Source organism: Triticum urartu, chromosome 1A, assembly GCF_056163025.1.
Source record: "Triticum urartu cultivar PI428250 chromosome 1A, HENAU_Tu73, whole genome shotgun sequence".
NCBI classification, from domain to species: domain Eukaryota; kingdom Viridiplantae; phylum Streptophyta; class Magnoliopsida; order Poales; family Poaceae; genus Triticum; species Triticum urartu.
Window position 1 is genome coordinate 21697722 of NC_141873.1, and position 72089 is coordinate 21769810.

The following is a 72089-nucleotide window of genomic DNA, read 5'->3' on the forward strand; positions in this document are numbered from 1 at the left end:
CGGGTCAGCACATGGAATATGCTGGCAAGATAACACATAGAGAATAATGAAATGCAACAGCTATTCTGTATGCATGTTTGGCTGGTGGAAAGCTCTATGGTTACAGTTTTTGCGTAAAGCCAATTTTTCCCTGCTTCAAAGGAATAAATTTAAATTACTATCATGGTGGTTGTTAAACATTGAGAATGGTTGACAGCATCCTCAATCCCAATTAAGTAACATCATTAAAACCCAAAATTTTTAACTTTAGAGTAACTTGTTGAGATTCACATGATAATCCAGGTACTAGATACTCAAGATGTCCATAACCGGGGACACGGCTAACCATGATTAGTTTGTTACACTCTGCAGAGGTTTGCGCACTTTTCCCCACAAGACTCGATCGCCTCCGTTTGGTTTCTCGCACTACAGGGTGTTTGAGAAGACGGATGACCGAGACATAGTCTTTCAGAAGCGCTAGCACCTTACGATCGGGTAGACCGTACCACCTACATCCCCTACATCTGCTAGTCTACCACTGTAAGAGTTCGCACAACTTAATCAACTATGCCAGAGCCCATAATGGCTTGTGGCTGCACACGGAAGTTTCTAGTATGAATAGTCTCATGATCCCTTTGAGCCTGGGTGGCGGTCCAAAAGAAAACAGGCAAGTCCTGGAAACCCCAGGTGCCTCAATCCACCCAGATGTGTGTTTAAGTTGCCACCTTAGATAAACCATTAATTAACACTCTCACATCTGTCATGGATTTCACTCACCCAATCCACGTCTACTAGCATAGCATGGCATAATAAGCAAACGTAGAAGTAACTCCCAAAGGTTTGATAATAAACAGGTAATAGGTACTACCTCATCTACTTCCCATCCCACAATTTAATTAGATCCTAATCATGCAATGTGTGAGGATTGATCTAATGCAATAAAACTAGGTTGTAGAAAAAGGTATGATCAAAGTGTTACTTGCCTTGCTGATGATCCGCGAAACCTAGAGATTCGAAGCAACAGGCGGCGCACTCCGGGTATTCTATCGCAGACAAACAACAAGCATACAATAAGTACTTATCTAATGCACAGGTAAAACTCAAATAGAAGACCTAACCAGAAAGTTCAACTTAAGAACCCTGGTTTGCAAAAAGAATCAATTCGATCGAAGCAAAAGAAATCAAACGGCGAAAGAAAACAACTTCGTTCTAGTAATCTGGATCTAAGTCAAATTTTACAGTAGCAAAAACATGTTTAAGTTGATTATTCGGAAAGAGGGTTTCGAGACGAAAATCCAGGCGCTTGAATCGCCTGATTCCGATAAACGAGCGAAAAGTTATACTAAAACGAAAATCGGATCAGAAATCGCGATCAGAAAATAACCGCGGAAAAATCCGATGAAAAAGAAAAAAACGACGAAAAGAATTTTTTTAAAAGGGCACGGAAAACAAGGCGGCGGCGAACCTCGGGCGGCGCGCTGCTCCGGCGAGTCGGCGGCGGGGCGGCGGCGGAGGCGGGCGGCGGCGGCGGCTGGCTAGGGTTAGGGTTTCGGGGCTGGCGGCTGGGCTCTCTCTCGGGCCGGGGCGGTGGCTTATAAAGCCTCGGTCGGCGGTGTCCTGGCCGAGTACGGCCCAAAGTCGGTTCCGCGTTTTTTTTAAAATAATTCCGCTCGGAAGAAAAATAAAAAGAAATACTAAACTGACTCCAAAAGTCACGAAATAAATTTTGCCGGGTTTCTAAAATCAAGCCCGATAAAGTGAACATTTATCTGGGCCCAAACTACAACTTTGAAAAACGCGCATTTTTCCTAAATTCAAATAAAAATACCGAAAAACTCCGAAATAAATCTTATTTGATTTTTTTATTAAATCCTCAATATTTCTATATTTTGGGAAAGTCATTTTATTCCCTCTCTCATATTTTTGTAATAGAAATAATTGATGATAAAATAAATAAAATCAAATGATCCTGTTTACATAATTTGAGAAAACTCAAATATGTAAATAACGAAATCCCCAACTCTCTCCGTGGGTCCTTGAGTTGCTTAGGATTTTCTAGGATCAAAACCAAAAGCAAAATAAAATATGATATGCATGATGACCTAATGTATAACATTCCAAATTGAAAATTTGGGATGTTACAGCAAATTCGTTGCTGAGAATGGATTCTTTTCAGAGAAGGAGTTTCTCTCGAAAGAAGTGAGTGGGAGGAAAGTAGAAAACTGGATAAGGTAATTGTACCTTCTCCCTTATTGGAAAGTAGTTCATCACAAAAATCTGTTCTTGTGACTACTACACCAATTAGTGAGGAAGCTAATGATGATGATCATGTAACTTCAGATCAAGTTACTACCGAATCTCGTAGGTAAACCAGAGTGAGATCCGCACCAGAGTGGTACGGTAATCCTGTTCTGGAAGTCATGTTACTAGACCATGACGAACTTGTGAACTATGAGGAAGCGATGATGAGCCCAGATTCCGCGAAATGGTTTGAGGCCATGAAATCTGAGATATGATGCATGTATGAGAACAAAGTATGGACTTTGATGGATTTGCCCGATGATCGGCAAGCCATAGAAAATAAATGGATCTTCAAGAGGAAGACGGACGCTGATAGTAGTGTTACTATCTACAAAGTTAGACTTGTCGAAAAATGTTTTTGACAAAGTTCAAGGTGTTGACTACGATGAAATTTTCTCACTCGTAGCGATGCTTAAGTCTGTCCAAATCATGTTAGCAATTGCCGCAATTTTATGAAATCTGGCAAATGGATAAACAAAACTACATTCCTTAATGGATTTAAAGAAGAGTTGTATATGATACAACCAGAAGGTTTTGTCAATCCTAAAGGTGCTAACAAAATACGCAAGCTCCAGCGATCCATCTATGGACTGGTGCAAGCATCTCGAAGTTGGAATATACGTTTTGATAAGTTGATCAAAGCATATAGTTTTATACAGACTTGCGGTGAAGCCTGTATTTACAAGAAAGTGAGTGGGAGCACTACAGCATTTCTGGTAAGTATATGTGTATGACATATTGTTGATCGGAAATAATGTAGAATTATTCTGTAAAGCATAAAGGAGTGTTTGAAAGGAGTTTTTCAAAGAAAGACTTCGGTGAAGCTGCTTACATATTGAGCTTCAAGATCTATAGAGATAGATCAAGACGCTTGATAAGTTTTTTTCAATGAGTACATACCTTGACAAGATTTTGAAGTAGTTCAAAATGGAACAGTCAAAGAAAGAGTTTCTTGCCTATGTTACAAGGTGTGAAATTGAGTAAGACTCAAAGCCCAACCACGGCAGAAGATAGAAAGCGAATGAATGTCATTCCCTATGCCTTGGCCATAGGTTCTATAAAGTATGTCATGATGTGTACCAGATCTATTGTATACCCTACCACTAAGTTTGGCAAGGGAGTACAATAGTGATCTAGGAGTAGATCACTGGACAGCGGTCAAAATTATCCTTAGTGGAATAAGGATATGTTTCTCGATTACGGAGGTGACAAAAGGTTCGTCGTAAAGGGTTACGTCGATGTAAGTTTTGACACTGATCCAGATGATTCTAAGTCTCAATCTGGATACATATTGAAAGTGGGAGCAATTAGCTAGAGTAGCTCCGTGTAGAGCATTGTAGACATAGAACTTGCAAAATACTTATGGATCTAAATGTGACAGACCCGTTGACTAAAATTATCTCACAAGCAAAACATGATCACACCTTAGTACTCTTTGGGTGTTAATCACATAGATATGTGAACTAGATTACTGACTCTAGTTAACCTTTTGAGTGTTGGTCACATGACGATGTAAACTATGGGTGTTAATCACATGGTGATGTGAACTATTGCTGTTAAATCACATGGCGATGTGAACTACATTATTGACTCTAGTGCAAGTGGGAGACTGAAGGAAATATTCCCTAGAGGCAATAATAAAGTTATTATTTATTTCCTTATATCATGATAAATGTTTATTATTCATGCTAGAATTGTATTAACCGGAAACATAATACATGTGTGAATACATAGACAAACAGAGTGTCACTTGTATGCCTCTACTTGACTAGCTCGTTAATCAAAGATGGTTATGTTTCCTAACCATGGACAAAGAGTTGTTATTTGATTAACGGGATCACATCATTAGTTGAATGATCTGATTGACATGACCCATTCCATTAGCTTAGCACCCGATCGTTTAGTATGTTGCTATTGCTTTCTTCATGACTTATACATGTTCCTATGACTATGAGATTATGCAACTCCCGTTTGCCGGAGGAACACTTTGTGTGCTACCAAACGTCACAACGTAACTGAGTGATTATAAAGGAGCTCTATAGGTGTCTCCAAAGGTACATGTTGGGTTGGCGTATTTCAAGATTAGGATTTGTCACTCCGAATGTCGGAGAGGTATCTCTGGGCCCTCTCGGTAATGCACATCACTTAAGCCTTGCAAGCATTGCAACTAATGAGTTAGTTGCGAGATGATGTATTACGGAACGAGTAAAGAGACTTGCCGGTAACGAGATTGAATTGGTATTGGATACCGACGATCGAATCTCGGGCAAGTAACATACCGATGACAAAGGGAACAACGTATGTTGTTATGTGGTCTGACCGATAAAAGATCTTCGTAGAATATGTAGGAGCCAATATGGGCATCCAGGTCCCGCTAATGGACGTGTCTCGGTCATGTCTACATTGTTCTCGAACCGTAGGGTCCGCACGCTTAAGGTTTGATGTACCGAAGGAGTTCGGGTCCCGGATGAGATCAGGGACATGACGAGGAGTCTCGAAATGGTCGAGATGTAAAGATCAATATATTGGACGACTATATTCGGACTTCGGAAAGGTTCCGAGTGATTCGGGTATTTTTCGGAGTACCGGAGAGTTACGGGAATTCGCCAGGAGAAGTATTGGGCCTTATTGGGCCATACGGGAAAGAGAGAGGGGCTGCCTAGGGCAGGCCGCGCGCCCCCCCAAGGCCTAGTCCGAATTGGACTAGGGGGAGGGGCTGCGCCCCTTCCTTGTTTCCTACTCCTACTACATGGAAGGACTCCTAGTTGGACTAGGAAAGGGGGAATCCTACTCCCGATGGGAGTAGGACTCCCCTAGGGCGCGCCGTAGAGAGGGCCGGCCCTCCCCTCCTCCACTTCTTTATATACGGGGGCAGGGGGCACCCCATAGACACACAAGTTGATCTTCGTGATCGTTCCCTAGCCGTGTGCGGTGCCCCGTTCCACCATATTCCACCTCAGTCATATTGTAGCGGTGCTTAGGCGAAGCCCTGCGACGGTTGAAGATCAAGATCGTCACCGCGCCGTCGTGCTGACGGAACTCCTCCCCGAAGCTTTGCTGGATCGGAGCCCGGGGAGCGTCATCGAGCTGAACGTGTGCCAGGAACTCGGAGGTTCCGGAGTAACGGTGCTTGGATCGGTTGGACCGGGAAGACGTATGACTACTTCCTCTACGTTGCATCAACGCTTCCGCTTCGGTCTACGAGGGTACATAGACAACACTCTCCCATCTCGTTGCTATGCGTCACCATGATCTTGCGTGTGCGTAGGAAATTTTTTGAAATTACTACGTTCCCCAATAGGCAGGTCCCAAAATATAGATTTCTTCTTCCAGATGGGTGCGCGTCTGTCAGCGTCATTCGGACCAGGTTGTCCACCAGGACCCTTTCCAAAGACCACCTTCAAATCCTTGACCATATCATGTACATCAGCACCAGTACGGTGGCGAGGCTTCGTCCGGTGATCCGCCTCACCTTTGAAATGCTTGCCTTTCTTTCTTACGGGATGCCTGCTCGGAAGAAATCGACGATGTCCCAGGTACACATTCTTCTTACAATTAGCCAAATATATACTGTCGGTATCGTCCAAACAGTGCGTGCATGCGCGGTATCCCTTGTTTGTCTGTCCTGAAAGGTTACTGAGAGCAGGCCAATCATTCATGGTCACGAACAGCAACGCCTTTAGGTCAAATTCTTCCCCCATGTGCTCATCCCACGCGGTATCCCTTGTTCCATTCCACAATTGTAAGAGTTCTTCAACTAATGGCCTTAGGTACACATCAATGTCGTTGCCGGGTTGCTTAGGGCCTTGGATGAGCACTGGCATCATAACGAACTTCCGCTTCATGCACAACCAAGGAGGAAGGTTATACAAACATAGAGTCACAGGCCAGGTGCTATGGTTGCTGCTCTGCTCCCCAAAAGGATTAATGCCATCTGCGCTTAGACTAAACCATACGCTCCTTGCGTCATCTGCAAACTCCTTCCCGTACTTTCTTTCGATTTTTCTCCACTGCGACCCGTCAGCGGGTACTCTCAACTTTCCGTCTTTCTTACGGTCTTCTTTGTGCCATCGCATCGCCTTGGCATGCTCTTTGTTTTGGAACAAACGTTTCAACCGTGGTATTATAGGAGCATACCACATCACCTTGGCAGGAATCTTCTTCCTGGGGCGCTCGCCCTCGACATCACCAGGGTCATCGCGGCTGATCTTATAGCGAAATGCACCACATACCGGGCAAGCGTTCAAATCCTCGTACTCACCGCGGTAGAGGATGCAATCATTAGGGCATGCATGTATCTTCTACACCTCTAACCCTAGAGGGCAGAGAGACTTCTTTGCTTTGTACGTACTCTCGGGTAATTCGTTGTCCTTTGGAAGCATATCCTTTATCATTACCAGCAACTTTCCAAATCCCTTGTCAGATACACCATTCTCTGCCTTCCATTGCAGCAATTCCAGTGTGGTGCCCAGCTTTTTCTTGTCACCTACGCAATTCGGGTACAACAATTTTTTGTGATCCTCTAACATGCGCTGCAACTTCTTCTTCTCCAAATCATTTGCGCAGTTTCTCTTTGCATCGGCAATGGCCCGACCTAGATCATCAACGGGCTCATCTGATGCCTCTTCTTTAGCTTCTTCCCGCATTGCCGGCTCAGCTTCTTCCCGCATTACCGGCTCAGCTTCTTCCCCCATTGTTGTATCATCGTATTCAGGGAACCCATGGCCAGGATAGCTGTCGTCGTCCTCTTCTTCTTCATTGTCTTCCATCATAACCCATCTTTCTCCGTGCTTGGTCCAAACATTATAGTGGGGCATGAAACCGGACTTAAACAGGTGGACGTGAATGGTTCTTGACGTAGAGTAATTGTGACCATTCTTACAGCCAGCACATGGACAAGGCATAAAACCATCCGCCCGCTTGTTTGCCTCAGCCGCAAGCAGAAAAGTATGCACGCCCTCAACGAACTGGGGAGAGCATCGGTCATCGTACATCCATTGCCGGCTCATCTTCATTACACAACACCGAATAGACCAAATTAATACAAGTTCATACATAAAGTTCATACAACACTTAAATGCAACAAACAAATAACTCTCTAGCTAAAGCATTTAAATGCAACAACAAATGCGATCAAGATCTCAACTAAGGTAACAATTGATCCAACAGCATAATGATACCAAGCCTCACTATCGATGGCATCTTTTCTAATCTTTCTAATCTTCAAGCGCATTTTCTCCATCTTGATCATGTGATCATCGACGACATCGGCAACATGCAACTCTAATTCCATCTTCTCCCCCTCAATTCTTTTCAATTTTTCTTTCAAGTACTCGTTTTCTCTTTCAACTAAATTTAACCTCTCGACAATAGGGTCGGTTGGAATTTCCGGTTCACATACCTCCTAGAAAAAATTTCTATGTCAACTTGATGGGCATAATTTGTCATAAACACAAAATGCAACTAGTTTTAAAAGAGAATATATATACCACATCCGAATCATAACAAGGACGAGGGCCGACGGGGACGGATATCAAAACCATGGCACTATATGTATAACAAACAACGTACAGGTAAGATTATTATACGGGTAACTACATATCCAAATCACACAAACATCAATTTTTATATAAAATTTCATGAACAAGAGGCTCACCACAAGGTGGTGCCGGTGATGGGGCGGTGCGGGCGATCGACGGTGGTTACGACGGAGATTTAGAAGGCACTAAGTAAACCACACCTACATATGCAAACTAAGTGTTATTTTTTACCTCAAATTGCATATAAATCAAATACTAGCACATGGACAAGGCACTAAGTGAACTCACAAATTAATCACTATATAAAGCATTGCAAGAGCTAATCTAGCAATGAGAGATGAAAGGACAAAGTTGCTAACCTTTGTGATCATTTGAATGGATGGGGGCCTTGAAATCTTGACAAATTTTGGGCAAAATGTGTGATGAGCTCGAGAGGAAGAGGGGAAGAACAGAGAGGAGAGGGGAAAGGGGAAGAACAGAGCGAGCTCGGGTGGACGAAGGGTTTATGTAGGACGACCTTTAGTACCGGTTCGTGCCAAGAACCGGTACTAAAGGGGCCGGAGGGGCCCCAGTCTAACAACATCCTGCCACCACTCTCATTAGTACCGGTTCGTGGCACGAACCGGTGCTAAAGGTTCGCCACGAACTAGTACTAATGAAAGCGGCCCGGCTAGCCGTTGGAACCGGCACTAATGTATACATTAGTGCCGGCTCAAATACAAACCGGCACTAATGTGCTTCACGTTTGACCCTTTTTCTACTAGTGGTCACAGCTTCTCCCCGCGCTGCTGGGTGCGGGGTCTACAACAGGCGTCTCCGCTGGCGAGAGCCTCATCTTCTTGGTGCTGGGGTCAGCCGACTCCATTTTCCTCGAGGGCGTCGCGTCGCGCTCACGGATTTGAGCAGAGTAACGAATGACGAGCCTAGTTGTAGTGCGAGCGAAGAAGAAGGGGAGCTGGGGGTTTTCTGTAGGAGTGAGGAAGAAGGGGAGCTGGGGTTTTCTCTAGGAGTGAGGTGAGGAATTTGGGGGTACGAGTGGAGCGAGCTGACGTGAGGTGGGTGGGACCGAGGAGGAAGAAGAGCACCCAGGGTTTTTTTTGGTTGGGGGGAGGGGCGGTGTGCTGGGTGTGGGTAGCGCATCTCATTCAGTAAATATATGGGCTTTTGAATTGATTTTACTATTTATTAGTGTGGATGGGATATTTTGTCTTGGGACCCGAGAAACAATTACTACTAGTACAGTGGAGACACTCTACAGCTACCCAGAAAAACAATTACTACTAGTACAGTGGAGACACTTTACCGCTTCTGGCTCCTCCTAGGTCATTGAAACGTCTCCCTCTACTAAATGCCATTATACTTTTGTTCACCGACATGCGGGCCATGCAGCGCGCGGGCCAAAATGCCATCCACCAAATTAGAAGGCAGTATGCAGGCGGAGAGTCACCCCGGTCGTAGCACGGCAGTAACGAGCCGTCGTATCACAAAACCCCACCTCCCCGCAGTCTAAGTTTGACGGACGAAGCAACCAACATTTCACTCTTCGCTGAATCCCCTTCTCCTTCACCATCTTCAAGAAAGGCAACACTTGCATCTGCCACTGTTCTTCTCTCCGAACGAAGGGAAGGTAAGCGGATCCGTGATGTTGGTATATTTTCATTCAGAGGAAAAAAAAGAACTTTTGCAAAGCAGTAACCGATCCTCACTCTCTTTTTTGTTTCATTGTCATTGCGATTGTGTTTTCCTTTCAGTGGTCTCCTAGTATTCGTCAGTTTCATGATGGACCAAGGAGAACCAGGCAAAGATCTGCCAATATTGGAGCAGACGCGGGAGGCTGATCCCCACGAGACAGAGAGCTCCAAGAAGATGGAGGCAACCACCGAGGCAACCCCAGATACTGAGATGGTCAACGCCCCGTTTGAGGTTATAGCCCCCGTGGCACTGCAGGAGCAGTTTTCCCCCTTCGAGGATGTGTTCCCCCCCGCTGAGCTGCCCAAGGTGATTTCCTTCTTTGCCGATCTTGATTGTGGTTTTTCATCTAAGTATGTGGTGATTTTTTTAGAAAAGGAAGTATGTGGTGATTAATAATGCAAAATTTTATTAGCTTCGATGCCATGGTATACGTAGTGGTTTAAATAACTTGTGTTTCTTATACTGAAAAGTAATTCAGGACTTGTTTCTGTTTCAATTAGAGCCCTGATGCAGACAAGGATTGTGTGGTTGTACATGTCACTCGCTATGAGGCGGACGACCTGAATATATGCACTGGGAAAACAGAGTTCTTAGGTTGTTGGATCCTGGAAGCCATTTGCGGTTATACCAATGAAGAGTTGTATTCCAGCCTCACTGTTGTCAGGCGTGTTGTCCAGGGTGTACTGAAGCACAAGAAGTTGAAAGCTACTCCTTCGTTTGTGAGGAATACTGTTCTTGTCAAGCTTACGTAGGAAGATGACGTGGCATGCCTCCACAAACAAGTTTATCAGTGGCAAGGCTACAAGGTTGTCTTCATGAAGGTCCACAGGATTGAGCTGCTGCGGGACGTCCTCGATGATGTTCATGGCAAGGTCCGTCTTGTGTCCAGCCCAAATTAGATCGAGGCATGAAATAGTTGCCCCAGCTAGTGTTCAATAGTAGTTTGGATTGTGTCTAATTATCCGAACCTTGCCTGTTATCGACCCCTCTGGGCTAGTACTCTGTTTGAATCCGTCTATGGGAACTGCTGCTACTTTTGTGTGCCCATGAATCATGTGAGAACCATCGTAATTGTTGCCGAAACAGATGTGTCCTCACTAGTTTTTTCATGAATATGGCATGGTAAGACATAAGTTGTCACTGTTTATCATACGAGCAGTGTGTGTTTTGATGAAATAGAGCACTCGTTCAAGAACCGCGTGCCGACGTATACATAAGTACCTGTAAACACTGTTGGTGCTACCCCACTTGTAAGCACTTGTGCAAAACACGGCACATTGGCTCAGCTCGCTTCAACACTAGGCTATCGACCAGCTAACAATCAACAATCTGCTGTCTGACATATAAGCAACTATGTATCTTTTTACAGTGGTTCATGCAGTTAATTGAAGCCACAATGTAATAAATTCCAAACGTTCACACGCTAGTCCAGTGCTCATGTGGAACACTCACATTAAACTCGTCTTCATAAAAAACTTGGAAAGCATAAGTTAAGCAATTTTATACATCTCAATGATTCATAGAACATATCAAACATATACTAGTTCACGACAAAAGACAAAGTTGTGAGAAGGTTTACAAATTAGGAAAAAACAAGCAAGGCTTCTCTCTGAGCAAAGGGCCTCCCGGCAGGCTTAAATTTCCTGGAGTTCACTCTGGTTTTTTCTTGTTGCCACCATTCAGGGTTAGGTTCTCTCATTCCAGAATAACCAATTATAATTGTGGTCTCAGCTAGAATGCTGAACTGAACCATGCAGTGTACTGACCAGGTGAAATTCTTGTGCATTCCACTAAATTTAAGCACCGCTATTTGCAGAAATAAGCAGACCACAATGCATCTTGTCCGCGCACCTGTTCAAAAAACCATCGTGCAGCCGTGCCAGCTAGTCCTCGGTCCGTGGATGAACTGGTAGAAAGTGCATTCCGGACTAGGATGCAGTTGTTTTCGCTCGTCCCTGCACTGCAATCAGGAAGTAAAACGTACGAATCAGCTTCTTTTAGATTGCATTGGTCATTCTACCTTAGTTACTACCAATGTAGGGATACCTGGAAGACGGGAGGTTAGACGACGGCAACGAGGGATAGCCATCTCATTTTGCGCAGTTGTACTAAAACTGAGGTGTGTGCTTTTGATTGCGTGGATAGAAACGATACGGAGACAGACATCCCTGTTTGCGCAAATAAGAAATACGGTTATTTAAACAGTGACAGATATTACTACTTTCCCCCGTTTCCTCTTAGAACCAAGTCCTAGATTCATGCTACAACTTTCCCAGTTTCTTCCCTGTTTGAACCAACGCTTTGAGTCGACTGTATGAAATAGCTTTACTTCTAATAATAGTAGAAGTCTAGGTGGCTTTGGAACAGCGGACGGAAGTAGAAAAGGATCCACACGAAGGGAGCTGGGGCAGTAGAGCAAGGCAGGTTTCGAAGGAATATATACCTGAGGGTCGTCGGCATGTCGCAAAGACGGCGTCGGGAGGCCGCATCTTGGCCATAATACCGCAGGGAGGAAGAAGGGGGCGGAGGCCCTCCCGATCCGGCGCTCTCTTGGAGAGAACGGCACGGCCGCCAATCGGGACGCGCGGGCAGCCGTTGGTCTCCTCCCTCGCCGCCGACGACAGCGTGAACGATGCACCTACACCCCTGCCCCGGTCGAGGTTGTCCGGCCAGATTTGTGACCAGCCATGAGCTGAGAGAGTGTGTGGCCAGCTATGTGTTGCTTAGATCTGGAGAGCATGAGAAAGTGAACGAGAGGAACCCTAGTAAAGCAAGCGCTAAGGCTCCTGCTTTTATATATAGTGGAGTGATTTTGTTGTACCAGCTTCAAAAAAATGTGCTCCTACGTGTACCCGCGAGTGGGTGTGAGAGAACTAGTGCGTGCATGCACCGCTTCTCTTCGTGAGAGTACAATATACTATGCCCAAAGAACGTTCGCCGCAAGAGTAATAGTACAAGTGTGTGACGTGTGAGCTAAAATAAAATGTGCGCGTCGTCTTTTGTTTTTTAGAAGTTCTGAGGGTAGGGTGTGAAGAGCACATATGTGCGTGACGTCTACCTGCAGATAGACGGTGGGTGCGACGTGCGAGTCTGCGAGAGGACTCGGGAGAGTCGTGACTCGTGAGGGTGCGTGTGCGTGAGAGAGAGGGGGGCACGTATCAATGCAATGCATGTGTCCGTAAATCATTATCCGACAACCGTTCGCCACAAGCCTTTTCCTAACGAACGCCGTAAGAACCGTTAGATCAGCATCCGGCAGTGTCAGTTTTGCCATGTCATTTAACAGAACAGCCACTCCTCCTACACACAAATCTTTCACGTGAGTGTTAGCAACTGACGTATGCTCCCTCCATTCCGAAATGCAGTGCATATAGCTTTATTGAAAATTCGAACCTCGCAAACTTTTACCGAGTTTTCGTGTACCAAATTGCACATGTAGAATACCATGTATATGTCATTTCATTCATCTTCGAGAGGTAACTATAAAGTTGGGTGAGGAGTCTACAAAGGAAGAACATCGTATCACCCGTAGCAATTTCAAGCATCCTTTAGTGTCGAGGAATATCATAGGAACTCTATATGATATGATTTTTATAGGATTTTTTCCTTTAGAGCCAATTGGTTCATAGGAATAGATTCATATACTCCACATTTCAAAGGAAATAAACATGATATCATTTCTATAGCTTTAGAGCCACTTGGTTCATATGAATGGATTCCTATACTCCCTTAATTTCAAAGGAAAATAAAAATTAGCGTATATTCAATAGAAAAGTGCCTATGATATGAACCAAATTACATCTCTTTTCTAATCCCTCCTCATAGGAATTGAGATACATGTCATCTCTAGATTCAATAGAAAAGTTCCTATGATGTGAACCAAATGACATCTCTTTTCCAATCCCTACTCATAGGAATTGAGATGCTCCATGTCATCTCTTTCCCTACAACTTCCATGTATACATCTTCTATTCCTAAATAGATAGTACAACCCACTAGTAGCTTTTTTTCCAAAACATGCAACTATGGCACAAGAACTATCTAGTGTGCCAATAACTTTGAAAGATGGTCGCTGGATGAAGTTAACCCGACAGTGTAGAGATAGGCAAATCCGAGCACTACTGGCCATTGGATATCATCAACATTCCACCAGATCTGCCACATGTACAATCTAGAAGACTCCATGGTTGAACTTAAGCATAATGCACAAACCTCAAAACACAAGCACTTCTCCTTTGTTCTAGAATCTTCTATATCATAATTGATTTTTTTTCTAAATGAATTGCCATTATTTGTTTTTTACTTTATGATTTACTCCCTCCGTTCCAAAATAGATGACCCAACTTTGCACTAACTTTGTACAAAGGTAGTGCAAAGTTGGGTCATCTATTTTGGAACAGAGGGAGTACAATGCACAACCCTATGAATCTTAACATGTTTATAAAACTTATTGATTTAGAATGAGATGAACTATAAGAACTAAACGAACATCTACATCATGCATATATGACTCAAAGCTTACATGCTATAGTGTGTATTTATTCATAATTTGGTTTCGAAATCTCATGTGTTCAATACATGTGTACCATACTAGTTTTGAGTAGAGTAGCAAATTTCACGCGGCCCCGGGTATATCAAAATGCAGGGCCCATGCATCCTTGCCTTTCGGTCGAACCTATGTCCACAATTTTTTGTACGTGCTATATCACCACTGGTCCCCGAACCCAAAATGCTGCCTCGTTCCCGTAAAACCAAGCGGCCCACACATATTTAAGGCGTCGGCTCGAACCCGTTTACTACGACGTGGCCCCGCACACCGTAGTACTCCTACAAACCCTATCGCCGCACTCATCATCGGTTTTCTTCAAGAGGACGAGGGAGAAGCCAATTTGTAGTGGAGGGGCTTTTAAAAAAAGGATTTGTAGTGGAGACCCCTACCCTAGGGTGCCGTAGGTAGCTGCCGCACGCATCATTGTTTTCTCTTTTCTTTATGCTCTTGCACCCTAGAGTGAAATGATGGTTGCTTTGTCCGTGCAGCTTAATGCGGGAAAGGTGGGGCTTTGTGATTTGACCCCTCGTCGCTCATTTTCTACTACTACGGCGCTACGACCGGGGTGCCTCCAATTCTAACCGCTGCTCCGAACTGTAATTTGGTGCATCGCACGTGGAACAAGACGGTGGATGAGCCACATGTCGGCCAAAGGGGTCCTGCTAAGTGTGTCGCCATTTCGTGTGCGGACTGACCCTGCTTGAGTTACTACGCCAACACGACAGGAGCAGCCTACCACTTGGTTTTGCTCCTTGGTGAATCCCGACTATATTGATCTAAAAAGATACGTGCTGAACTACCCTCTCCGTCTCGGTTTTTTTATTTTTAGGCATCTCGGTTTATAGGGCCTGCACGTAGTTCTAGGTCATCCATTTGACTAACTAAATATGAGTTACTATGTCACCAAAAGTATATCATATCATATTCTTAAGCGGATGTAGTTGTATTTAAAAGTCGAGGGCGGGACTTTTCCTGCGCGGTAGGCGGCGGGGCAGTTCCGCCTAGTCGGTTCGACAGAGACGCGAGAAGACGAGGGAGTAGCTGCTGCAAACGTAGGGCTGTGTGATTTGACAGCGAGTTACTGCTGGACAGGTGGGGCCCCGTGATTTGACTTTTTTTGCGGGGTCCCGTGATTTGACTTGCCATTATCATTTTAACTGCGGCGCTACGACCGGCGTGAGTCTCCCAGATTCCTGACCACCTCCATACTGGTGACTCTCCCAATGCTCCAGCATGTAGTAGAGGCTGGCTCTTGCATGAGAGCCCACTTCTCCACTTTTTCCTTGCCTCTATTTCCTCCACATATGCAAAAATGCCATGTAAAGCGCACTATTGTACTTACTTTTACTTGCTCCTACAGGTGCTTAAGCTTGCCACATAGGCATAAAGTCTGATGTGGCAAGTTAATCAAGAAGAGAGAGACTAGTTTGGTGACCCAAGGAAGAAACGGTTCTAAGCGCGTGTACCTAGGTGAAAAGACAATTTTGAGTCTATAGCTAATTAAATGAAGCAAACTTAGCAACACCATTTCATTGGAAGAGGTCACTCCTTGGCAAATGCAATAAATACACGCGCTTACTAGCACCGTTTCTTCCTTCAGTACGAAGAAAGAGATAGAGAGAAGTAACAAAAAATACACTTATAGCCAACCTTGTTGTAGTATGAGTGACTAAGTGATGACTATGTATGACATGCCAACATCAGATAGCCTAACGCACCGTGTTAAATCTCCAAGGGCGTGACCGTGTGAGCGACGCGACGGTCGTGGTAGGCGCGACCATGATACGAGCTGCTGGCAGCCCTTGGATCTGAGATCAAACAGTCGCATGCTAAGTTGCTGAAAATTTGTAGAATAACCCTCCAGGATAGGACATTCACCCATAGGTCTAGAATCACGCCATGCAACCGTTCGATCTCAGATCCAAGGGCTCTCGGAAGCCCGTATCATGGGAGAATGGAAAGCCACTACCCTGCCGTTCGCACGCTGGCAGTTCGCTCCTACTCGTCCCCGCACGTCCTTCAATACTACGGCGGTTCGCTCCTAGTCGTCTCGTCCATTCACATTACGGCAGTTCCACTAATCCTAACCCTCCTCCCAAATCCATGGCGTCCCAAATCTCCAGGATCAGCGGTGAGTACAAGGTTAGAACCATCACCGGCGATGAGTTCGACGTCATCTACACCCGTTCTTCCGCGACGGTGAAAGGATGCCTTTCTCGCTTCAGACGCATGTTCGAAAACTCAGATGATGAGTGGGTCGCTGGGCTAGATGTTGAGTACACCACAGTCCTGGGACGAGAGAAGGACCTAAAGGACGAAGAGAGGAAGAAGCCCGCCGTGATCTAGGTTTGCATGCGTGACTTATGCTTGGTCTACCACATATGCCATGCCGACGTTGAGTGCCAGGATTTTAAGGACTTCCTCGGGAGCAACCTAGTCAAATTCGTTACTGTAGACTTTACGAACGACGAAGAAGTCCTGGGTCGGATAGGCCTAGTTGTAGGCAACCCCTTCGACCTCCAGAAGAATCGGCTGGTGCCCTCTCGTCAGCCTTCAATGCTGACCCTGGCAGGAACCATGGTTCATCCTTCGTACGGTAAACTGGAGAAACCTGCACACACGTTTCATCATCATGCATGGCAGCGGAATGTACTAGATATAGACCACATCCACTACGCTGCAATGGATGGCTACCTTTGCTTCAATATCTACAAGGGTTGGATGAAGAGCAGCAGCCAATTGTGCGGTTCAAGCAAAGAAGTATCAGCCAAGAGGAAGAGGGACAAGGACGAAGTCGAGGACGTGGACGAGGACTCCGAGTAAGGTGGCAGTGTCGTTGCTCATGGTGGTTCTAATGCAGTGTCTACTGGAATAGTTGCAAAGTTTAATTTCAGGTGTGCTTAATTTAGTTTGAGGGGTCTGTTGTGCTGAGCCCCCAGCTGAACTATGTTATGTTTCTTCTCGTTACTTTAACTCTTCAGTACGTACATACTAGTATTTCTTACATTTCATCTTTTAGTTGGTATAGTACTACCACTCGTTTCTTCACATTATATACGTACAATATATATGGACAACATCATATAGCCAGCAGTTTAGTTGTCAAAGAATTTCAGGGTGCTTAGTTTTGTCAAAGAATTCCTGGATGCTTAGAGGGTGCTTGGAACCAAGCGACTTATTTTAGTCTGACTAAAAATAGTCTCTTTAAGAGGCTAAAGTTCCAAGCACCCCTGACTAAAGAGGGGCTAAAACTAGTCTTGAGACTAAAAAATTTTAGTCAGGGGTACCCCTACTAAAATGTGGATTAGTCCTCTCTCTACTCATTTAACTCCTCTCCTTTAACATAGGCGAGTTTTGGATTGGAGGGTTTGGAGGATAATAAATGCTCATTAACTTGATTTTAGCCTTTTTAGTATTTGGATCCAAGCATGGGTGAGGCTAGCATGTTTTAGTCCCACTACTTTTAGTCATGGGACTAAAACGTATCCAAGCACCCTCTTAGTTTTATTTGAGGGGTGGGTTGTACTGGACACCATTATTGTGACTAGCCTTTTTAATAGTACTATATGCATAATTTGGCGACGAGCACTCTCTATATGTACCACCTTTTTTTTTAATTTCAAGTTTTGCTCCATGGCGCAATCCATCGATACTACTGCTGTACAAAAGTATACATTTTTTAAAAGGCTAGAGGGTGGGGCAGTCTAGCTTGGTCGGTTTCACGAGAGGCGAGGGCCTTTGTGATTTGACGGCTCATTACTGCTGGAAGGCGGGGCCTTGTGATTTGACAGCTCGTATAAATGCGCCGACGACCTGATCGAGGAGGAGCAAAGAACCGTGCGGTATACTCAAGTTTTCCACTGGAGTAGTACTGCGATGGAGGAGCACGAAACACGGCAGCCCAGTGCCATATGGCAATAAAAAATGATCTAATTTGCTAGTCATCCCATTGTTAGCATTGTTCTATTCATTCCTTCAAAAAACATTGTTCTACTCATGCCTCACAGAGAACGTGACACGTGCGGCGAAACACCCGAAGCAAAAGATGAAACACAGGAGCAAAAGAAGAAGGAAGATTATCATCCCAAATGATCTAATTCGCCGCGGAGTCGTAACTGCTTCTTCATCGCCTCCACGACCTCCATCTCCTTGCGCGTCTCCTCTGCCATCTTCATCATTGTGTCCATGATGCGGCATTTCTCGACGAGAGCCTTCATCATCTGTTCCAAGGCCATATTACGTACCTTGACAGCAGTCGGGTGCTCGATGCGGAGCTTCGCCAACTCTTCCTTCTGTTCCATGGCGAGGGCCTGCAGCATCTTCATCGAGGAACTACTATTCCCATGCAGCTTCTTCCAGCCGGCGTTCTTCTCCTTCAACAGGTCGATCTCGTGGCAGAGCTTCGCATTGTCCTCCCGAAGTCACAGGATTTCGCCGGTCGCCTTCTTCTCCGAGGAAATGCTCTTCTTCAGCAGCATCACCAATCCGGCGGTCAACTCCCCCTGCTGATTGAGCTCAGCGGGCATGTCGTCGAGGCTCTCCTTCAGCAACTCCATCAAGCCTTGGATGAACTCCTTCTGCTTATTGAGCTGATCGGGCATGCCGTCGAGGGATAACGACACCAGCTCCGCCGGCTCAGCATGTTAGCCTCCACGGCTAGGGCGCTCCTGGGAGCCATCGCCTGCCCATGAGAGATCTTTCGAGGTCCCTGCGTGGCGGCGAGCCCTCTCTTTTTTTTCTGCAGCCTTGGTTGCCGCTCCCTTGTTACGAGTAGTTCTCGACCTAGAGCTCTGCTCACCGGCCATGGCAACGACGGATGAAGAAGAAGCACTTATGAGGAGGAAAGGTAGAGTGATTTTCGATTAGGTAGTTCCCCTTTTTATAACCTAAGTACTAGCACTAGTACTAATACCTACATAGTGGGAACACGTTCAGGTTTGGTACGTACTACTAGTAGGTGTGAGCAGGCCGGCTTTCGAATGTGATGGGAACAAGGTAAAGATTAATTGATGGTTTTGTTTTCGAGGCCCGAAACGGCTCCCGATGAGTTTACCGGAACATAAATTTCAAGTACTACACTGCTCATATGCGTAAATATTATGTTACTGTCAAAAATTGGCACAAAATACGAAGGAGACCAATGAAAGTACTACCAGCAACCCACGATTTAACTAGTACTCGCATGCGCGCAATGGAGTAATAATGTCTTTCTTCCTCCCTCACGTCCACTCAATTTGCATGCGCTGTATTAATTGACCATCAATGAAGTGAACGACTTTACATGCGTCAAATTATCACATGGGGTGGATCTTGGTACAAAATTGCTTCCGCCCGTGTACCTGCATGTGCGTGCGAGGAATGAGTGCATGCATGGCGTGCGTGCACATCTTCGCTTCGTGCATGTACCGCCAGTATGGCTCAGGGAGGACGAGTACATTCTTTTGGAACTAGCAGCACGTCACTGTGATCAATCCACGCAAGGAGGTCGCGACAACGCCTACACATGTGCCACGTGGCTTCATGAACTGTAAGAGAGACACTGTGTAGCGTGCCATTGGTATTCTAATTTACGTGTTTTGCACAAACTCGAAGTACTAGTAAGGTACACGTGCATTGCACGCATCAGATTTTGCAACCAAATTATGAATAAATACCACACTATAGCATGTAAGCTCTGAGTCATATATGCCTGATGTAGCCCTTCGTGTAATTTTTACAGTTCATCTCATTCAAAATCAATTACTCCCTCCGTAAAGAAATAAAAGAACGTTTAGATCACTAAAGTAGTGATATAAACGCTCTTATATTTCTTTACAGAGGGAGTAGTTTTTATAAAAAAGCTAAGAACGCGGGAATAGGAAAAACATGGGATTATAGTGGAATGTCGTCTTGAATCCTACAGGATTGTACGAGTGTTTGATTGTGCATAGAAAAAATGCAGAATTCTTTCAAAGAGGTTTGAGTGGATGGGATGTTTCCTATGAAATCTAGTGCAAATGAATCATATGGAAAAATTCCTATGGTTTACAATCCTACAAATCAAACAACCAAGATAGGAAAAATTCCTAATGATTAGAACCCTCCAAAATTCCTTTGAGAATCCTTTGAATCAAAGAAGCCCTTAATCTATTTTATGATTCGTGGAATTGTGCGTTGTAAAGCATAAAGTAAAAACAAATAATGGCAATTCAACTAGAAAAAAAGTTTGGGCAGTTATGATACGGAAGATTCTAGAACAAAAGAGAACTACTGTTGTTTTGAGGTTTGTGCATTATGCTTAAGTTCAAACATGGAGTCTGCTAGATTGTACATGTGGCAAAATCCGGTGGGGAGCTAGAAGATGGTGCGAGGGGCCGAGTGGAGGGAGACTATGAAGGAATGCACAAGTGCGAGATCGATATTTAGAGAGAGGGGGCGAACACGTGCGCTGATGCGCGCAGTGGCGGAGCCATGAAAAATAAATGAGCTAGGGGGCCAAGCATTGCCAATCCTTTACGAGGAGGGTCAATTCATGAACTTAAACCATTTTAGCAGCAATTGTCTAATGATCACATTCATATTAGCCTTGATATATAGTGATGTTAGGGGGAGTGGGGTAGGGCCCTTAATGCCCCCTGTCTTCGCCATTGTTCCCGCGTCTGAGAGATGAAGCGGAAGGCATGGATGATGAGAGGGGGACGTTGGATACATAATTAATATGGGTGTATTAGCTATATATGTTAATCCTATATAGAGAGGTATAGATTGATCGATGTGGACGTGGGAAAGAGGGTGAGACCTCACTGGATATATCGATTGATAGATTTGTGTGGAAAACTATGAAAGACCTAGCTATATACACACATACATAGAGGAACATCGGTCGTTGCGCATGCATGCATGAGAGATAAAAAATGCCCGATATGATGGAGAGGGGGATGTGTGTTGGTGTGTGCCTTCATGGGAGACCGACCTAAAGAAAAAGATTGCATGCGTGTGATGGATAATGCCGACTGGTAGTCTGTGTGCATGCATACACGAGAGAAAGTTAGTGGTACAATTATAAAGAGAAGACTATTGTGTGGGCGTAAAAGAATAGCTGAATAGGTGAGGTCACAATCAATGTAAAGTTGAATTCAAATATTTGAATAAGAGATCCTGATGTTTGAAACCCATGCATGCATGAATATAACGGAGATCTACGCGGTGTGGTTTGGAAACGAGCATGTTGTAATGTATACACATTGAACAAGGTCAGACTGATTTGAATTTGAGATACTGATGGCAGACATCATTTGGCCACGTCGCATCCGTGCATGGACACACTATTCTAATTGGAGATGATGGGCAGCTTTTGCATCACATATCTATATCTATACCCCTATATATATTATATATATTTTTTATATTGTGTGCAGGTAACTTTAACTTTGAAAGATGGTCGTTGGATGAGGCGAATCCGATGGTCCAAAGATGGCAAATTTGAGCACTACTAGCCGTTGGATATCATCTAGATTCCACCAGATTTCGCCACATGTATAATCTAGAAGACTCCATGGTTGAACTTAAGCATAATGCACAAACATCAAAACACAAGCACTTCTTATTTGTTCTAGAATCTTCCGTATCAGAATTGCCCAAATGTTTTTCTACATGATTTGCCATTATTTGTTTTTACTTTATGTCTTACAACGCACAATTCCATGAATCTTAAAATAGATTAGCTTTCTTATATAAACTAAATAATTTTGAATGAAATGAACTATAAGAATTAAATGAACATCTACATCATGCATATATGACTCAAAGCTTGCATGCTATAATGTGGTATTTATTCATAATTTGGTTGCCAAATCTCATGCGTGCAATGCACGTGTACCTTACTCTAGTCTAAATGGTGTTTGTGTGTGTTGTGCGTGTTGAGGTGCAAATTGTCTTTTTTTGGGTACACGTTAAGCTTGTTCTTCCGAAATTTCAAGCCGCGCCTTGTTATGCCGAAAATTCAAGCTAGCGTCTCTGTCTATCGTGCTGCGAAACTCCCGGCTCTTCAACCCGCGCCTTGTTAGCCCGAAATATTTAAGATATATCTTTGTTTCGTTGTGCTCTGACAACTCCCTCCATCTCAACCCGCGCCTTGCTATTCCGAAATTACGACGCGCGCGAAAACTCCCACCTCCTGTAAAATCCCGACACGCGAAATGCCCGTGGTACCCCTGAACCAAAAGAACCGCCTCAAATCGGTGGGGGTACTTTCGTAACTTACCCCACATTTCGGATAAGCGCATCTCTAAGCCATGGTTCCCCACTGCCATCCCATCCACCCACCCATTCGTACACCAAGGCCGCGAAAACCCGCGACGAAACCCCACACCTTGCTCCGTCCGCCACCCAGCTGGAGCCTCTTCCCCGACGACGTCGACACCTCGACGTCCCTCATCCACCGTACCGGATGAGGATCCGTCGTCGATCTCATCGTCCCGCCGGTTCAGCCACCCCGTCCTCCACCTCCAAGGAGCTACCCCGACGTTCCCCTCGTCTTTCGTGCCACCTCCATTCCCACACCGCCGTCTTCACCTGCACCACTGGAAGAGCATCATCATCACCATTTCCTCGGATGAAGCTGCAGCCTAATCGGCGCCACCAACGAGGTTGTACACTAATCGCCTCATTTTATTCTTGATTCGATCTCACGGTGCTGCCGGCGCTCGGCCCCGAGCTGACATGGCGCGGCTCCATCCACGGCGGCGTCGCCGGCCACTTCCTCCACGGCGTCGCTCCCTCGGCGCCGACGTCCACATCAGTAGGAAATGCTGCTGCTTTAGCTCTCGCTCGCGCTGCTGCTCTGCTCTTGCTCTCGGTCCCCTGCCTGCTCTGCTCTTGCTATTGCTCTTGCTCGCGCTGCTACTCTCGCTCTTGCTCTTGCTTGCGATGCTGCTCCGATTTAGCTACACTTCAGTCGACTGAATCGACTTTTGGGTCAGTCGATTTTCAGGGGGTGGGGGGGAGCTCGCTGGGGTGAAGGAAGAACCAGCTGCAGCGGGGAGGGGGACTCGCCGGAGAGGTACCCCACTATCTGTCTTAGGTTTCAGGATGGGGGCGGTGGTCGCCGGCGGTGGTGGGGCGTTGGTGGGGCGGTGGCGTGGGGATCGCCGGAGAAAAATCTCGGCACGGGGGGGCCTAGAGGGATGGCCGGGGCGGCGGCGGACCGGCGGAGGGGAGTGTTTTCGGGGCGGGCGGGGCGGCGCACCGCCGGCCGCGAGCGGCGGGGGGTTGCTGTTTGGCCGGCTCAGGGGGTGGAGGTTGAAGATGAACCGCAGGCCCTTGATTTTGTATCCAACGGCTGCAAAATCGACTAACCAGAGATGAAAAAGTCAGTCGACCGATGTGTAGTCTCACCGCTAGTGCGTTCGGTTTCGACAGGAAAATTCAGTTTCGACAGTTAAGTTCAGTTTCGACAGTTAAGTTCAGTTTCGATAGTTAAGTTCAGAGATGAGCGGCTGATGTATTTTACATCTAGCACTTTGTGGTTATGTATTTTATGTCATGTATTGGAGATGCTATTAGAATTCCACTCAGGTTAACGTTGTTCATTATCTCTCTTGTCCTGCTTCAGCCTCGGTGTCGTACAACTCACCGGAGCTGCTCCAATGAGGAAACCCTCCATCACAGCGGAGCAGTACCTCGGGCTCCATCTCCAGACGCCTAAGATCTTCTTCCCCTCCTCCGACAGCCAAGTCAGCCGGAGCATCCTCACCGGCCAACCCAATCACGCTAAGATCAACAAGGCTTCGCCAAAGAGGTTCTACACTTGTTGCATCTCTTTTTTACTCTACATATTATATATATTGTCCACTGAGCACTCGTAGTAACAGGAAGTACGATTATTTTATCCTACTATATGACAAGCAGTGAGGTATCAGGCAACTTAGCTATCCATGATGCACTCTCTTGAACGCCATCATTATTTATCTCTGTGCATTTCAGCTGTGCGTTTGTCAATGGGTCTGGGAGTTGAGCTAGTATGGCAGTGGCCTGGGTCCAAAGTAATAGAAGTAGCACAAAAACATTTTTTTAGTGTAGGATTTTCCTTGCTCAAGCATGCCTACTAGAGTCGCCAGTGCTTGAAAGGAAAAGTGAATGAAAAACATCGGAATTGGAAAGTTTCCTATGGTACTACTTTTCACGAATTTGGTGCAAAGGAATGGAGCAAAGGAAAACTATAGGATTTTCTCCTTTAGTGTCTCCTTGAAAGAAAAACCGTAGGAATTCTAATTTCCACTTCTCCTCCTTTTCATATTCCTATTCATCAAGCACAAGACTAAGAGATAGTAGCATAATAGCATTATAACCGTACATTTTCTTGTGGTTTGACTTAATCTCACCATGCTTTTTTGCATCATGTGATCTTCCAATTGTTGTGAATCAAACACCCAGATTGGCAGAAATCCTGTGTTTTTAAATTCTCTGTTTTGCACGTGCATTCCTATCCTATTCCTGTCTATTTCCTATCCCTGCATTGTTAGAATCCTCAAATTCAAACAAGCCCTTACTCAATTACTTCTGTTACAGATATGTGTCAAAGAAAACCTTGTGTGGTTTGTCCTGCTCCTGCGGCGCTGTGTTCCACCCCAGCTCAGCTGCTCCAATGACGGAAGGGTTCACCACAGCAGGGATCCGCTCTCCAGACTGTCTTTCGCCACCTCAGATCTTCTTCCCCTCCGCCGGCAGCCACGGCAACTGCATTACCATCATCAACTGAGCAGATGACCTTGAGGACTACACGGGTCCGCAAGAGAGGTCACACGCTTCCGTGTCTGCTTACGTTATGCGTCGCTTAATATGATGACATGCTACATTATCAAAGTGTTCACCTATTAGACTCCGAGTCAGGTCCAAACTAATGCTGAAACTTGAGTTTTTAAATGGTTGTGGGGTACATATTGGGGCAGCAATCAATACTATATGTCTACTATCTGGTTAATCTCTGGTGTCTACTATGAGTTTCATGTTGGGTGCAAACAAACATTAAAGGAGCCATTATCTGTATATTTTAACTAAAGTTATTATCTGCCTGCTATCATTGGTTTTGGGTCTATTCATAGTTTGCTACCATCACTCTGGATTTGTGCATGCACTCCTTACATAATCTCACTATGTTTTATTCCTATGCATGCCAGTTATTGTACACAATGGAACTGATCATGTAGAGCAAAAGAGACGAGTCTTGCATGGCAATAAAATTTCGTGCAGACGTCGTTCCATGGTGGGCGCAAAGGCAGCCCCCCTCCACCCATTTCGGATCGTAATCAAGAGGAAGATAACTGTTATGAGGGGGATTCAGAAGGAGAAGACCACTCCTATTTACACCATGAGGTCTTCGCTCTAACATGGCATGCTGATGTTGGTAATATCATGCATGTGGTGCCTTGCATTGCTTACTATATACATTAAAGATGTCATCTGCTTAGTTTAGACATGCTTTGTGTCAATGCCATCTGTTTAGTTTCTTTATCGTATATGTGAATCATGCAATGCCATCTTGTCTAGCAAGGCATCATATATGTCAATTTTGCAATGCCACCCTGGTTAGCCAGTCATCTTATATGTGAATTATATCATGCCATCATTTTTTTATTACGTGTTAAATTTTTCAACAATTTTAGTACATTCAATTACTCTTCCTGTGCATCAGCCATTTGGCACGGTCATGGAAAAATCTGGAGTGGAAACAAGGTCTTCAGAGCAGACAATGCTATCTGACGAAGCGCATGTCTTGCTGGTTACCGATAGCTCCTCAGAGGAGGATTCGGAGACAGATGACCAGTCATATTTGCCCCCCCCCCCCCCGAGGTGCATGCCCTAACATGGCAGGGTTATGTTGCTCATATCGTGCGTATGGTATCTTGCATTGCTATGTCATTTGCTTAGTTTAGACATGCTTTGTGTGAATGCCACATGTTTAGTGTCTAATTACCATATATGTGAATTATGCAATGCCATCTTGTTGCAAGACATTATATATGTGAATTATGCAATGTTATCTTGTTGCAACGCATTATGTATGTGAATTATGCAATGCCATGCTGTTTAGGCAAGCGTCATATATGTGAATTATATCATGCTGTCCTTTTTTTGTATTTCTCATTGCTTTTGTCGACAATGTTTGTATATTCAACTGCTCTTCCTATGCATCAGCCATTTGAATTGGTGATGGAGAAATCTGGAGTGAAAACAAGGTCTTCAGAGCAGACAATGCTACCTGCTGAAGCGGATATATTGCTGGTTATAGATAGCTCTTCAGAGGAGGATTCAGAGGTAGATGACCAGTCCTATTATCCCCTTGAGGTGTATGCTCAAACTTGGCAGGGTTATATTACTCATATAATGCATATGTTGTGTTGCAAAGCTTAGTTTTTACATCATATACACAATATTGAATGCCATCTCCTTAGTTGATACATCATATATGCGATTGCCCTCTTCTCACTTCCTTAGTATATAAATCATATATTTGAATTATGTCATGCCATGATGTTTACATAGACAACATGTATCTAAATTATGGCATGCCAACCCATTTTCTATAGACATAATATAGTTATATCATCTCATCCTGTTTACATAGTCATCATATTTAAATTATGTCATTCTATCCGTGAATTATATCATGCCATCATGTTTCCATCAACATCATGTTTGTGATTTATGGCATGCCAACCACTTTAATAGACACATCGTATACTTATATCATGTCATCCTGTTTACATAGTCATCATATTTTGAAGTATGTCATTCTATCATGTTTAGTTAGCCATCATACATGTGAAATTGTGTCATGCTATCCTGTTTAATTAGCCATCTTATATGTGAAATTATGTCCTGCTATTCTGTTTGCTTAGACAACATAAATGTGAATTATTTCATGCCCTGTTTTCTTCCCTACTATCCATTGCACCTGTCTATCTTACAATGTCTGTACATTCAATTACTTTTCTTGTTTATCAGCCATTTCAATTGGAGGGAGTGATGGCAGTATCTGTGGGAGTAAAAACATGGTCTTCAGAAAAGATCGTGCTACCTGTCGATGCAGATAGAACCATGGTTGTACTTGCCCAAGAACCAGCCCCACCACACATAACCCACACTCATGCAGATTGTACCCCTACCCAGTTGGACAGAGAACCAGCTACACCCCTTCTAACCCCAACCCCAGCAGATAGACACCCAGTTCCCGTTGACACAGCACCGTCTCCACCACAGAGCAACCAAACACGAGCAGTTAGTAAGGCAACTACAGTGCCCAAATCACAAGGACCACCACTCCGAACCCGAAGTCAACGCTTAAAGCAGAAGAAGAATTGTTCTCAGGTCAGGTTCCATAGCTATGGTTCATACTACTTTGCTCTTGCATCACTGTATTTACTGATACCAACTAATTTCAAATTTGAAGGATGCAATTGAAACTCCAATGGCGCAACGGGTATGTTTTAAACCTGTTTCTTCAACGTGTTTGGCTGTTTGCTGTTGTAACTTGCTCTATGTTGATTTCAGTTTCAATTGAATAAACAGTTATGTTCTCATGCCATGCACATTACAAGTGTTGTTATTGATGTGTAGTTTCCCACACTTATATTCTGTCTATGCTGCTTTGTCTTAAATAGATATGATTCGGACTGTATCTATCTTGATTTGGCAACATAAACTAGAATGATATAGACCATACAGTGACCATACTACATAGATATATGTTTGTTTCATGATGTTATCCCGTCGACCTTACTACTGAACTGGTTTACCAAAATGAGTTTCATATACTACATTGTAAACCTGAGATGTGTTTGTTTGTTTCTCTTTTAGAACGCGGATAAAATATTGGAGAAGAGTACCGTGTTATGCAATGGTAAAGGAAGTAATGCAGATAAGGTTCAAGATAGTGAGACATCCCTGTTGGTCTCCAAGAAAGCTAATAAAAACTATATTGAAGACACTGAGACAACCCCAAAGTCCTGTCTTGATGTAGTGTTCGAGTTACTAGCTACCACTGCTGGCACCAGCTCTTCGAACTCATTGCCTGAATCAATTCGGCTTCTTGAGTCTCAGCTTCAAGTTGAAAGACATCGATCAGATGTTATGCGACAGGAAGCCGAAGGACTAAGGAAGCCCTGCATAATTCAGATGCTTACTTTCTGGTGCAACAGCAAGCGCTGGAGGACTCAAGCGCCAAACAAGAGAAAGTTAATAAGCTTGCTAAGCATCTTGCCAGCATTATGGGTACCCAGGATATTGTTTCTTGAGCTCTTCTGAAGTGGTTTCAGTTCTGGACTTGTTTTGCTGCGGCGTTTATATGCTGCTGTGTTCTCTATATTTGCACTGGTGGCGAACTTTGATGCCCAGTGGATGTAATGTGTGTAATAGCCGTGATAGCTTAGCATAAGTTACTTGCTTATTTATTTCCTTGTTGTCTTGTTTATTTGTTTGCTTGTAGTCAATGCAGTTCTTTTTCCGCGGTTTGCTAGTGGCTGCAATAATCTATTTTTTAAAACTAGGCCACAATAACCATGGGCTAATATTTACTGTAGTGACACTGGGCCTCCTACGGGCCGTAGAAATAGTGGGCCTTCTATGTGCCGTAGAAACAGTGGGCCTTCTACGGGCCATAGAAACAATGGGCCTTCTACGGGCCGTAGAAACAATGGGCCTTCTATGGGATGTATCATCAATGGGCCTTATACGGGCCGTATGATCGATTGGCCAAACATGGGCCAATAACAGGCCACATTATGGCCGTAAACGGGCTAGAGTTGGAATCGTCCGTTCATGGGCTGACCATAACGGGCCATCGTTAATAGGCCGTATTTGATGACGCTATGAAAACGGCCCAATGAATTAACGGACCACAAACAGGCCGACTGTAACCACGGGCTGAATTTGACCCACAAGCAGAAAATGACAGTAACAGGTCGTAAGTAAACGAATGCTGGAAATGAGCCCAAGAATAAATGGGCTCTGAGAAGGCCGAAAGATAACATGGGCTAGAAACGGCCCAACGGAATAACGGGCCGTTAATGGGTATAAAGTTATACACTGTTCATTACGGGCCAGTTTCACCACGGGCCGTTAATGGGTGTAAAGTGATACACTGTTCATTACGGGCCAGTTTCACCACGGGCCGTTAATACGCCAAGAGTTACATAGGGCCTCATATGGGCCGAAAGATGTCATGGGCCATACATGGGCCAGAAGTGAAAACGGGCTGGAATCATATTGGATGGCCCAGATGATGCTACTGGGCCTAATTCGGATAGGGCGTAACGGGCCTTGGGTTAGCGGGCTGTAAAAGGGCTATATTCGAACAGGCCGTTAACAGGCTTTCCATGGGCCGGCCCGCCAGCTTTTGACCAAGTCAAACGGGCTGGCCTTTTCACAGGAATGGGCCTCTGCTGGGCCGTGCCACGTGTCGACGTATCATAGGCGCCTTCCGTCCAATGAGTGGTTGACATCTGTCCCAACGATGGGCCGACACGTGTTTCCTCCAGCCAATGATGATTTTACACGTGGAAAATCCCCATTGGTCGGGGCTGTTAACGGGTTATCGGATTCAAAACCCGACCCGATAGCTTAACGGCGTTCTGTTACGGTGGATGCCACGTGTCGGTCACCCTTGACGAAAGCACTTCTATGACGCGCGATTTATTGTCATGGAAGTGGACACTTCCGTGATGATAATTTTGGTAATGTCATGGAACACTTCTACGACAGCACAGGTATGACTATCTTGATTATGTCATAAATTTGTCATGGATGTACATGCATGACAAAAAAGCAACCTACTGTGAAAAACACGTATCATCACATAAGTGTATTTTTTTTGTAGTGCACCACGACGCCCTTTGGAGTTACCAGAGCGTACGCCTCCACGTGAGTTGTTGGGGTAGCCACCACCGCCGGAGCCAAACTTCCCCTTGTCACGGGAAGATGAGCGCGAGCGAGAGCCACCACCGCGGCCTCTGGATGCAGAGTTGGCCGATGATTTGAAGCCACCGCCGGAGCCATGATACTGCGCCATGCGTTGATCAAAGTTACTGAGCATGGCAAAAAGTTCATCGAGGGTTACCGGGGTGACACGGGCATCTAGTGCGGAGACGAGGGGCTGATACTCTTGGTCTAGCCTATGGATGATGTAGGAGATGGGCTCGTCGTCCTGGATGGTTTTTCCCGCCGCGGCGAGTTCATCGGCGAGACCCCTCATGGCGGCAAAGAAGGTGGCCACCGATTGATTGCCCTTCTGCGCATTGATCAGCGCTATGTGGATGTTGTTGACGCTGCTGAGTGACTGCGACGAGAACATGCTCGCCAGCGCCACCCAGAGTTCACGCGCCGTGGTGATCGTGTTCACCGTGACGAGCACCTCCTTGGAGAGGTGTTGGAGCAGATATCCAAGGACCTGCTGATCCTCCCTCACCCAAAGCGGATGAAGGGGATTCGGCCCAGTGGTCTCCTTGCCGGCGGCGTCCTTGGTGGTAAGGACTTTGGCCGGCTCGGTTGCCGTGCCGTCGACGTAGTGGAAGACGCTGGCACCCCGCAGCTACGGCGTGATCTGTGTCCGCCACAGGACGTAGTTGGTGCGGGTGAGCTTCTCCAGGGCTTCACCGCCGAGCGTCGACTGGAAGGAGGCGGAGGAGGAAGACATGGCTGCGTGCACTTGATGGAGATGGACTAGCTAGGGTTTCTGATGGAAGAAGAAGGCTCTATATACCATGTCCGACTTGCGGTAAACATCTTGCCTATCCTGGCCGACGTGTTCCATGTTATATAGATGGGTTGCAAGCCTGAATATGCGTACAAGTTGTTGTGGAGATACATCTTGGAGGAGAAGAAATACAAGAGATAAAAGAAGATAAAGATTACATGAGTATCTTGTCTAACTACTCCTCATACGGTTAGCAAGGGTCTCCTCTCCTCGACGCAAGGACATAGGTGCAGAATATATCACGTTTAACACCCACTACCAACTATCCTTCTACAAGATTGCATAAAAATATGGTTATCCGTAGCTTTGATCAGCACTCGCCAAAAAATGAGAATGAGCAACTTTCAGACTACACTACCAACTTCACCTTTTTCAGATACTTATGCCTAAGCAACTTTTGTAGAACACCTTGAAACCTTTAGAATTTCCATAGCCAATGGTGAAGAGCAGTTGATCAATACAACAAGCAGCTGAACTCTAGAGATGGAGAAAGAAAGTTAGTGGAAATTGTGACAAGTACATACCAAGAGGACACCTGATGAAATGTGAATCCCTCTGCGTTAGAAATCAGTTCTCCTCCTCGTCCTCACACAAATCGTCATCATGAGCATCTTGGTAGATTCAGAGATAAAAACGAATGCAAAAATTAATAAGGCCAGTACGTCATTTAGCAAAAAACAGATATGTATGTGTACAAGTGAATAGTTAGGTGCGGCATGAGTACCTTTTGCTATACGCGGCTTCATCACAATATGAATCCGGGGATGGTTGGGATGGGCGTCGAGGGCGTGCCTCACCACAGCCTCCGCTTCCTTGGCCTCCCCAACCCTTGCTCCACCGCAATACATCCAAACCCGGACATTCTGCCGAAGGGAGAACAGGTTCCCCTGCAGGCCCAAGTCGAAACCACAATTACCATCCTCTTTCGCCACCCGCACGCCAAGAGTGAACCCAACATCTTCCACCCTCGGCAAAGCCCCTGGTTCAAACATGATTTGCGCTGCTGATCGACAATTCAAGTGAAATTTTACCATACAGCGGAACCCATCTGCACGGATGACTAGCAGCCGCTGTGTTTGGTGGGTGCTCCTTATGGAGAGACGGCGAAGGGACAACAAACCCCCAATGATATCCATGTCCACTTGTTGTACTTCCTTCACTGATTCGAGGACTAACTCAGAGAGGTTTGAGAGATGTGAGGGGTCACTCTTTATCCAACCTCGCAGTGTAGACAGTTGGCTAGGCATGCGTGAGTCAAAATCGCAGAGATGTATAGGAGGCACCCAGCGTTCGCCCAAGAGATCCATCAATTCAAGAGAATTTTCTTCAGAATTGCAATTAATACTTAGACTTTCAATGTGATGTAGGTTCCCTAGAGACTTCACGAAACCTTCATACAAATCCAAACTACCATCCTTGAAGTAAATCTGAAGCTCCCTCAGCCTTGCCAGGTTGCCAAGCTCTTGTGCAATAATGTTTAGAGAGACCAAGATCCCCCGCAACACTTCTATGGATGTCAGACTCTGCAACAGACCTGGAGTTGCAACCACCATACTAGGAAAAATATTTAGGTAGATTAATCTTCTCAACTTCCGAACAGTGGAAGGCAATTCCTGTAGCTCAAAATTGCCTCTAAGATCCAACACCTCCAAAAACTACAGGTTTCCTATCTCAGCCGAGAGTTCCCTAATTCCAGTACCTGCTAGACCAAGGTACCTCAGGTGAACTAAGTGTCCAACACCCTTGAGGTTAAGTTGTAGGGTGCTACTTTTCCCCAGATAATAGTGAGACAAATCAAGTACACGCAAAACTTCAAACCTTGATAGGGCTGGTAAGATATTAATAGCAGATGTAAAGATAGTAATGGACCTCACTCGTGATATATCCGTGATACTTCTAAGAGGTGTGCCTTGATGATCTTTATTTCTATCTTGAAAGGACAAACGACGAACATTGCCATGTAAAGACATACTATCCCTAGTACCATCCAATACATTAACAAACTTTGCTTCATGTGACAAGTTGCAGATAAGATCAAGAACCATATCATGTACACGGCAAGCATGTACCTGGCCTAGATCATCATATATTGGCTGGATCATACTTCTATTAATGAGCTGGTTGAAGTAACTTAATCCGAGCAAAAACAGGCTTGTCCCTTGATTTCCATGGTGGACAAATCCTTCGGCCACCCACTTCCATATCAGTCTATCTCTATAAATCTCACTATCTTCTGGATATATACATAGGTACAATAGACAAGTTTTTAGATGAGAGGGTAGATTATAATAGCTGAAAGATAGTATACTCCGCATCTCCTCTAAATTGTTATCTTCTGTTAGTCCAGAGCCAAGGGACTGGAGTAGAATATCCCACTCATGCTTTGGTTTCACGTGATGGCCACTAGCCAAAGCACTAGCAATAGTAATGATGGCTAGTGGTACCCCACCACATTTTTTCAATATATCTTTAGACACTTGTTCAAATTCATTTGGACAACCACTCTTGTCAGGAAATATTCTCTTATGGAGAAGCCTTCTGGAATCATCAGTAGAAAGAGGTTTCATTTGATAAATGATTCATTAGCCGACGAGCAACATGAATTGGAGAGACTAACAATTCGGGCTTGGTGACTAGCCGACTGCCTAGATTATTCCTGTTAGAGAAAGCCAAGTTGATGCCTTCCCACAATTTTTCATCCCATATATCATCAATTATGATGAGATACCTACATTAGTTCAGAGTATAAGTGTAAGGTCATATGAATATATGGGTGGAACTATACATCTATAAGTGCACATATTCAAAAACAAACTAATCAGATTCAGGCGTCTCAATCTTGACAATCTGATTTCAATAATTGTGCATTATGAACTGCCAATCAGATAATGAATAAAATGAATACAAATTTAAGATTCAAGGGAGTAAAACACAAAGAGCAAATTGTTGAATCAATGACATAGATAGAAGTACAATTAATTTGTTACACCGTCTGATCCAAAATATTGTGTGAACTAAAACCACGACACTTATTTTGGATCGGAGCGAGTACAACATTTCAATTATTACAATGGTTAGGTAGATTTATTGGAATGATCGGAGCACTGATTTGCCCACTAATATACTGTATGGCCGTTGATGAACTTCCCGGAGACTCAAATTTTACATGACATTATCCTTTCGAGTATATTCTGCTGATAGTAGGTTTCTAAACAAGGCGAAAAGGGGGAATAGAATGTGATATCAAAGAGCAAATTTAACTTCTTGGTGTATTAAGAGCAAAAGGGTAGCCTTTGGTGCATGATGCACCGTTTAGATCTTTGTTTTAATGGGGTGGGTAGGGATAAAGAAAGAACTAAGTGTGTTCTTTCCTTTACATTTTGGTGTATTATTTGGTACAAGTGTTATTATGCTCATTATTTATAACTTTGATGAAATGTACAACGCCGAGATGAATTTCTTAGACCAATTGCAATAAATTTAAGCCACTGTAATTACTGCAATGAGAAGTATTTTACTTTCTTCAGATAAAGGAGGGGGGATCAAACATATATACTCATACAGTCTTGAAACTTAGTACCTATAACTTTGCGGTTTACTGACCTTAATGAAAAATTATTCTGAACCGGCCTTCTATGTGATGGTTACAATGTATTTGTACATTATTAGTTAGACAACTAGCATAGGAAGCGGACATATCATAGTAGTATCATTTTTGCTGCAAGTGATGCATACCTCTTGTTCTCAAGAAATTCATGAAGCTTGTTGATAAGCTGCCTTTCATCCAACATAACAACATCTGAGTGGGATTTTCCGAGATCAATAAGGATATCCCTAAAAACCTTCCTGACATCAGGGTTTTGACCGACGGGGACAAATTCCTAACAATCAAAATCACCTTTAATCTTCTCGTATACTGCTCTATCAAGAGTGGTCTTTCCCAACCCTCCAAATCCAACAATGGAGATCTTCTTCAGTTTCTTGTTAGATGCATCGTCGCCCTCAATGGAGAGCAAACTCAAGAGGTCTTGATCCCTCTTCCCATAAATGCCCACCAGCTCTATTGCTTCTGTGTACAAAGCCCGAAGACGAGGATCGATAGCAATTGCTTCTGTGGGATTAAAAGCAATACCATCGAGTGTTGGGGAACATAGCATAAATTCAAAATTTTCCTACGTGTCACCAAGATCTATCTATGGAGTCATCTAGCAACGAGGGAGGAGTGGATCTACATACCCTTGTAGATCGCGCGCGGAAGCGTTCAAGAGAACGGGGTTGATGGAGTCGTACTCGTCGTGATCCAAATCACCGATGATCCTAGCGCCGAACGGACGGCACCTCCGCGTTCAACACACGTACGGAGCAGCGACGTCTCCTCCTTCTTGATCCAGCAAGGGGGAGGAGAGGTTGATGGAGATCCAACAGCACGACGGCGTGGTGGTGGAAGTAGCGGGATTCCAACAGGGCTTCGCCAAGCGCTGTGGGAGGAGGGAGACGTGTCATGGGAGGGGGAGGGAGGCGCCAGGGCTTAGGTATGGTTGCCCTCCCTTCCCCCCACTATATATAGGTCCAAGGGAGAGGGGGAGGGCGCAGCCTTGCCCCTTCCTCCAAGGAAGGGTGCGGCCAAGGGGGGGAGGAGTCCATCCTCCCCAAGGCACCTCGGAGGTGCCTTCCCCCTTTAGGACTCTACCCTTTCCCTCTCTCTTGGCGCATGGGCCTCTTGGGGCTGGTGCCCTTGGCCCATATAGGCCAAGGCGCACCCCCTACAGCCCATGTGGCCCCCCGGGGCAGGTGGCCCCACCCGGTGGACCCCCGGGACCCTTCCGGTGGTCCCGGTACAATACCGATGACCCCGAAACTTGTCCCGATGGCCGAAATAGCACTTCCTATATATAATTCTTTACCTCCGGACCATTAAGGAACTCCTCGTGACGTCCGGGATCTCATCCGGGACTCCGAACAACTTTCGGGTTACCGCATACTAATATCTCTATAACCCTAGCGTCACCGAACCTTAAGTGTGTAGACCCTACGGGTTCGGGAGACATGCAGACATGACCGAGACGTTCTCCGGTCAATAACCAACAGCGGGATCTGGATACCCATGTTGGCTCCCACATGTTCCACGATAATCTCATCGGATGAACCACGATGTCAAGGACTTAATCAATCCCGTATACAATTCCCTTTGTCTATCGGTACGACACTTGCCCGAGATTCGATCGTCGGTATCCCGATACCTTGTTCAATCTCGTTACCGGCAAGTCTCTTTACTCGTTCCGTAACACATCATCCCATGATCAACTCCTTGATCACATTGTGCACATTATGATGATGTCCTACCGAGTGGGCCCAGAGATACCTCTCCGTTTACACGGAGTGACAAATCCCAGTCTCGATTCGTGCCAACCCAACAGACACTTTCGGAGATACCTGTAGTGTACCTTTATAGCCACCCAGTTACGTTGTGACGTTTGGCACACCCAAAGCATTCCTACGGTATCCGGGAGTTGCACAATCTCATGGTCTAAGGAAATGATACTTGACATTAGAAAAGCTTTAGCATACGAACTACACGATCTTGTGCTATGCTTAGGATTGGGTCTTGTCCATCACATCATTCTCCTAATGATGTGATCCCGTTATCAATGACATCCAATGTCCATGGTCAGGAAACCGTGACCATCTATTGATCAACGAGCTAGTCAACTAGAGGCTTACTAGGGACATGGTGTTGTCTATGTATCTACACATGTATTTGAGTTTCTTATCAATACAATTCTAACATGGATAATAAATGATTATCATGAACAAGGAAATATAATAATAACTAATTTATTATTGCCTCTAGGGCATATTTCCAACAGTCTCCCACTTGCACTAGAGCCAATAATCCAGTTCACATCGATATGTGATTAACACTCAAGGTCACATCCCCATGTGACTAACACCCAAAGAGTTTACTAGAGTCAATAATCTAGTTCACATTTACCATGTGATTAACACTCGATGAGTTCTGGGTTTGATCATGTTATGCTTGTGAGAGAGGTTATAGTCAACGGGTCTGAACCTTTCAGATCCGTGTGTGCTTTACAAATCTCTATGTCATCTCCTAGATGCAGCTACCACGCTCTATTTGGAGCTATTCCAAATAACTGTTCTACTATACGAATCCAGTTTACTACTCAGAATAATCTGGATTAGTGTCAAAGCTTGCATCGGCGTAACCCTTTACGACGAACTCTTTTACCACCTCCATAATCGAGAAAATTCCTTAGTCCACTAGTTACTAAGGATAACTTTGACCGCTGTCTTGTGATCCATTCTTGGATCACTCTTGTACCCCTTGACTGACTCATGGCAAGGCACACTTCAGGTGCGGTACACAGCATAGCATACTGTAGAGCCTATGTCTTAAGCGTAGGAGACGACCTTCGTCCTTTCTCTCTATTCTGCCATGGTCGAGCTTTAAGTCTTAACTTCATACCTTACAACTCAGGCAAGAACTCCTTCTTTGACTGATCCATCTTGAACACCTTCAAGTTCATGTCAAGGTATGTGCTCATTTGAAAGTACCATTAAGCGTTTTGATCTATCCTTATAGATCTTGATGCTCAACGTTCAAGTAGCTTAATCCAGGCTTTCCATTGAAAAACACTTTCCAAATAACCCTATATGCTTTACAGAAATTCCACGTCATTTCTGATCAACAATATGTCAACAACATATATTCATCAGAAATTCTATAGTGCTCCCACTCACTTCTTTGGAAATACAAGTTTCTCATAAACTTTGTATAAACCCAAAATCTTTGATCATCTCATCAAAGCGTACATTCCAACTCCGAGATGCTTACTCCAGTCCTTAGAAGGATTGCTGGAGCTTTGCATACTTATTAGCATCTTTCAGGATTGACAAAACCTTCCGGTTGTATCACATACAACCTTTCCTCAAGAAAATCATCGAGGAAACAATGTTTTGACATCCTATCTGCAAGATTGCAGTAATCACTAATATAATTCCAACAGACACTTAGCATCGCTACAAGTGAGAAAGTCTCATCGTAATCAACTCCTTGAACTTGTCGGAAAACATCTTAACGACAAGTCGAGCTTTCTTAATGGTGATACTTACCATCATTGTCTGTCTTCCTTTTAAAATCCATATGTACCTAACAGCCTTACGACCATCAAGTAGTTCTTCCAAAGTCTACACTTTGTTTTCATATATGGATCCTCTCTCGGATTATATGGCCTCGAGCCATTTTGGAATCCAGGCCCACCACTGCTTCTCCATAGCTCGTAGGTTCATTGTTGTCTAGCAACATGACTTCCAAGACGGGATTACGTACCACTCTGAAGTAGTACACATCCTTGTCATCCCACGAGGTTTGGTAGTGACTTGATCTGAAGTTTCATGATCACTATCATAAGCTTCCACTTCAATTGGTGTAGGTGCCACAGGAACAACTTCCTGTGCCCTGCCACACACTAGTTGAAGAGACGGTTCAATAACCTCATCAAGTCTCCACCACCCTCCCTCTCAATTCTTTCGAGAGAAACTTTTCCTCGAGAAAGGACCCGATTCTAGAAACAATCCCTTATTGCTTTCGAATCTGAGACAGGAGGTATACCCAACTGTTTTTGGGTGTCCTATGAAGATGTATTTATCCGCTTTGGGTTCGAGCTTATCAGCCTGAAACTTTTTCACATAAGCGTCGCAGCCCCAAACCTTTAAGAAATGACAGCTTAGGTTTCTCTAAACCATAGTTCATATGGTGTCATCTCATCGGAATTACGTGGTGCCCTATTAAAGTGAATGTGGTTGTCTCTAATGCCTAACCCATAAACTATCGTGGTAATTCGATAAGAGACATCATGGTATGCATCATATCCAATAGGGTGCAGTTATGATGTTCGGACACACCATCACACTATGGTGTTCCAGGCTGTATTAGTTGTGAAACAATTTCCACAATGTCTCAATTTTGTGCCAAACTCGTAATTCAGATATTCATCTCTATGATCATATCATAGATATTTTATCCTCTTGTTACGACGATCTTTCAACTTCACCCTGAAATTACTTGAACCTTTCAATAATTCAGACTCGTGATTCATCAAGTAAATATACTCAACATCTACTCAAATCATCTGTGAAGTAAGAACATAACGATATCCACTACATGCCTCAGCACTCATTGGACTGCACACATCAAAATGTATTACTTCCAACAAGTTGCTTTCTAGTTCCATTTTACTGAAAAACGAGGCTTTCAGTCATCTTGCCCATGTGGTATGATTTGCATGTCTCAAGTGATTCAAAATCAAGTGAGTCCAAACAGTCCATTTGCATGGAGTTTCTTCATGCATATACACCAATAGACATGGTTCGCATGTCTCAAACTTTTAAAAAACGAGTGAGCCCAAAGATCCATCAACATGGAGCTTCTTCATGCGTTTTATACCGATATGACTTAAGTGGCAGTGCTACAAGTAGGTGGTACTATCATTACTACCTTATATCTTTTGGCATGAACATGTGTATCACTATGATCGAGATTCAATGAACCATTCATTTTAGGTGCAAGACCATTGTAGGTATTATTCAAATAAACAGAGTAACCGTTATTCTCCTTAAATGAATAACCGTATTGCGATAGACATAATCCAATCATGTCTATGCTCAATGCAAACACCAATCTCGATGGTAGAGGGAGCGTGCGATGCTTGATCATATCAACATTGGAAACACTTCCAACACATATCGTCAGCTCACCTTTAGCTAGTCTCCGTTTATTCCGTAGCTTTTATTTCGAGTTACTAACACTTAGCAACCGAACCGGTATCTAATACCCTGGTGCTACTAGGAGTACTAGTAAAGTACACATCAACACAATGTATATCCAATATACTTCTATTGACCTTGCCAGCCTTCTCATCTACCAAGTATCTAGGGTAATTCTGCTCCAGTGACTGTTCCCCTTATTACAGAAGCACTCAGTCTCGGGTTTGGGTTCAACCTTGGGTTTCTTCACTAGAGCAGCAGCTGAATTGCCATTTAATGAAGTATCCCTTTGTTCCCTTGCCCTTCTTGAAACTAGTGGTTTCACCAACCATCAACAATTGATGCTCCTTCTTGATTTCTACTTTCGTGGTGTCAAATATCGCGAATATCTCAAGGATCATCATATGTCCCTGATATATCATAGTTCATCACGAAGCTCTAGCAGCTTGGTGGTAATGACTTCGGAGAAACATCACTATCTCATCTGGAAGATCAACTCCCACTCGATTCAAGCGATTGTTGTACTCAGACAATCTGAGCACAAGCACAACAATTGAGCTTTTCTCCTTAGTTTGTAGGCTAAGAAAATTGTCGGAGGTCTTATACCTCTTGACATGGGCACGAGCCTGAAATCCCAATTTCAGCCCCCGAAACATCTCATATGTTTTGCGATGTTTCAAAAACGTCTTCGGTGCCTCAATTCTAAACCGTTTAACTGAACTATCACGTAGTTATCAAAATGTGTATGTCAGATGTTCGCAACATCCATAGACGACGTTCGAGGTTCAGCACATTGAGCGGTGCATTAAGGACATAAGCCTTCTATGAAGCAATGAGGACAATCCTCATTTTACGGACCTAGTCCGCATAATTGCTACTATCAACTTTCAACTAAATATCCTCTAGGAACATATCTAAACAGTAGAACAGAAGCGCGAGCTACGACATAATTTGCGAAGAACTTTTGACTATGTTCAGGATAATTAAGTTCATCTTATGAACTCCCACTCAGATAGACATCCCTCTAGTCATCTAAGTGATTACATGATCCGAGTCAACTAGGCCGTGTCCGATCATCATGTGAGACGGACTAGTCAACATCGGTGAACATCTTCATGTTGATCGTATTTTCTATACGACTCATGCTCAACCTTTCGGTCTTCTGTGTTCTGAGGCCATGTCTATACACATGCTAGGCTCGTCAAGTCAACCTAAGTGTTTGCATGTGTAAATCTGTCTTACACCCGTTGTATGTGAACGTTTGAATCAAACACCCGATCATCACGTGGTGCATTGAAACAACTAACTGTCGCAACGGTGCACAGTTAGGGGGAACACCTTCTTGAAATTTTAGTGAGGGATCATCTTATTTACTACCGTCATTCTAAGTAAACAAGATGTATAAACATGATAAACATCACATGCAATCAAATAATAGTGACATGATATGGCCAATATCATATAGCTCCTTTGGTCTCCATCTTGGGGCTCCAGGATCATCTTGTCACCGGCATGACACCATGATCTCCATCATCATGATCTCCATCATCGTGTCTCCATGAAGTTGTCTCGTCAACTATTACTTCTACTACTACAGCTATCGGTTAGCACTAAAGTAAAGTAATTACATGACGTTTATGTTGACACGCAGGTCATAAATAAATTAAGACAACTCCTATGGCTCCTGCCGGTTGTCATACTCATCGACATGCAAGTCGTGATTCCTATTACAAGAACATGATCAATCTCATACATCACATATATCATTCATCACATCCTTTTGGCCATATCACATCACATAGCATACCCTGCAAAAACAAGTTAGACGTCCTCTAATTGTTGTTTGCATGTTTTACGTGGCTGCTATGGGTTTCTAGCAAGAACGTTTCTTACCTACGCAAAAACCACAACGTGATATGCCAATTGCTATTTACCCTTCATAAGGACCCTTTTCATCGAATCCGATCCGACTAAAGTGGGAGAGACAGACACCCGCTAGCCACCTTATGCAACTAGTGCATGTCAGTCGGTGGAACCAGTCTCACGTAAGAGTACGTGTAAGGTCGGTCCGGGCCGCTTCATCCCACAATGCCACCGAATCAAGATTGGACTAGTAACGGCAAGCATATTGAACAAAATCAACGCCCACAACTACTTTGTGTTCTACTCGTGCATAGAAACTACGCATAGACCTAGCTCATGATGCCACTGTTGGGGAACGTAGCATAAATTCAAAATTTTCCTACGTGTCACCAAGATCTATCTATGGAGTCATCTAGCAACGAGGGAGGAGTGGATCTACATACCCTTGTAGATCGCGCGCGGAAGCGTTCAAGAGAACGGGGTTGATGGAGTCGTACTCGTCGTGATCCAAATCACCGATGATCCTAGCGCCGAACGGACGGCACCTCCGCGTTCAACACACGTACGGAGCAGCAACGTCTCCTCCTTCTTGATCCAGCAAGGGGGGAGGAGAGGTTGATGGAGATCCAACAGCACGACGGCGTGGTGGTGGAAGTAGCGGGATTCCAACAGGGCTTCGCCAAGCGCTGTGGGAGGAGGGAGACGTGTCATGGGAGGGAGAGGGAGGCGCCAGGGCTTAGGTATGGTTGCCCTCCCTTCCCCCCACTATATATAGGTCCAAGGGAGAGGGGGAGGGCGCAGCCTTGCCCCTTCCTCCAAGGAAGGGTGCGGCCAAGGGGGGGAGGAGTCCATCCTCCCCAAGGCACCTCGGAGGTGCCTTCCCCCTTTAGGACTCTACCCTTTCCCTCTCTCTTGGCGCATGGGCCTCTTGGGGCTGGTGCCCTTGGCCCATATAGGCCAAGGCGCACCCCCTACAGCCCATGTGGCCCCCCGGGGCAGGTGGCCCCACCCGGTGGACCCCCGGGACCCTTCCGGTGGTCCCGGTACAATACCGATGACCCCGAAACTTGTCCCGATGGTCGAAATAGCACTTCCTATATATAATTCTTTACCTCCGGACCATTACGGAACTCCTCGTGACGTCCGGGATCTCATCCGGGACTCCGAACAACTTTCGGGTTACCGCATACTAATATCTCTATAACCCTAGCGTCACCGAACCTTAAGTGTGTAGACCCTACGGGTTCGGGAGACATGCAGACATGACCGAGACGTTCTCCGGTCAATAACCAACAGCGGGATCTGGATACCCATGTTGGCTCCCACATGTTCCACGATGATCTCATCGGATGAACCACGATGTCAAGGACTTAATCAATCCCGTATACAATTCCCTTTGTCTATCGGTACGACACTTGCCCGAGATTCGATCGTCGGTATCCCGATACCTTGTTCAATCTCGTTACCGGCAAGTCTCTTTACTCGTTCCGTAACACATCATCCCGTGATCAACTCCTTGATCACATTGTGCACATTATGATGATGTCCTACCGAGTGGGCCCAGAGATACCTCTCCGTTTACACGGAGTGACAAATCCCAGTCTCGATTCGTGCCAACCCAACAGACACTTTCGGAGATACCTGTAGTGTACCTTTATAGCCACCCAGTTACGTTGTGACGTTTGGCACACCCAAAGCATTCCTACGGTATCCGGGAGTTGCACAATCTCATGGTCTAAGGAAATGATACTTGACATTAGAAAAGCTTTAGCATACGAACTACACGATCTTGTGTTATGCTTAGGATTGGGTCTTGTCCATCACATCATTCTTCTAATGATGTGATCCCGTTATCAATGACATCCAATCTCCATGGTCAGGAAACCGTGACCATCTATTGATCAACGAGCTAGTCAACTAGAGGCTTACTAGGGACATGGTGTTGTCTATGTATCCACACATGTATTTGAGTTTCCTATCAATACAATTCTAGCATGGATAATAAACGATTATCATGAACAAGGAAATATAATAATAACTAATTTATTATTGCCTCTAGGGCATATTTCAAACATCGAGCTTGTTCCTGCCACGCCTAGCAGCCACCTCCTGGAGTTGCTCCTTGATTTCCTTGATGGCGCCAGCTATTCGATGGTGATTCTTGCCCTTCTTGAACAAGTAGATCATCTTGTTCTTGAGCTCCTTGAATCTGCTGGTGTTGTCGTGAGGCTGCTGTATACCTTCGACACGTACGAGGAACTTGTTGACGACATCCTCCATGTTATAGGAGAGCTCTCTGACCTCGTCGGCCCAAAGCTTGACTTGCCTGGACATGAGCTGCTCTCCTCCCCCCGCGTCGCCTCCCCGAGCGGGGCGACCGGGGGCTCTCGTCGCCCCTCCCAGCCCCCCCTCCCCCTCCTCCCCTTCCGCCGCCGTCGGCCTGGGCCACCGGGCCTTTCCCGCGTGGTGCCGGCGGCGGCGGCCCCGGCCTTTCCCCCTCGCATGGCGCCTCGGCTCGGGCGGACAGCGGCCGTCGGGGGTGCTCCTCGGCGACAATGGATCCGGTGGCGGCGTGGCTCCCTGGGCGGCGCCGTGCTGGGTGGCGTGCGGGCGATGGCGCGGCCGCTTGGCGGCGGGGCGACGCGGTGGCTAGCGGCGGGCCTTCCCGGCCCAGATCTGGGCCCTTTTGGGCTCGAACTGGGTCTGCGCGGGCCTGGCCTGGTCTGCTTGGGGCGTCTCCGGCGGGTCGGGGGCGTGACTCGTGCGGGGGGTGGTAGCGACGGTGGCTCGCGTTCTGCAGCGCGGCGACGGGGGCTTCGCGAGCCCGTTTCGGGCTCGGCTGGGCCGGGGGTGGCCCGGTTTGCCCCTGTGCTGCGTCCGGCCGGATCCTGCCGGGGGCGGTGGAGGATGTCCCCTCCCGCGAGGCTGTTGATGTTGCCGCTCCTGGTTCCCGGTTGCGTCGTCTTGTTTCCGTCGGTCCCGTTTCGTTTGCCATGGTGAGACGGCGATGCAGACTGCTCGACCGTGGTGGCGCAAGTTGGTGGGCGGTGTGTGTGGTGGCGCGTGATGGATCGTCTGGGGTCGTGGTTGGTTGGTGGTCGGGAGAAATCCTTGTCGGCAGGGCCGGCACCGACGCGGTGACGCTCGTGGGCGCCGCCGTGCCTTCCTGAAGGGCGTCGGGCTTACCCCTTCCACCTCACCCCTCGCGTACCGGGGGAAACCCTAGGACATGTCCGGGCAACAGCGTCGTCATCGTCGTGATCCTTCTTGAAGGTGTTGTTTGGTATGCGGCGGTCTGAAGTGCTAGGAGCGTGGTGGTTATCCGGTGGGCGCGGCGGTTGCGGGTCCTCATCTTTTTCGTTGATCCGTCGTTGTTGGCATTCTTTTCTCTTCATTTATTTTTCTGTTTCTTTTGGGCTTGTTGTGCTGTTCGCCCCAGCGTTCCTGTATCGGTGTTGGTTGCTTTGGAATATAAAGCGGGGGAAAACCCTTTTTTGGAAAAAAAAAAAAAAAAGCTTGACTTGCCTGTCGAGCTGGTCCCGCGGCACCTCGCCAACCTTGATGAGGGCAGCGTGCATGCTCTCAAGCTCCTTCCAGAGGAACTCGACATCTTTTTTGACGCGCTTGTGCAAGTTGTACTCATCCATGAGCAGCTGGCCTAGCTTGGGGAGTAGGCTGCCCATGGCACCTGTGACGACCTCCATGACCGATCAGCTGGAAACCTGCAAATCGATGAATGTGGGGAGCTGTAATGCAATCCAAGCTCTAGGACCGAGTTGCCAAGCCAAAACTTTAGCTAGATTTGGACCAAGCTCACCTTTGGTGCTTCACGGCAGAGCAGAACACAGCGGGGGCGCCCTCGTCGGAGGTGACAAGGAAGCGGAAGCGGCGGCAGCGGCACACCAGAGGCCAGATGCGTCACTGGCTCACTGCTCCCGGGTTGGAAGAAGACGAATTTATAATCTAGCAAAGCAGCAGATTAACAAGAAGGTGCAGATTAACAAGAAGGTGTGGATGTGAGTAGAGCAGAACAGCAAGAAAGGTGAGACGAAGTTACCAGGTCGATCAGTGGATTCGATGCATCCTGCTCTGATTGACAGGGAACTTCATGATTCTTGCTACCCTGGATTCAAGATTCAACCAGCACAAATGGATGAGACTCTGAAGCAGGAGAATTGATCAGTTTTTAGATCCAAGCATTGCTACCTTAGCAGGAAACAAATCGACAGGAAACATACCTCCGCGGTAAACAAGGTCTCCCGGCAGGGGCGGAGCACTCACTGGAGGTTGGATGCATGCGGATGTATACCAGGCGACGCGACACAATGGACGAGATGAGGAGATGAGAATGAGGGGAAGGGGAGACGGAGGAGCAGAGGAAGAGCAACAACAGCAGTCAAGATAGATACGAATCCATCGGAATAGTACGTAATGCTTTTGGCTCATGTGTTTGTTCATCAGTGGACGATGCGTTGGATGTGGGACAAGGTAAAGAAGAAGGAAAGGGAGTGCTTTGGGTGGGTGGGTGGGCGTGGAAAGAAATGCAACGCTTGGTGGCCAGCATCATCGTCAATCACAAAGCACTACTGTACTAGAAGATGCACCGCTTGTGTTCTTTGGAATGCATTGCACGGATTTGGTTCATTTTTTGTTTGTTTGGGTCGACAAGATGTCGAAAATGTCAGGTTCTGTTCGGTTTGCCGTAGATGCGCCTAATGCAGGAACATTACATGAATACCATTTTGTTGGTAGCGGAAATATGTAGTTCAAACATAAAATTCATTTTACACGCACTATTTAAACATTAGCTCTTTTATTATCATTGTGGGTCCATGTATGGTCCACAAGATTAGTGGGTAGCTACGTGTTCACCTAATGATCTCGAAGATTCTGATGTCTCTGAAAAAAATCATAAATTGATCTGCATCTTTATGTTCTGGGATGTGGACTTGTTCTCCTGGCTTGCCAAAATCATAGCTCTCGCGTACCCCATCATATTTGTTCTCGATAATCATATTGTGCAAAATGACACAACATGTCATAAGGTGCCACAAAGTCTCTGATTCCCACATTATTTAGGGGTTGAATCGCCACATTGTTGCCGTTTGGATGATGCAAAGTAATCGGCATGTAGCGAATCAATCGCTAAGGGTAACTCCAATAGACCGATACATTTTGTCCGCCCGCATTTGTTTGTGTTCCTGCGGACAAAAAACATAGACGGGTGGGTGTCCGTTTTTTTGTCCATTTCGATCCATTTTGGGCCCAAATTTAGGCCGGGTTTGGGTCTGTCTGGACATGTTGTGGATGCCCGCAAAGTCCTTCCCTTGTCCTTCCCTGTCTGCCAGTCGCTCGCACACCATCGCCACTCCCATCATTCCTATCCCCAAAACCCTCCCTCCTAGAGTCATGGCTGACGGCCTGACGCGCCCAACCCCGCCGCCGCCGCCTCGTCCCCGCCGTGGCCCCGAAGAAGCCGAAGAAGGAGATCACCCCGAAGTATAGATCATCCGAAACGACGATGCGGGCCAACCGGAGGAGGAAGGAGAAGGCAAAAGAAGACCCCTCCACCACCACCGCTGCCACTGCCACTGAGGACACCGACGCCATCGCCGTTAAGGCCGCACAAACCGCCCTCCTCCTGCTGGGGTTCCTTGAGCCAGCCCTTCTCGGCACCGCCATGACGGGAGCTGGCACGTCAACATCACTGTCGATGTATGCTAACCTTCCCAGACACGACCCGACGACGCTTCTCCATCTCACCTCGGCACGGCTTGCCGGAAATGGGTAATGATGTGTTGGTCATCCCCGTGGTGTCCCCCATTGATATCAACGCCACACCTGTGACCAGGCGGTCTACCGGGACACTTGGGAAGCGCTCACGGGTTGTCTCCCCAGCCAACTTAACCGATGCCCGCAACTTGTATGGTGGAATGCCGACCCCGATGCCGGACAACCCAAACTACTACTATGATCTCATGGAGGAGATGATCAATGTGGGCGGCCAGGGGATTGAGCTAAAGAAACTCAAGGACAATAGACCAAAGTCCAAGACAATGTTGACATCGAGGAAGAACCATTGTTTGGGGAGGAGTTATCTCATCAAGCCTGGTCACAAAGACAAAATATGAAATGACTTTTCACTAGTCCCGCCTCATTGGATAGATTTTTACATGGATGCCAAGATAACTTCATAGAGCAAAATAATAAAAATATACAAATATTCCACTACAGTAAGAGCATATCCAACATCAGACTAAAAAATGAGTTCAATACCTAAAAATTGAATCTCTTGGATTCTTTTTGCCACAAAAGGCTCCAATACCAGATCGGAAACTCCATGGCGACCAAAAATTTAAGTCACCTAAATTTGGTTATCCGATCTCTACCTAATGATAAAGATCTATTGACTGTCGCGGTACGTCATGAAAATTGCACCAGAAATTGCAAAATATTAGCGCCGCAGCGTGCCCGTTTTGTCTGGCCCATGTCCGGGCAGCCTGTTTTTTAAATTTCATTTTCTATTTCTATTTTTATTTTCCATTTTTCTTTCTTTCTAATTTAAATAATTTGGGACTTCAAAAAGGTTCCAATTTTTTTAAAATAAGGATCTTAAAATATTTTTTAAATAAATCATAAACTGTTTGTGAATTCAAAAAATGTTCGTGATTTTGTAAAAAAAATTGTTTGCTTATTCAAAAAATGTTTGAAATTTTGAAAACAAATGTTCGGGAAATAAAAAATGTTCATGATTTTTTTCAAAAGTTCGTGTATTAGAAACTGTTAATGGAATTTACAAAATTTCGCGAATTCAACAGGAATGGAAAATATCCTAAAAACTAAAAAAATTGATTTATAAAATATTCTCTGATTCAAAAAATGATCATGCATTTCAAAAATTACTTCTTAAATCTAATAAATATTCGTGAATTTCAAGAATTGTTCCACCAATTTCCAAAAAAATGTTTGTCAAATCTAGAAATGTTCGCCAATTCAAGAAACAGGTTCAGAATTTTCAAAAAATGTTTGCAAATAGTATAAAATGTTCATGAATTGTAAAAATTATTATTGATTTTAGAAAATGTAAAAAAACATGTAAAAAGTGTTCATGAATTTGATTTTTTTTCATGATTTCAAATATGTGCATGAGTTTTAAAAAATATTCATGATTTCAAAAACTGTTTATGATTTAATGAAATGGAGAGTGAAAGTAAAGGGTAGAGGATAGAGGGTAGTAGTGGGCGGTATTACCGCGCTGCTCTACTTTACTACCGTTGTTTCACCTATGCATGCAATACCTAGCGGTAGTACCGCTGGTGGGAGTGATAGTACTGCCCCAGCTGGAGAACCATGGGCGAGAGGTCACAAGTGCCCAGACAAAGTGCCCATACATGTCATGGAAGAACTCCTGGAGGTCTTGCAGCTGGATGATCCGCCTGATCCGCAACACTTGTCGGATTCTAGCTCGGACGATGAAGTCATGCTACTCGCAAGTGACAGCCCCAACAAAACAGCAGTGAGACGTCGGCATATGCGGGTCGATGGACTAATTGGCAAGCGTAGCATTCTTGTGTTGATTGACTCCGGAGCAAATTGTTCCTTGTGGATGCAGCCCTGGTCCAAGAATTGCAGATTCCAACTCAGCCAATGCCCAATGCATCGTATGTGATTGCAGGTGGTGATACCCTGACCAGCTCGACAATGGCACCGAAATTGACCTGGTGGGCACAAGGGCATACTTTTGTGCAAGATATGAAGGTACTTCCCCTAAGCTGCTACGACCTAATTGTTGGTGTTGATTGGTTGGAAGAGCACAACCCCATGTGGGTGCATTGGCACAAGAAATGGATGAAATTCACACCTGATTGGTGCCGGATCACTTTGCGTCGAGTGCGAGATAAACCAGTGAAGTGTAAGCAAGTGTCACCACGGAAACTCAAAGGACTGTTGCCAAGAGGAGCTATTCAACACGGTGTGCAGATTCAGCAAATTCACCAGGAGCAAGACTTCATGTCACTTCAGCTCCAAAAGGCAGAGGGTACCCCTTTGCCACCAGAAATTAAGTCTCTGTTGCACGAATTTGATGATCGTTTTCAACCTCCAATGAAGTTACCACCACGCCGTCCGGAGGACCATACCATCCCTCTCATACCAGGGGCCCAACCTGTCAGTGCTCGGCCGTATCGCTATACACCTCAACAAAAAGACGAGATCCAACGACTGATTAGAGAGATGCTATGCATGGGGATCATTCGTCCCAGTACCAGTCCATTTGTGTCTCCCGTGATGTTGGTGTGCAAGAAAGACGGGTCTTGACAATTTTGTGTTGATTATCGACAGCTCAATGCCGTCACTATTAAGTACAAGCACCCGATGCCCATTGTGGATGAGTTGTTAGATGAACTTTCTGGGGCCAAGTGGTTCACAAAGCTTGATTTATTATCCGGGTACCATCAAATCAAAGTGGCATATGGTGAGGAGTTCAAGACATCATTTCACACCCACCAAGGGCTCTACGAGTTTCTGGTTATGCCCTGTGGACTCTCACGGGCACCAGGGACAAATGGGGTGATGAACTTTTTTTTGACCCTTTGTTGAGACATGGAGTGCTGGTCTTTATGGATGACATCTTGGTGCACAGTGCTACCCTATCTGAGCATGTCCGCCTCCTGCGCGCCGTTCTGCAAACGCTCCGAGAAAATTCCCTAGTGGTCAAGCGCTCCAAGTGTGCTTTTGCCTAGCCGTCAATTGAATACCTGGGTCATGTGATCAGCGCAGATGGAGTGGCTACAGATCCTACGAAAGTGGAAGCAGTCCCGACATGGCCTATTCCTACATCTGTTCGTGCGCTCCGTGGATTTCTTGGGCTCACTGGATATTACCGCTAGTTCATCCAGAACTACAGTATTATTAGTCGACCTCTGACAGAATTACTGAAGAAAGGGGTCATCTTCTAGTGGACCCCAACAGCAGACATGGCCTTCCGGCTGTTGAAGCAAGCAATGATTGAAGCGCCAGTTTTGGTTGTCCCTAACTTTCATCAGCAGTTTGTACTAGAGACAAACGCTTGTAAAGATGGGATCGGGGCTGTTCTTATGCAGCAAGGTCACCCGGTGGCTTATCTGAGTAAAGGTCTCTGTCCTAAGAACCAAGCCCTCGGCACGTATAAAAAAGAGTGTTTAGCCATTCTCATGGCCATGGACAAATGGAGGCCTTACTTGCAGCACCAGCCTTTCATCATTCGCACTGACCAGCAGTGAAGGAAATGTGCCCTAGAGGCAATAATAAAGTTATTATTTATTTCCTTATAATCATGATAAATGTTTATTATTCATGCTAGAATTGTATTAACCGGAAACATAATACATGTGTGAATACATAGACAAACAAAGTGTCACTAGTATGCCTCTACTTGACTAGCTCGTTAATCAAAGATGGTTATGTTTCCTAACCATGAACAATGAGTTGTTATTTGATTAAACGAGGTCACATCATTAGTTGAATGATCTGATTGACATGACCCATTCCATTAGCTTAGCACCCGATCGTTTAGTATGTTGCTATTGCTTTCTTCATGACTTATACATGTTCCTATAACTATGAGATTATGCAACTCCCGTTTGCCGGAGGAACACTTTGGGTGCTACCAAACGTCACAACGTAACTGGGTGATTATAAAGGAGCATTACAGGTGTCTCCAAAGGTAGATGTTGGGTTGGCGTATTTCGAGATTATAGGATTTGTCAATCCGATTGTCGGAGAGGTATCTCTGGGGCCTCTCGGTAATACACATCACATAAGCCTTGCAAGCATTGCAACTAATGAGTTAGTTGCGAGATGATGTATTACAGAAGGAGTAAAGAGACTTGCCGGTAACGAGATTGAACTAGGTATTGGATACCGACGATCGAATCTCGGGCAAGTAACATACCGATGACAAAGGGAACAACGTATGTTGTTATGCGGTCTGACCGATAAAGATCTTCGTAGAATATGTAGGAGCCAATATGGGCATCAAGGTCCCGCTATTGGTTATTGACCGGAGACGTGTCTCGGTCATGTCTACATTGTTCTCGAACCCGTAGGGTCCGCACGCTTAAGGTTACGATGACAGTTATATTATGAGTTTATGCACTTTGATGTACCGAAGGTTGTTTGGAGTCCCGGATGTGATCACGGACATGACGAGGAGTCTCGAAATGGTCGAGACGTAAAGATTGATATATTGGAAGCCTATGTTTGGATATCGGAAGTGTTCCGGGTGAAATCGGGATTTTACCGGAGTACCGGGAGGTTACCGGAACCCCCCGGGAACCATATGGGCCTAGATGGGCTTTAGTGGAAAGGAGAAAGGGGAAGCCCAAGGTGGCCGCGCGCCTCCCCCCTCCCCCTAGTCCTATTAGGACTAGGAGAGGTGGCCGGCCCCCTTCTCTCTCTTTCCCCCTCGGGGAATCCTAGTCCAACTAGGATTGGGGGGGAGTCCTACTCCCGGAAGGAGAAGGACTCCTCCTGCGCCCTCCTCCTAGCCGGCGCCCCCCTCCCCCTTGGCTCCTTTATATACTGAGGTAAAGGCACCCCAAAAACACACAAGTTGATCCACGTGATCTATTCCTTAGCCGTGTGCGGTGCCCCCTGCCACCATATTCCTCGATAATACTGTAGCGGAGTTTAGGCGAAGCCCTGCTGCTGTAGTGCATCAAGATCGTCACCACGCCGTCGTGTTGACGGAATTCCTCCACGACACTTTGCTGGATCGGAGTCCGGGGATCGTCATCGAGCTGAACGTGTGCTCGAACTCGGAGGTGCCGTAGTTTCGGTGCTTGATCGGTTGGATCGCGAAGACGTACGACTACTTCCTCTACGTTGTGTCAACGCTTCCGCAGTCGGTCTGCGTGGGTACGTAGACAGCACTCTCTCCTCTCGTTGCTATGCATCACATGATCTTGCGTGTGCATAGGAAATTTTTTGAAATTACTACGAAACCTAACAGTGGCATCCGAGCCTAGGTTATTTATGTTGATGTTATATGCACGAGTAGAACACAAGTGAGTTGTGGGCGATATAAGTCATACTGCCTACCAGCATGTCATACTTTGGTTCGGCGGCATTGTTGGACGAGACGACCCGGACCAACCTTACGCGTACGCTTACGCGAGACCGGTTCCCCCGACGTGCTTTGCACACAGGTGGCTTGCGGGCGACTGTCTCTCCAACTTTAGTTGAACCAAGTATGGCTACGCCCGGTCCTTGCGAAGGTTAAAACGGAGTCTATTTGACAAACTATCGTTGTGGTTTTGATGCGTAGGTGAGATTGGTTCTTGCTTAAGCCCGTAGCAGCCACGTAAAACTTGCAACAACAAAGTAGAGGACGTCTAACTTGTTTTTGCAGGGCATGTTGTGATGTGATATGGTCAACACATGATGCTGAATTTTATTGTATGAGATGATCATGTTTTGTAACCGAGTTATCGGCAACTGGCAGGAGCCTTATGGTTGTCGTTTTATTGTATGCAATGAAATCGCGAAGTAATGCTTTACTTTATTACTAAGCGGTAGTGATAGTCGTGGAAGCATAAACTTGGCGAGACGACAATGATGCTACGATGGAGATCAAGGTGTCACGCCGGTGACGATGGTGATCACGACGGTGCTTCGGAGATGGATATCACAAGCACAAGATGATGATGGCCATATCATATCACTTATATTGATTGCATGTGATGTTTATCCTTTTATGCATCTTATCTTGCTTTGATTGATGGTAGCATTATAAGATGATCTCTCACTAAATTATCAAGAAGTGTTCTCCCTGAGTATGCACCGTTGCGAAAGTTCTTCGTGCTGAGACACCACGTGATGATCGGGTGTGATAGGTTCTACGTTCAAATACAACGGGTGCAAAATAGTTGCACACGCGGAATACTCAGGTTATACTTGACGAGCCAAGCATATACAGATATGGCCTCGGAACACGGAGACTGAAAGGTCGAGCGTGAATCATATAGTAGATATGATCAACATAACGATGTTCACCATTGAAAACTACTCCATCTCACGTGATGATCGGTTATGGTTTAGTTGATTTGGATCACGTAATCACTTAGAAGATTAGAGGGATGTCTATCTAAGTGGGAGTTCTTTAATTAATTTGCTTAACTGAACTTAAATTTATCATGAAACTTAGTACCTGATTAGTATCTTGCTTGTTTATGTTTGATTGTAGATAGATGGCTCGTGCTGTTGTTCCGTTGAATTTTAATGTGTTCCTTGAGAAAGCAAAGTTGAAAGATGATGGTAGCAATTACACGGACTGGGTCCGTAACTTGAGGATTATCCTCATTGCTGCACAGAAGAATTACGTCCTGGAAGCGCCGCTGGGTGCCAGGCCTGCTGCAGGAGCAACGCCGGATGTTATGAACGTCTGGCAGAGCAAAGCTGATGACTACTCGATAGTTCAGTGTGCCATGCTTTACGGCTTAGAATCGGGACTTCAACGACGTTTTGAACGTCATGGAGCATATGAGATGTTCCAAGAGTTGAAGTTAATATTTCAAGCAAATGCCCGGATTGAGAGATATGAAGTCTCCAATAAGTTCTATAGCTACAAGATGGAGGAGAACAGTTCTGTCAGTGAGCATATACTCAAAATTTCTGGGTATAATAATCACTTGATTCAATTGGGAGTTAATCTTCCAGATGATTGCGTCATTGACAGAATTCTTCAATCACTGCCACCAAGCTACAAGAGCTTCGTGATGAACTATAATATGCAAGGGATGAACAAGACTATTCCCGAGCTCTTCGCAATGCTGAAAGCTGCGGAGGTAGAAATCAAGAAGGAGCATCAAGTGTTGATGGTCAACAAGACCACTAGTTTCAAGAAAAGGGGCAAAGGGAAGAAGAAGGGGAACTTCAAAAAGAACGGCAAGCAAGTTGCTACTCAGGAGAAGAAACCCAAACATGGACCTAAGCCTGAAACTGAGTGCTTCTATTGCAAGCAGACTGGTCACTGGAAGCGGAACTGCCCCAAGTATTTGGCGGATAAGAAGGATGGCAAGGTGAACAAAGGTATATGTGATATAGATGTTATTGATGTGTACCTTACTAATGCTCGCAGTAGCACCTGGGTATTTGATACTGGTTCTGTTGCTAATATTTGCAACTCGAAACAGGGACTACGGATCAAGCGAAGATTGGTTAAGGACAAGGTGACGATGCGCGTGGGAAACGGTTCCAAAGTCGATGTGATCGCAGTCAGCACACTACCTCTACATCTACCTTCGGGATTAGTATTAGACCTAAATAATTGTTATTTGGTGCCAGCGTTAAGCATGAACATTATATCTTGATCTTGTTTGATGCGAGACGGTTATTCATTTAAATCAGAGAATAATGGTTGTTCTATTTATATGAATAATATCTTTTATGGTCATGCACCCTTGAAGAGTGGTCTATTCTTGTTGAATCTCGATAGTAGTAAGACACATATTCATAATGTTGAAGCCAAAAGATGCAGAGTTGATAATGAGAGTGCAACTTATTTGTGGCACTGCCGTTTAGGTCATATCGGTGTAAAGCGCATGAAGAAACTCCATTCTGATGGACTTTTGGAACCACTTGATTATGAATCACTTGGTACTTGCGAACCGTGCCTTATGGGCAAGATGACCAAAACACTGTTCTCCGGTACTATGGAGAGAGCAACAGATTTGTTGGAAATCATACATACAGATGTATGTGGTCCGATGAATATTGAGGCTCGTGGCCGATATCGTTATTTTCTCACCTTCACAGATGATTTAAGCAGATATGGGTATATCTACTTAATGAAACATAAGTCTGAAACATTTGAAAGGTTCAAGGAATTTCAGAGTGAAGTTGAAAATCATCGTAACAAGAAAATAAAGTTTCTACGATCTGATCGTGGAGGAGAATATTTGAGTTACGAGTTTGGTGTACATTTGAAAAATTGTGGAATAGTTTCGCAACTCACGCCACCCGGAACACCACAGCGTAATGGTGTGTCTGAACATCGTAATCGTACTTTACTAGATATGGTGCGATCTATGATGTCTCTTACTGATTTACCGCTATCGTTTTGGGGATACGCTCTAGAGACGGCCGCATTCACGTTAAATAGGGCACCATCAAAATCCGTTGAGACGACGCCTTATGAACTGTGGTTTGGCAAGAAACCAAAGTTGTCATTTCTGAAAGTTTGGGGCTGCGATGCTTATGTGAAAAAGCTTCAACCTGATAAGCTCGAACCCAAATCGGAGAAATGTGTCTTCATAGAATATCCAAAGGAAACTATTGGATACACCTTCTATCACAGATCCGAAGGCAAGACTTTTTGTTGCTAAATTCGGAAACTTTTTAGAGAAGGAGTTTCTCTCGAAAGAAGTGAGTGGGAGGAAAGTAGAACTTGACGAGGTAACTGTACCTGCTCCCTTATTGGAAAGTAGTACATCACAGAAAACTGTTTCAGTGACACCTACACCAGTTAGTGAGGAAGCTAATGATAATGATCATGAAACTTCAGATCAAGATACTACTGAACCTCGTAGATCAACCAGAGTGAGATCCGCACCAGAGTGGTACGGTAATCCTGTTCTGGAAGTCATGCTACTAGATCATGATGAACCTACGAACTATGAAGAAGCGATGGTGAGCCCAGATTCCGCAAAATGGCTTGAAGCCATGAAATCTGAGATGGGATCCATGTATGAGAACAAAGTATGGACTTTGGTTGACTTGCCCGATGATCGGCAAGCAATTGAGAATAAATGGATCTTCAAGAAGAAGACTGACGCTGACGGTAATGTTACTGTCTACAAACCTCGACTTGTCGCAAAAGGTTTTCGACAAGTTCAAGGGGTTGACTACGATGAGACCTTCTCACCCGTAGCGATGCTTAAGTCTGTCCGAATCATGTTAGCAATTGCCACATTTTATGATTATGAAATTTGGCAGATGGATGTCAAAACTGCATTCCTGAATGGATTTCTGGAAGAAGAGTTGTATATGATGCAACTAGAAGGTTTTGTCGATCCAAAGGGAGCTAACAAAGTGTACAAGCTCCAGCGATCCATTTATGGACTGGTGCAAGCCTCTCGGAGTTGGAATAAATGCTTTGATAGTGTGATCAAAGCATTTGGTTTTATACAGACTTTTGGAGAAGCCTGTATTTACAAGAAAGTGAGTGGGAGCTCTGTAGCATTTCTGATATTATATGTGGATGACATATTACTGATTGGAAATGATATAGAATTTCTGGATAGCATAAAGGGATACTTGAATAAGAGTTTTTCAATGAAAGACCTCGGTGAAGCTGCTTACATATTAGGCATAAAGATCTATAGAGATAGATCAAAACGCTTAACTGGACTTTCACAAACAACATACCTTGACAAAATTTTGAAGAAGTTCACAATGGATCAAGCAAAGAAAGGATTCTTGTCTGTGTTACAAGGTGTGAAATTGAGTAAGACTCAATGCCCGACCACTGCAGAAGATAGAGAGAATATGAAAGATGTTCCCTATGCATCAGGGATAGGATCTATCATGTATGCAATGCTGTGTACCAGACCTGATGTGTGCCTTGCTATAAGTCTAGCAGGAAGGTACCAAAGTAATCCAGGAGTGGATCACTGGACAGCGGTCAAGAACATCCTGAAATACCTGAAAAGGACTAAGGATATGTTTCTCGTATATGGAGGTGACAAAGAGCTCGTCGTAAATGGTTACGTTGATGCAAGCTTTGACACTGATCCGGACGATTCTAAATCGCAAACCGGATACGTGTTTACATTAAACGGTGGAGCTGTCAGTTGGTGCAGTTCTAAACAAAGCGTCGTAGCGGGATCTACATGTGAAGCGGAGTACATAGCTGCTTCGGAAGCAGCGAACGAAGGAGTCTGGATGAAGGAATTCATATCCGATCTAGGTGTCATACCTAGTGCATCGGGTCCAATGAAAATCTTTTGTGACAATACTGGTGCAATTGCCTTGGCAAAGGAATCCAGATTTCACAAGAGAACCAAGCACATCAAGAGACGCTTCAATTCCATCCGGGATCTAGTCCAGGTGGGAGACATAGAGATTTGCAAGATACATACGGATCTGAATGTTGCAGACCCGTTGACTAAGCCTCTTCCACGAGCAAAACATGATCAGCACCAAGGCTCCATGGGTGTTAGAATCATTAAAGTGTAATCTAGATTATTGACTCTAGTGCAAGTGGGAGACTGAAGGAAATATGCCCTAGAGGCAATAATAAAGTTATTATTTGTTTCCTTATAATCATGATAAATGTTTATTATTCATGCTAGAATTGTATTAACCGGAAACATAATACATGTGTGAATACATAGACAAACAAAGTGTCACTAGTATGCCTCTACTTGACTAGCTCGTTAATCAAAGATGGTTATGTTTCCTAACCATGAACAATGAGTTGTTATTTGATTAAACGAGGTCACATCATTAGTTGAATGATCTGATTGACATGACCCATTCCATTAGCTTAGCACCCGATCGTTTAGTATGTTGCTATTGCTTTCTTCATGACTTATACATGTTCCTATAACTATGAGATTATGCAACTCCCGTTTGCCGGGGGAACACTTTGGGTGCTACCAAATGTCACAACGTAACTGGGTGATTATAAAGGAGCATTACAGGTGTCTCCAAAGGTAGATGTTGGGTTGGCGTATTTCGAGATTAGGATTTGTCAATCCGATTGTCGGAGAGGTATCTCTAGGCCCTCTCGGTAATACACATCACATAAGCCTTGCAAGCATTGCAACTAATGAGTTAGTTGCGAGATGATGTATTACAGAACGAGTAAAGAGACTTGCCGGTAACGAGATTGAACTAGGTATTGGATACCGACGATCGAATCTCGGGCAAGTAACATACCGATGACAAAGGGAACAACGTATGTTGTTATGCGGTCTGACCGATAAAGATCTTCGTAGAATATGTAGGAGCCAATATGGGCATCCAGGTCCCGCTATTGGTTATTGACCGGAGACGTGTCTCGGTCATGTCTACATTGTTCTCGAACCCGTAGGGTCCGCACGCTTAAGGTTACGATGATAGTTATATTATGAGTTTATGCATTTTGATGTACCGAAGGTTGTTCGGGGTCCCGGATGTGATCATGGACATGACGAGGAGTCTCAAAATGGTCGAGACGTAAAGATTGATATATTGGAAGCCTATGTTTGGATATCGGAAGTGTTCCGGGTGAAATCAGGATTTTACCGGAGTACCGGGAGGTTACCGGAACCCCCCGGGAACCATATGGGCCTAGATGGGCTTTAGTGGAAAGGAGAAAGGGGCAGCCCAAGGTGGCCGCGCGCCTCCCCCCTCACCCTAGTCCTATTAGGACTAGGAGAGGTGGCCGGCCCCCTTCTCTCTCTTTCCCCCTCGGGGAATCCTAGTCCAACTAGGATTGGGGGGAGTCCTACTCCCGGAAGGAGAAGGACTCCTCCTGCGCCCTCCTCCTGGCCGGCGCCCCCCTCCCCCTTGGCTCCTTTATATACTGAGGTAGAGGCACCCCAGAAACACACAAGTTGATCCACGTGATCTATTCCTTAGCCGTGTGCGGTGCCCCCTGCCACCATATTCCTCGATAATACTGTAGCGGAGTTTAGGCGAAGCCCTGCTGCTGTAGTGCATCAAGATCGTCACCACGCCGTCGTGTTGACGGAATTCCTCCCCGACACTTTGCTGGATCGGAGTCCGGGGATCGTCATCGAGCTGAACGTGTGCTCGAACTCGGAGGTGCCGTAGTTTTGGTGCTTGATCGGTTGGATCGCGAAGACGTACGACTACTTCCTCTACGTTGTGTCAACGCTTCCGCAGTCGGTCTGCGTGGATACGTAGACAGCACTCTCTCCTCTCGTTGCTATGCATCACATGATCTTGCGTGTGCGTAGGAAAATTTTTGAAATTACTACGAAACCTAACAAGCAGGCCCTGCTACACCTGTCAGATCAAAGGCTTAACACTTGAATCCAACACAAAGCCTTTGTGAAACTCATGGGTTTGGAATATACCATACAGTACAAGTGAGGCATCACCAATGTAGAAGTCGATGCCCTCTCGAGGAGGGAGCACAATCAGTCTCTGCTGGACATATCTTCTGCAGTGCCAACATGGATGGAAAATGTGGTTGCAGGTTACGAGGATGACGCAATGACTAAGCAAATCTGGACAGAATTGTCACTGTCGGGCACACATGATAAGGGTTATACATTGGAAAATGGCATGATTCGTTATAAAGGGTGCATCTGGGTGGGTCACAATTCCCTAGCTCAACAACACATACTGCAATCTCTTCACAACAGTGCTCTTGGGGGTCATTCTGGAGTGCTTGCAACATACCCGCGAGTTAAGAAATTGTTTGCATGGCCCAAAATGAGGTGCTCTGTCACAGAGTTTGTGCAAGCGTGTTAAAAAATCATAAATTGATCTGCATCTTGATGGTCTGGGATGTGGACTTGTTCTCCTGGCTTGCCAAAATCATAGCTCTCTCGTACCCCATCATATTTGTCCTCGATAATCATATTGTGCCAAATGACACAACATGTCATAAGGTGCCATAAAGTCTCTGATTCCCACATCATTTAGGGGTTGAACAGCCACATTGTTGCCGTTTGGATGATGCAAAGTAATCGACATGTAGCGAATCAATCGCTAAGGGTAACTCCAATGGGCCGACACATTTCGTCCGCCCGCCTTTTTTGTGTTCCCGTGGACAAAAAACATAGACGGATGGGTGTCCGTTTTTGGTCCATTTCGATCCATTTTCGGCCCAAATTTAGGCCGGGTTTGCATCTGTCCGGACATGTTGTGGATACCCGCAAAGTCCTTCCCTTGTCCTTCCCAGCCTGCCAGTCGCTGGCACACCATCGCCACTCCCACCATTCCTATCCCCAAAACCCTCTCTCCTAGAGTCATGGCTGACGCCCTGACGCGCCCAACCCCGCCGCCGCCTCGTCCCCGCCGTGGCCCCGAAGAAGCCGAAGATGGAGATCACCCCGAAGTACAGATCATCCGAAACGACGAAGCAGGCCAACCGGAGGAGGAAGGAGAAGGCAAAAGAAGACCCCTCCACCACCACCGCTGCCACTGCCACTGAGGACACCGACGCCATCGCCGTCAAGGCCGCACAAACTGCCCTCCTCCTGGTGGGGTTCCTTGGGCTGGCCCTTCTCGCCACCGCCACGACGGCAGCCGGCACGTCAACATCACCGTCGAAGTATGCTTACCTTTCCAGACATGACCCGACGACCTCTCGCTTCTCCATCTCACCTCGGCATGGCTTGGCGGAAATGGGTAATGATGTGTCGGTCATCCCCTTGGTGCCCCCCATTGATCTCAACGCCACACCTGTGACCAGACAGTATACCGGGACACTTGGGAAGTGCTCACGGGTTATCTCCCCAGCCAACTTACCCGATGCCTGCAACTTGTTTGGTGGAATGCCGACCCCGACGCCAGATGATCCAAACTACTACGATGATCTCATGGAGGAGATGATCAATGTGGGCGGCCAGGGGATTGAGCTAAAGAAACGCAAGGACAATAGACCAAAGTCCGAGAGAATGTTGACATCGAGGAAGAACTACTGTTTGGGGAGGAGTTATCTCATCAAGCTTGGTCACAAAGGAGGCAGCAAAGCGTGAGAACCGAAACATACATGGAGGAGGAGGACAAGTTGCTTTGCGAGGCTTGGATGGAAATTGGACAAGATCCCCAAATGGGCGCCGAACAAAAAGGTTCAACATTTCAAAAGAGGGGCCATGCTTTCTTCCATGAATATAAAAAGTTTGAGCCCTACAAATTTGAGAGTGACCGGGTGATGTGTCACTTAAAAAGAGGTGGAGCATCATCCTATTGGAGTGCAACAAATTTCGTGGCTCCTATGAACATGTGGTTTGCCGCCCGTGAGTGGCATTGGTGTCAAGGACTTGGTATGTCTTCTATTCCACTCTTCACATGAGCATATGGGCATTGGTTTTTTCTCTCTTTTTCCTGTGTTTTTCTCTACAGCTTTCTTTTATTTTCAATAGTTTTCTTATTTTCTTCTTTTTTGTGTTTTCTTTTTCTTTTTATTGGTTTTCTTTGTTATCATTTTGTTTTGTATGGGGGTTTTCTATGGTTTTTATAGGGTTTTTTTTTCTCTTTTGTCCTTTGTGTTTATGGTTTTCTTCATTGCTTTTCATAGGAATTTTTCTTTTCCTTTTCTCTTCTTGATGTGTTCTTTTTGGCTGTCCTTTTGGGTTTCAATTGTATGTGTTTCTATATCGGTTTTGTTCGGATTTATATTTTGTTTCTTTCATTTTCAACAGATGTATACTTTTATTCATACAAATTATATATTTTCATTTACATCAAGAACATTTTTAATATATGTTTTAATATTTTTTAAAAAATATATGTCCTTGATGCCTAATTTTTTCATACACATGTAACATATTTTGAATACATGATTAATTTTTCAAAATATATACGTATTGTTGTCTAAATTTTTTCATTCAGTTTTGTACATTTTCCCTACATTTTTGTTCTAACATATGTTTTGATGTCTAATTTTTTTACGTATTGTACATTTTTTATACGGCTGAAACATTTTTGTATACACATTTAAGAATTTTCTAATATATGATGGGGAGGTGTGGGGAAGAGTTGGATGGGAAGCACTATCACCATGGACGACTTCACCCCCTCCAAGATCAGCATCAGCCATGGATGGAGAGGACGATGACGCCCAACAGCAGCAACCATGGCTGGAATTTTTTTTAATTCCTAATTAGTTAGTAGTAGCGAGGGTCCAGACACACGCTACTACTAACGGATGTAGCACTCGTGCTACTACTATCAGTTAGCTGTAGCGCCTTAGTAGTAGCGTGGGCACCTACTAGTCCTTTACCCCGCGCCGCTACAGGCTTTTTCCTAGTAGTGTGTGTGCGTGTGTTGTGATGGCGTGCGTTTATGCGGGGTTGTGGATGATCGTTGCTTTATACATAAAGCGGGGCGAAATTCATTTTTTGTAAAAAAAAGAAGGGGGGGAGGGGGGCATGTAATACTAGGCAATGTCGATAACAAGCTGAGCTAGTCAATGTATCCATCAATTTTGAAATCTTCATGCCCCTATTGGCCCCCGCATTGCGTCTACCGCACACCTGTTGCTTCTGTCACAGTTATTTAGTCTAAAAGTGACCTAGGTTATGCTTGTAAATAGATGCTAGTTTAGACATAAACATGCGGCCGTTAAAATTGTGATGTCATGAAATCAAATCATTACAAATTTGATAATACTAGGTTAAGATGATGTAACTAAGTAAGTTTTGATATAATCTGAGAAAAATTAGGACATGTTCTTTATATATAAGAGGGGTATTTCCTATGTTGTAGATTTTTCTTTTGCATTCAAAGCAGTATTTGCAATTTGGAACGCACTGAATTATAAAACATATCCATATTAGATAGTACAACATTGCTTAGTATTATATCGACTTTTAGAGCAACTCCAACGCGTCGACCGAAACGGACGCGCGCTTTGTCCGCTTTTCGTCCGTTTGGATCGGCCAGACGGACATGCGCGTCCGCTTTTCGATATGGGTCGGCAGGTGTGCCCAACAGGAGGCATGCCCATTTTTAGCCCGCATGACCGAAATAAATTTAGAAAACTTAATTAAACATAAGTGGCTGGTCAACGCTGGCCAAAGTCCACTTAAACAGTAATTAAACATAAAAAACGCCTGCAGGATGCCCTAGTCATCGACGTTGCCCATGCCCTTGTCGTCGTCGTCGCCGCCGATGAGGTTGATGACGACGGGAGGCAGCCCAGCCCAGCTGAACGTGGCTTCATAGGCCGCCAGGATTGCCTCCTCCAGCGACTGATGCGGCAATGAGGCGAGGCGGGCACGCTCCTCCTCCTTCTGGTGGCGGTCCTCCTCCTCCCAGTGCCACCGCGCTTGGTGCCACCGGGATGTGCAGCCACTGCCTCGTGGGGGGGGGGAGGGTAGGCGCCAGCGGCGGCGGAGAAGGAAGAGCGCGGGAGGAGGAAGCGCCGGGGGCGAACTTTCTCTTGTTCTTGCCAGAGCCGCTGAATAAACCCATGGCTAGAATTTGGTTGTCGCCGGCGAGGAAGGGGGGGGGGCTAGATGTGGACGGGCAGTGGAAGTAGATGAGGCCACCCCCCCCCCGGCACACATGGATTAAAAGATGACGGCCTCGTGACGCTTCCATTGGCAGACGTGTGGGCTGGGTGTCAGTGGCCGCTATTAATATGACCGCATTCGATCGTTTGCCGGCTGCCATGTGGGACCGTGAAGGACACCAAGGGGACGCGCGGCGCATCCGCTTCATGTCCGCTCCGACGCATTTCAGACCCAAATTTAAGGCTGAAATGGATTGGCGTGAACATCAAGCATACGCTTTTGGCGATTTCCTATTTGACTCTCTCTGCGTCAAACTGTCAAGGTAACGCACACATCGACGACACTAATCTAACGACTAGACCGGCCCATCTACGATAGCTAATGACTAGATCGCATCTGGTTTTGGGAACCCTCTCGAAGGCTCCAGCACTGGTTTCTACCGGTTTTATGAACCTTCTAGAAGGTTCCTGAACCTCTTTTGGACTGCTTTTTTGGTTTCTTTTCTTTTTATTTTTTGTTTTTCTTTACCCATTTCTTTTCTTTTTTCATTTTTATTTCTTTTCTTTACGCTTTCTTAAAAATTTCACAACTTTACAAAACTTGTTCAGGAATTTCAAAACTTTCCATTCAAAATATTTCTCACAAAATTTTAGAAAGAGGTCTTTTAAATTTTTAAAGTAGTTCATCTTTTAAAATTTTGTTCGCGGGTTTCAAAAAATGTTCCCATTTCAAAATTTGTTCACAATTTTTTAAAAAATGTTCTTGTTTCAAAAAAATTTCACGAGTTTCGTTAAATATTCCCAGTTTCAAGAATTGTTGAAAACTTTCAATTAATGTCTATGTTTCAAAAAAAAATTGGGACTTTTAAAAAATGTCCGCAATTTTTTTAAACAAATTTTGGTTTTCAAATTCTGTTCACGAGATTAAAAAAATACTCCCATTTTTCAAGAATGTTCATGTATCCAAAAATTGTTTAGGAATTTTAAAATTGTTCCAATTTTTTTAAAAAAATGTTCGCGCTTTCAATACATTTAGGGGGGTTTAAAACAATGTTCCCGTTTCCAAAAATTGTTTGCATTTTTTCAATTTTTTGAGTTTTTCAAATTTTATTCAGAATTTTTAAAAGTGCCCACGGTGCCATAAAACATCAAGTTTTTTTTTAAATAATGTTTTGAGTTGAAAATAATAAAAAAAACGTTCGGATCTGCGCTCAGTTCTGTTCTTAAGTGTTTGCGTTGCATTTAACACATTATAGCGCTCTAGGTTGGCTGGCTAGGTTACTTCATCGAAAGCACCTGATCTTGTGTTCGATCCCTCCCTCGCGCACCGCAGAGAGCGGCAAATAGAAGCTACCCGCTTTTGGGGTTTGGGTCCGTGCGTTGGGCCGGTGTTTTGGTCTGCGGTGAGATGCGGGCGGACGAAATTGATCGCCCGGTTAGAGTTGGTCTTATGAAATCTGTATACATTGGCGGGGCTACAACGAGGCCTACCTGGGCCGTGGCCTGCCCAGCGTTGGAGCAAAAAGTAAAAAATTACACCTAGCCCACCAGTCCCATGGCCGAGCCATGACTCCAGGAGGCGACTTAGCTGGCAGCGGCACCGGCGACCCAGCTGTTTTATAGGAGTAGTTTATACCATGCAAAGCCATTGTTCTTTGCATTTTACTGGTTCACAACAAAGGCCACTTTTACGGTTTATACAAGTTCAGAACAAAGGCGTTGTTGCTAGCTCACCGTTTAACAGTAGTTTCCAATTTGGTAGCATAATAAATATATAATTCACTTAATATTATAAATAGGGAAAAGTATATTCCGTTCTTGAACTTTCTCGAAAGTATAGAAATGGTCCCTCAACTTTAAAACCGGCAAACCTTAGTCCCTCAACTTCTCAAACCAGATTAGTTCAGTCCCTTGTATCGCTTCGGGTGGTTTTTGTCCAATGTGGATACGGTTTTAACCAAAACTTGTCATGTCGCCATGTCATAGTCCACATCGTTTTTTCTTCGAAACTGGCCCCAAATCCAACCCAGGTATGTGTAAACGGCGTTGTCCATGACTGTCTTGAAAACAAAAAGGGTGAAATTGTGTGAGTAATCACAAAAAATGAAGCATGCATATATACATACAAAAAAAATAAAAGAACATGTTAATTAGGTGTAGCAGAGTGCACACTATAACCAAGTACTTTTCTGTTCCTATTCTAATTGCCATAAACGTATATATTTTTATTCAACCCTTTTTGCAAGGGATTTATTAACCAACCTTGTCTGAGGACATGATGTTCCCGCATTTCATACACAGAGAAAATGAAAAACTACCGAGATTGGTCCGGTTAATTCGGCACAAATATATAGCCCTGTCCTGGCTTTGCAACGATGCTTTTGAAAATACAAAAATAATTTGCTACCATGGGGTACACATGCATTTGTATAAAATACTAGTCCACCTGTTAGTTGGAAGCACACTTTCCATTTGTATGTAACAGGACCATGTTGGTAGAACTAGTAAATATTTTCTTAAGTAGAAAATCCCAACCGTAAGCCGCAGTTTTTATTCAAATTAAGGAGCTCAGGTGAGCCCCCCATTTACCAAAAAGCTTTTTTTTACCGAAAAAGGAGCCCCCCATTTCATTTATCATGAAACTGAAAATATACCTTAAGGTTCTCTGGTTCAGCTTAAAAACAAAAAACAGAGCAGAACAGAGCAGCAACGATGGCCCTCAACTGAAGCAAAGCAAGCTATCCTTGTAAGGATCAATTCACTACAACACTCTTACTTATTCATTACAAAACCAAGCAATATCTCTTTCTGCAAGCAGCTGCCATTTAAAAGAACCACATCACACAACTTCCAGCGAAGCTCGAAACTTTCCCATCTTCAATTCTTCGCACGGCCGGTGCCCACCAGCAGTAACCCCGCGCCCCTGCTACCTGCACATCGTGCAATTCTTTTCTCTGTAAGCTACAAACATCCAATATGCAACTTTGCAACCTACACACAGCTGGGATCCATAGGAAAAATATTATTCAAGCAATTATCATTGCTTGTTTTCCAAATAGACCAAATAACAGCCGCCGCCCTAGCAAAATTCAGATTCCCATCTTTACCCCTGAAATTCATCACCCAATCACAAAATCCCTCCATGCTAACAGGACTATATCAAAATAAAAAGCAAATATAACAAGCAACCAAACAATTACAGATGATATAATCCACTGACTCTTTTCTACTGCAAAAAAGACAGTTCCCTGTACCACACTACCTCTATGATTCACATTATCTCTGCTGATACTATTTCTGAATGCTAACCACAAAAATACTATAATCTTATTGGCCATTTCACTATAATACTCCATTCTTCTCTAAAAGCCATTACATGAATATTTATTTTGTGGGGTCATCTACATGTGTCCAGCACCGCACCTCTTAGGAGGCCAGCACCGCACATGTCCTGTTCTTCCCATGTCGGCCCTCATGCTTCTTTTGTTCGACTTTTACCTCTTCTGATTTAACTATGTGTAGGCTAGAGCTGAAACCGACTAGAGTACATATAGAGAAAATGAAAAACTATGGAGAATGATCCAGTTAAATCGGCACAAATATATAGCCCTTTCTGTCACCGTCGGATTAGGCTTCATTTGGCTTTGAGACGGAGCTTTCAAACATATGAAAATAATTTGCAGCCATGGGGTACACATGCTTGTTAGTTGGAAGCACACTTTAAAAATAGTACGTGTAGTTGGAAGCACACTTCCCATTTGTATGTAACAGAAACATGTTGGCTAAACTAGTAAATACTACTACCTCTGTCTGGAGTTACTTGACGCTGAAATGGACGTCTCTAGATAATACTCGCTGAAATGGTAAAACTAGTAAATTCTAGCAGTTCCGGACGAAGGGAGTAGTTTTTATGTAACAGTTCCAACAGTAAACCACAGTTTTTATTTGAATTAAAGAGCTCAGATTTCATTCATCATGAAACTGATAATACACCCTCAGGTTTATCCGGTTCAGCTTAAAAACAAAATACACGAGTATGTCATGGGCTAGCCCTCCCATGTAACAACATGCAAAACAGAGGAGCAACGATGGCCCTCAACTAAAGCAAAGCAAAGCTATCCTTGTAAGGACTTATTCATTACAAAACCAAGCAATATCTCTTTCTGCAAGTGACTGCCATTTAAAAGAAGTTCATCACACAACTTCCAGCAAAGTTCGAAATCTTTGCACGGCCAGCACCCACCCAAAAATGTTTGTGAAACATTCATCTCCGATGCCACCAGCAGTAACCCCACCGTCCCGCGCCCCTGCTACCTGCATATCGTGCAATTCTTCTCTGTAAGATAGACCAATAGAACATCTAATATCCATAGGGAAACTATTTTTCAAGCAATTATGATTCCTTGTTTTCCATCTAGATCACTATAGCGTAGTTGGTCAATAAAACGACAAGCTGAGCTCTAGACGTCAGAGAAAGATGGAAAACATAACACGCAAATATCTGCTACATACCTGAGAGCACACCTGACGCAAGGTGAATCCCTCTGGGTCAGAAATCAGTTCTCCTCCTCTCCTCACACAAATCGTCATCATGAGCATCTTGGTAGATTCAGAGATCAAAATCAATGCAGAAAGTAATAAGGTCAGTCCATCATTTCGAAAAAAAACATGTACTTAATCGGGGGATGATTGGGATGGGAGTTGAGCGTGAGTAGTTAGGTGCAGCGTGAGTACCTTCTGCTATACGCTGACTCGTAAAAATTCTAATCCTCGGATGGTTGGGATGGGCTTCGAGGGCGCGCCTCACCGCAGCCTCCGCTTCCTTTGCCTCCCCAACCCTCGCTCCACCACAATACATCCAAACCCTGACATGCCGCCGAAGGGAGAGCAGGTTCCCCTGCAGGCCCAAGTCGAAACCACAGTTGCCATCCTCTTTCGCCACCCGCACGCCAAGAGTGAACCCAACATTTTCCACCCTCGGCAAAGCCCCTGGTTCAAACATGATTTGCGCTGCTGACCCACAAATCAATTGGAAGTCTACCATACAGCGGAACCCATCGGCACGGATGACTAGCAGCCGTTGTGTTTGGTGGGTGCTCTTTATGTAGAGACAGCGAAGGGACAACAACCCCCCAATGATTTCCACGTCCTCCTGCTGCACTTCCTTCACTGAATAGAGGATTAACTCAGAGAGGTTCGAGAGATGCGAGGGGTCTCTCTTTATCCACCCTCGCAGTGCAGATAGTTGGCTGGGCATCCAAGACACAAATTCCCGGAGATGTACAGGAGGCACCCAGCGTTCTCCCAAGAGATCCATCAGTTCAAAAGATGTTTCTTCTGAATTGCAACTAATACTTAGGCTTTCGATATGATGTAGGCTGCACAGAGACTTCACGAAACCTTCATACAAATCCAAATTACCATCCTTGAAGCGAATCTGAAGCTCCCTCAGCTTTGCCAGGTTGCCAAGCTCTTGTGCTATGTTCAGAGAGACCCAGAACCCCCTCAACACTTCAATGGATGTCAGATTCTGCAACACACCAGGAGTTGGAACCACCTTATTGAACCAAACATTTAGGTAGATTAACCTTCTCAATTTAAAAAGAGTGGACGGCAATTCCTGTAGCTCAAAATTGCCTCTAAGATCCAACACCTCCAAAAACTGCAGGTTTCCTATCTCAGCCGACAGTTCCCTGATTCCAGTATTTACTAGACCAAGGTACCTTAGGTGGATTAAATGTCCAACACCCTTGAGGTTAAGCTGCAGGCTGCTACTTTCCCCAAGGTTACAGTCCAAAAGATCAAGTACACGCAGAACTTCAAACATTGACAGACTTGGCATGGTACTAACAGCAGGTGGAAAGATAGTAATTGACCTCACTCGTGACATACTCATGATATTTGTTAGAGGCTTGGCTTGATGATCTTCCATTTTATTCTGAAGGGACAAACGGCGGACATTACTTTCTGAAGATATGCTATTCCCAGTGCCATCCAATACATTAACAAACTTTGCTTCACGTGACAAGTTGCAGATAAGGTCCAGAACCATATCATGTACACGGCAAGCATGTACCTGGCCTAGTTCATCATATATTGGCTGGATCATACTTCTATTAATGAGCTGGTTGAAGTAGTTTAATCCGACCAAAAACAGGCTGGTCCCTTGATCTCCATGGTGGACAAATCCTTCGGCCACCCACTTCCATATCAGTCCATCTCTATAAATCGTGCTATCTTCTGGATATATACATAGGTATAGTAGACAAGTTTTCAGATGGGACGGTAGATTATAATAGCTGAAAGAGAGTATTCTTCGCATCTCCTCTAAACTATTATCTTCTGTTAGTCCAGAGCCAAGGGATTGGAGCAGAACATCCCACTCACGCTTTGGCTTCACGTGCTGTCCACTAGCCAAAGCACTAGCAATAGTAATGATGGCTAGTGGTACCCCACCACATTTTTTCAATATATCTTTAGACACTTGTTCAAATTCATTTGGACATCCACTCTTGTCGGGAAATATTCTCTTATGGAAGAGCCTTCTGGAATCATCAGTAGAAAGAGGTTTCATTTGATAAATCGAATCATTAGCCGACGAGCAACATGAATTGGAGACACTGACAATGCGGGTTGTGGTGATTAGCCGACTGCCTAGATTATTCCTGTTAGAGAAAGCCAAGTTGATGCCTTCCCACAATTTTTCATCCCATATATCATCAATTATGACCAGATACCTACATTAGTTCAGAGTATCAGTGTAAGGTCTATACACATCACTAAGCTTAGGGCCATACGAATATATGGGTGGAACTATACATCTACAAGTACACATATTCAGAAACAAACTAATAAGAATCAGGCGTCTCAATCTCGACAATTTGATCTTAATAACTGTGCATTACAATCAGATGATGAATAAAATGAATACAAATTTAAGATTCAAGGGAGTAGAACACGAAGAGCAAATTGCTGCATCAGTGACATAGAAGTACAATTAATTTGTTACTCCGTCTGATCCAAAATAAATGTTTGAACTAAAACCACGACACTTATTTTGTATCGGAGGGAGTACAACATTTCAAATATTACAATGGTTAGGTAGGTCTATTAGAAAGATCAACATTTCAAATATTACAATGGTTAGGTAGGTCTATTGGAAAGATCGGAGCACTGATTTGCCCATCAATATACTGTATCGCCGCTGATGAACCTCCCGGAGACTCAAATTTTAAATGACATTATCCTTTTGAGTATATGATGTGATATCGAAGAGCGAATTTAACTTCCTGGGGTATTAAGAGCAAAAGGGTAGCCTTTGGTGCACGATGCACCATTTTGGTGTATTATTTGGTACAACTGTTATTATGCTCATTATTTATATCTTTGATGAAATGTACAACGCCGAGATGAATTTCTTAGACCAATGGCAATAAATTTAAGCCACTATAATTACTGCAGTGAGAAGTATTTTACTATTTCTTCAGATAAAGGAGGGGGGGATCAAACATATATACTCATACAGTCTTGAAACTTAGTACCTATAACCTTTGCGGTTTACTGACCTTAATGAGAAATTATTCTGAGCCGGCCTTCTGTGTGATGGTTACAATGTATTTGTACATCATTAGTTGGACAACTAGCATAGGAAACGGACATAGTATCATAGTAGTATCATTTTTGCTGCAAGTGATGCATACCTCTTGTTCTCGAGGAATTCATGAAGCTTGTTGATAAGCTGCCTTTCATCCAACATGACAACATCTGAGTGGGATTTCCCGAGATCAATAAGGATATCCCTAAAAACCTTCCTGACATCAGGGTTTTGACCGACGGGGACAAATGCCCGACAATCAAAATCACCTTTAATCTTCTCATATACTGCTCTAGCAAGAGTGGTCTTTCCCAACCCTCCAAATCCAACAATGGAGATCTTCCTCAGTTTCTTGTTAGATGCATCGTCACCCTCAATGGAGAGCAAACTCAAGAGGTCTTCATCCCTCTTCCCATAAATGCCCACCAGCTCTGTCGCTTCTGTGTACAACGCCCGAAGCCGAGGATTGATAGCAATTGCTTCTGTGGGATTAAAAGCAATACCATCGAGCTTGTTCCTGCCACGCCTAGCAGCCACCTCCTGGAGTTGCTCCTTGATTTCCTTGACGGCGTCAGCTATCCGATGGTGATTCTTGCCTTTCTTGAACAAGCTGATCATCTTGTTCTTGAGCTCCTTGAATCTGCCGGTGTTGTCGTGAGGCTGCTGAATACCTTCGACACGTACCAGGAACTTGTCGACCACATCCTCCATGTTGTAGGAGAGCTCTCTGACTTCATCGGCCCAGAGCTTGACTTGCGTGTCGAGCTGGTCCCGCGGCACGGCACCAACCTTGATGAGGGCAGCGTGCATGCTCTCAAGCTCCATGGAGAGAAAGCGGACGTCTTTCTTGACGCGCTTGTGCAGGTTGTACTCATCCA

General features: G+C 44.9%; 1 protein-coding gene and 2 pseudogenes across 4 annotated transcripts in view; 1 reads left to right on the forward strand and 2 right to left on the reverse strand.

Annotated features, from left to right (window-relative positions):
- Window positions 1-29218: 29218 nt before the first annotated feature.
- LOC125507465 (disease resistance protein RGA5-like) lies at window positions 29219-45951 on the reverse strand (annotated as a pseudogene). The gene is made up of 6 exons (XR_015617299.1): window positions 45679-45951; window positions 45498-45563; window positions 45258-45403; window positions 34526-45162; window positions 31515-33518; window positions 29219-31401 (listed from the first exon to the last, which is right to left on the reverse strand). The product of XR_015617299.1 is annotated as a disease resistance protein RGA5-like (transcript).
- A 2774-nt stretch (window positions 45952-48725) lies between these two features.
- On the forward strand, window positions 48726-49756 carry LOC147988588 (uncharacterized; annotated as a pseudogene).
- A 17785-nt stretch (window positions 49757-67541) lies between these two features.
- LOC125543109 (disease resistance protein RGA5) overlaps window positions 67542-72089 on the reverse strand; it is a 5707-nt gene continuing 1159 nt past the window's right edge. The window contains exons 4-8 of one of the 3 annotated variants that reach the window (XM_087544798.1): window positions 71318-72089; window positions 71183-71212; window positions 68352-70354; window positions 68142-68216; window positions 67542-67931 (exon numbers count right to left, since the gene is read on the reverse strand). The exon at window positions 71318-72089 is cut by the window's right edge and continues 92 nt beyond it. In XM_087544798.1, coding sequence (XP_087400924.1) covers window positions 68167-68216; window positions 68352-70354; window positions 71183-71212; window positions 71318-72089 — 2855 coding nt within the window. In that variant the 3' untranslated portion in view covers window positions 67542-67931; window positions 68142-68166. Of the gene's footprint in view, window positions 67932-68129; window positions 68217-68351; window positions 70355-71182; window positions 71213-71317 lie in introns of all 3 variants that reach the window. The other 2 variants (XM_087544794.1, XM_048706373.2) reach the window with 2 other exon arrangements.